The 72,089-nt window shown below is 42.3% G+C and overlaps 1 protein-coding gene across 1 annotated transcript; it reads right to left on the bottom strand.

The window, feature by feature from the left end:
- Positions 1-16,609: 16,609 nt before the first annotated feature.
- On the bottom strand, positions 16,610-19,827 carry LOC142134585 (kelch-like protein 26). The gene is made up of 2 exons (XM_075194551.1): positions 18,790-19,827; positions 16,610-16,894 (listed from the first exon to the last, which is right to left on the bottom strand). The coding sequence occupies exons 1-2, from the start codon at positions 19,825-19,827 to the stop codon at positions 16,610-16,612; spliced, it is 1,323 nt and encodes a 440-aa protein (XP_075050652.1).
- Between the last annotated feature and the right edge of the window lie 52,262 nt (positions 19,828-72,089).

Raw genomic sequence — 72,089 nt, 5'->3', positions numbered from 1 at the left:
ATTTGGTTTATTATTAGTCTATATATATATATATATATATATATATATATATATAGTGATTATATGTTCATTGTAGTGTTATTAAAGGTTTAGGTTATAGGAAAGGTGTCATGCCTGTTATCATATTGATCCCCTAATCATCAGCAGCTGTCCGGCGCAGTCGGCGGAGAGATCGCACATTGGATACTTTAGTTATTGATATTAGGGAATAATCCTTATGATAACAGGCATGACACCTTTCCTATAACCTAAACCTTTAATAACACTACATGACATGCAGAAGATATGTCTGTGTCTCGAAAAATTTAGGATCATTTTTGGGATTCTGCAACAGCATGTAGGAGAATGCAGCAGCTGCAAGAAGACTAAAATTTAAGTGGAATGTACTTTAGTCCAGCGAAGTAGTCACCTGTGAAGAGAGTGCAGACACGGTAAGCTTAAGTCAAGTGATTGTATTAATTATACCTTTTGAGAAGCAGCTATAGAAATTGAAGGATGAAATAAAACTAAGCAAATCTGCTAACTATTTTGTAATTGTAGATCTAGGACTTAAATCGCTTCACCAGGATCCAAGAGCTATCAACATCTTGTAATGACGTATCCTCCTTCAATTTCTCTGGCACCTGCTTCTCGGAAAAAAACTTAGCTTTCCCAAGACACCCAGTGGAGATGTAGATGAGTTAGCACAACATTTTGACATTTGCTCTGCTCTAAAAGAATTGCCCAAAAATCGAGACAGCTCTGCCATAAAATGAACTACAAATTCCATGAGGAAGGTCATTATTGGCAATTATATCAAAGTACACAGACTTGTGTGATGGTGAATTCCAGCGGGGATGAATTCATATTGTTTGAGGAAGATGTACACAATGATGAGGGTAAATATGATGACAGTGTAGATTGCAGGTGCTGAAATCTAGCTAAGAGAAGGGAGCTACCTGATGCTGGTATGCCTGCTAATATTTTAGGTACAATGGTATTGTGGAAATTTTATGTTTTTCTACAGTAAATTTTCAGCTTTTCGTAGAGAGGTGTTTTTTTTTCTTTAAAAAGATACAAGCTTTTTATTTACATTTTTGTTTCCCTGACTTAAAACCACTATGCATAAATGTTTGTGACCAACAGCACATCTGACTGGTGCTACATACTGTTAACTGCACCTCTCAGCATTGAACTTGATATATACAATAACATTGAATGGTATTGGGAAGCTATACTAATTAGACTGATTACAGTAGCAATGAATAGTACTTGAATGTTTTACTTATTAAACTGATTATATACTATCAATGATAATCTAATAGCTTTCCAAGCTGTATATAATATTTTGCTGTTGCATTGATTGACCTTATACACACACATTCTACAAACAGGTGATACATGACCTGTGAACAGGGCCGGTGCAAGGTTGCCCGGCACCCTAGGCAAAGCTTAAGCTTGCCGCCCCCCCCCCCCCCCCCCCCCCCTGCCCAATAAAAAAAAAATCTAACTTCCCAGCCACTAACACACTTAAAAATAATAACTCTTACCTCCTCTTGGCTGGCTAGGATGCAGTCCAGATGCCTGACGCAGCACTGATGTCTGATGCAGAATGCTGTCCAGGCTTCACTGCTGCCCAGGAGCAAACACAGGATATCTAGAGGGGAGGCTCCAGATGCTAGACTTCAGAACAAAACAAACGAAAGAAAAGAAAACATGACATCACTCACCTGTTACACACTGACATGTACCCCCGCAGCCCACCAACTTCTCTCACATGCCCATCTGCCCACTAGCTGTTCTCACATATGTCACCCCTTGCCCATCAGCTTGTGTCACATATGCTAGCCACATAACACCAGCTTTACTCACATGCCCCCCTGCCCACTACTTGGCTCTCCTCTGTTGCTGTCTATTAATGTATTCTGTAGATGATATATTAAATATACTAACACATGCAAATAAATAGAGAAAGGTAATCTAAATGACAGATAATCCAGACCGTTCTATTTTATTTGCATTTGTTAATGTATTCTGCAGATGTAAAATTAATTATACTAATAGAGGGCAACAAAGGAGAGCCAAATAGAGTGCAAATACTAAAACACATAAATGGTTCCTTAACTATCCTACAGTAGCCCCAGCAAGGTGAATTAAAGCTGTGCTTCATTATGCATAGCTGCATTTTGTCACTGCACTATTTTAGTACAAAGACACCATAGTCTCTATCTTAAGGACATTTCTAAGTGTAATCCCCCGTCTCCCTATTTTCTCCAGCCTCCTCCTCCCCCCCAATTTTCTGTAGCATCCATTCTCCCCCCCTTTCTGTAGCCTCCATTTCCCCCCCCCCTTTGTATAGCCTCCATTCTCGCCCCCTTTGTATAGCCTCCATTCTCTCTCCCCCTTTGTATAGCCTCCATTCTTCCCCCTTTGTATAGCCTCCATTCTTCCCCCTTTGTATAGCCTCCATTCTTCCCCCTTTGTATAGCCTCCATTCTCCCTCCTTACTGTAGCTTCCATTCCCCCCTCTTTCTGTAGCCTCCATTCTTCCCCTTTGTATAGCCTCCATTCTCCCCCCTTTGTATAGCCTCCATTCTCCCCCCTTTGTATAGCCTCCATTCTCCCCCCTTACTGTAGCTTCCATTCCCCCCTCTTTCTGTAGCCTCCATTCTCCCCCCTTTGTATAGCCTCCATTCTCCCCCCTTTGTATAGCCTCCATTCTCCCCCCTTTGTATAGCCTCCATTCTCCCCCCTTACTGTAGCTTCCATTCCCCCCTCTTTCTGTAGCCTCCATTCTCCCCCCTTTGTATAGCCTCCATTCTCCCCCCTTTGTATAGCCTCCATTCTCCCCCCTTTGTATAGCCTCCATTCTCCCCCCTTACTGTAGCTTCCATTCCCCCTCTTTCTGTAGCCTCCATTCTCCCCCCTTTGTATAGCCTCCATTCTCCCCCCTTTGTATAGCCTCCATTCTCCCCCCTTTGTATAGCCTCCATTCTCCCCCCTTACTGTAGCTTCCATTCCCCCCTCTTTCTGTAGCCTCCATTCTCCCCCCTTTGTATAGCCTCCATTCTCCCCCCTTTGTATAGCCTCCATTCTCCCCCCTTTGTATAGCCTCCATTCTCCCTCCTTACTGTAGCTTCCATTCCCCCCTCTTTCTGTAGCCTTCATTCTCCCCCCTTTGTATAGCCTCCATTCTCCCTCCTTACTGTAGCTTCCATTCCCCCCTCTTTCTGTAGCCTCCGCTCTCCCCCCTATGTATAGCATCCGTCCCCCGTCCCCTCCTGTTATCTGTAGCCTCCTCTTTCCTGTACTCACCTTAACTTCTTCATTTTCCTTCCTTTCTCTTCTTCCTCGCTTCTGTCTTCTTTCTCTGTCTCCTCTACACTGGCAGCGTCGTGCGTCGTGACGTCACGACGCTGCCAGGCGCCGGGTAAATTTTAAAATGCGGTGCTGCTACAGTGCAGCACCACATTATAGCGAGTGGGCGAGCGAGTGGGGCGGGCGGGCGAGCGAGCGGGGCGGGCGAGCGAGCGGGAGCATTTATTTATAAATTATTACTGGGTCCCCCGCTTCAGTGCCGCCCTCCAGAGCCCGGCGCCCTAGGCAACTGCCTAACGTTGCCTAATGGGAGCGCCGGGCCTGCTGTGAATGACAATTGATTTCATGCATCCTTCCAAAATCTGCCTGACTATTAATTAATGCTTACACTCTGATACAGACAATCAAACCTGTTACTAATATCAGGGGATTAGCTACATGTTTAATATTTATTATACACAAAATAGTAAATAACCCCCATTTGGAATGTCAGTTTAACCAACTATCTTCTCTGAGGAGATATAATATTAGAACTTACACACTGGTATAACCAGGTGATAGAGTTCATTAAGCTACAAATTAGTATATTATACCAAATATTGAACCCCGCTATATATATATATATATATATATATATATATATATATATATATATATTCAATAATTAAAATCAAATATAATTGATAGCGCATAAGCAGTTTTATATAGCAGTTTGACTATAGAAAATAAAACCATTAAGCTCCTGACTAACAGTTCTTGTGCTTCCAGAGGCAGTTTGGAACTTGGTAGTGTTGCAACCAAAGACAGATGATTTTTATGTGCTGCGCACTCAGTGATCCCTTTCCCATGAGCTTGTATTGCCTACCACTTTGTGGCTGAACTGTTGCGGCTCCTAAATATTTCAACTTCACAAGAACAGTACTTACAGTTGACTGAGGCTGCTCTAGCAGTGCCAAAATATTATGAGCTCACTTGTTGGAAAGGTGGCACCTGATGACAGTACCACATTTAAAGTCAATGAGCTCTTCAGTATGACCCTACTGCTAATGTTTGACTATGGAGATTGCATGACTATATGCTTGATTTTATAAACATGTTTGCAATGGGTATGGCTGAAATGGCTTAACATATTAATTCGAAGGGGTGTCCACATACTTTTGGCCATGTAGTGTATGTACAATGGTCGGGTACAACTGCAAAAAGAGATAGGTGATGGGAATGCAATATTCGCCGGCAGGATGAAAGCGATATTTCTACGTTGTTCTGTCAACTGCAGTACATAGATTACTTATTTTATTTTGGGTTGATAACTTCCCCAACACACTACCTTACTTGGGACAAATCTGATTAGATGAAAGAGTTAAAATGATTTTCACTCTATTGTGAATAGTTTGTATTTTGAAAAAGAGAAAATGTAAAATTAATATTTTTGCATTATTGCCAAAGCTTTGATCTCTTAATTGATGCCTTGAAGCTTTATTTTTATGGATTTAACCGGGCTGCAATCTTGAAACATAATTTTTCTATCTAACACCATTCCCTTGATCTGCACCGTCTGGCTGGAACATTTCCCTGGTATTTCCTCTTTTGATAGTAATTCAACTTCATCAGTCATAAAAATGTTCATATTATTTACTTCATGATAAAGGCACTCATACACACAGACATAGATAGGCAGATGCAAACCTTTATCCTATCCATTGTAGAAGTAGTACATGCACATTTATACATGATTAACAGTGTATCTTCTATGGTAGTAATAATAATAATATTAATAATAATTAGTAATACACATATAGGGCCTGATTCATATTTGAACGTAAGTGCATGCCATCTCTTGACCGAAATTTCTCTGCACATGCTCATGAAACTGACTTTATGCCAGTGGACACAATTGTGTCCAATTCATGTCCAAATACAAATTCCACTTCCCACCGCTTATGACATGAAGGGCGGAACAGGTGTAACCTCATGGCCATCTGTGCTCCTCCTGACCACCTATGGCACTCTTGAGTCCTGTATCACTATCTGTAAACAAACACTCACTGCTGTTCTGCTGTATGGGAACGGCCAAGTTGGATTACATCACATGATCCATTCTGACAAACTAGTCTATAGCAACTCCGGTCGCAGTCCCCGGACAGTGACATCACACACTGTCCAGCAGCCTGGAGAGGAAGAAGGGTGGAGTTCCAGCTCTGCACCAGCTGAGCTTACGTAAGTATGCTGACTGGGGGGGCTTATGATGTATGTGGGGGGACTTATGATGTGTCTGGGGGGGTTATGATATGTCTAGCGGGTTATATTGGTCTGGGGGGCTTATGATGTGTGGGTGAGGTTATAATATGTCTATGCCATAATAGAGTCACGAGCCATGGAGGTATCCGAGCCACCGCCGCGACCCGGCCAGCTGGGCAGCCGGGCATGTGCACAACATATTATAATCAATTATTTTCCTGCTGAGCTTCCTCTCTGTGACTGGCCCTTCCATGTATTTAAGGCAGGGAGTGCTTAGCCTCCATGCGGTTATAGCATCCACTGTCTGTGTGTTGTTGACCTGCTTTGTTTCCTGACATTCCTGATTGGTTCTCCATTGGGACCTTGCCTGAACTTTTGGACCTTGCCTGATTGCCTGTTGCCTTGACCATTTGCCTGGATATTGGATCTCGCTGCTCTGCATGTGACCTTGACCTTCTCCTAAATATTGGACCTGCTTGATTGCTGCCAGTTCAGACCTCTGGCCTGTATCCTGACTCTTCTTCTGGCTACGGACCCGCTACCCAGTCTGGCCTCGGCCTTCACCTCCAGTCTTCCAGTAACCCTATCCAGTGCCGGGGTTATCCTGATAAGCCTCTACTACCATAGAGAAGTCCTGGGGGGAACCGAGAACTGGTGAATGTATATAGTTCTATGGGAAAGGCAGCTGCTATAGGTGAAGATCTCTACTAGTCCGGTTCTAAAGTCTTATCAATAGCTGCGATCCTAACATTATAACCGGCCATAAAAACCTAGGAAGAATTGGCCTGATGGATGAGAATGGTACTAAGCCTACTCCAGCATAGGTGTTGGCTGGTCATATCCAGACTCTGTCCCAGATGGTACAGGGATTGTCACACCATTTATCTGTGCAAGAGGAAGTCTCCAGAACCTCACAGGCCACCGGGTCTGTGGCGGTTGAGCCCAAGCTAAATCTGCCGGATCGTTTCTCTGTGGATAGTCTTGTTCCGCAATTTCAAGGAGAGTTGCAAATTATATTTTCGCCTGCGGCCACGTTCCTCTGGCTCTGAGCAACAGAGACTGAGAATAGTAATTTCACTACTTGAAGGAGACCCTCAAACCTAGGCCTTTGTCTTGCCTTCTGATAATCCTACCTTACAGTCAGTGAATGCATTTTTTAATGCATTAGGTCTCTTGTATGTTGACCCGGACCATGTGGCCTCTGCTGATTCCCACTTGATCCTTGAAGCAAGGCCGGCGCTCCGCCAAAGAATACTGGTCCAACGACAACGAGTGGAATGACCCAGCATTATGCAGTCAGTTGTCAGTTCTGCCTAGGTTTGTCCGATCAAATTAAGGACTCCCTGGTTCAATATCCTTCACCCACTTCCCTGAAAGGACTTATTCAACTGGCTATCAAAATTGATAGACGTATCAAGGAGAGAAGAGCTGAGATAGAAGCCCCTTCATCCGATACACACCTTTTTTCTTACCTTCTCCTACAATGGAACCTACGGAGCCTATGCTGTTAGGGGCTTATCGTCTCTCTCCAGAGGAGAGAACAAGGAGATGTACCTTGGACCTTTGTTTATATTGTGGCAACAAAGGCCAACTTCTCCGCTTCTGTCTTAGCAAGTGAGGAAAAAGGCAGACCTAGAGGACGAGAAAGAGGTTTGTCTAGGTCTGCAGATCATATCTTCCAAAAATGCTCTTTTTGTTCCAGTGTCAATTTCCCTTGGTGCACACTCTTTCTCCATCTCTGCCTTCCTGGACAGTGGTGCCGCTGGGATCTTTTTGGACATCAAATTTGCAAGCTCTGTTGGAATTACTTCATGAAGATTGATCCAGTCATTACTGTATGCGGACTTGATGGTGGTCCATTACCTGGTGGCAAGACTTCCTCTCAAACGCCTCCTTTGCAACTCACTGTAGGGGCCCTGCATTCTCAATATTTTTCTTTATACCTAATAAAGTGTCCTTCTGTTCCTTTAATCCTGGGGCACCCCTAGCTCCAACTTCATAATCCAGTCATCAGTTAGAGCAAAGGAGAGATTGTTCAGTGGGCTTTTACTTGTTCATCATCCTGTTTGTCTCTGCCATTCGGCTGATACAACCCCTGCCTCATCATCGGTCCCATCCTGAAGTTATTCGCTATTCCAGGGATCTCAGTGCATCAGTTCTCTGCAGTTCACCACCTCTCAGTTGGTATCCTGTGTTACCTGTTCCACAATCAAGACCTGTGGTATTATTATTGCAAGAACCTAGTGCCTTATTATCGATCGGTCCCATCCTCAAGCTATTCACTTTCCAGGGATCTCAGTGCATCAGTTCTCTGCAGTTCACCACCTCTCAGTTTGTATTCTGTGCTACCTGCTCCACAATCAAGACCTGTGGTATTATTGCAAGAACCTCGTGCCTCATCATTTGTCCCATTCTCAAGCTATTCACTTTCCAGGGATTTCAGTGCTGTCACGTCCACTCTGGTCAGAGGAATGCCTGTATAGTCAGCTCAAATTGACAATACCTCCTAACAGGCGTGGAGTTCGCAGCTCCCAAACCGCAGGTCATGGTTCTCTTAGGAGGTGATGAGTGAGACTGTGATGAGAACCAAGACTATAACTATGGATATCATGAATAAGTAGGATCAGAATTGCTGAGACCCTAGGAGGTTGTTTCCATTAGGGACAGTGGAGTAAATACTCCACTGGGTGTAATAGTCTGTAGAGCCGGATGCTGGATACTCAAGAGGTAGGTAACGATGATCTGCAGAGCGATTAACACAAATATAGTGGAGTAGACACAGAGGCTGTGATGATCTGCGGACCAATATGCTGGAGACTCAGGAAACATGTAGCGATCAGGAGCCGGGGTACAGGACTTCTGAACAGGAGGAGAGACCTGAAGATCAGGCAACTTACACAGTTAAGAGGTGTGTTTAAATAGTGAACTCAGGAATCCGATTGACTGGAAAGAATGAATGGGGAGACATGCCCCTCAGTGCATGCACAGTTCAACTGACAAGATGGCGTTCGCCCTGGAGTAGTACAGCCGCTGGGAATAAGGCGAGTAACAGCGGAGAGCCCATCAATCAATGGGTTTGATGTGTGACAATTGCATCAGTTCTCTGCAGTTCACCACTTCTCATTTGGTATCCTGTCTTACCTGTTCCACAATCAAGACCTGCGGTATTGTTGCAGGAACCTCGTGCCTCATAATCAGTCCTGTTCTCAGCTATTCACATTCTAAAGACCTCAACGCTTTGGTTCACTGCCGTTCACCTAAACCTCTGCATTTATTTTCCAGCAGACCTGCTCCACTCCATGGCTCCATCTCCCCCTGCTCTAATCCTCCTTAAAGGACTGCAACCTGCAACCTTCAGCTAGAAAGCAGCTAAGTCCATATTATCTTGCAGGCATCCCTGGTGAATACCTCTCTATCATTATACTCCGCACCTCTCTGGGGGTAAGTCTATCTAGAGCGGGGCTTCGAGGTCTATTCTAAACTCGGGCTCCATGACACCTTGGACAAGCTGCCCAACGCTCAAATCATGGCTCTATTATTTGTCCGGCGTATCTTTCACCTCCATGATCTGCCTAAAAACATTGTCTCCGACAGTAACTCGCAATTTGTCACCCAGTTTTGGAGATCTTTCTGTATACTCCTTGGCATCAACATCAGCTTATCATCTGCATTCCATCCACAGTCTAATGGGCAGTCAACCAATCATTTGAACAATTCCTCCGATTTTACATCTCCAAGTTGTCACCATTCTTTTGTAATTATGGCTTCCATCCCAGGCTAACTCTCTATCCTCCATTTCTCCTTCTGGCCTTTCTGGTATACACCCTATGTCCTCTTGCCTAAGAACAATCTGGAAAAAGGTCCACTCCACTTTGCTACAGGTCACTTTTCATTAAAAAAAAAATTGCAGATCGCCATCACTGGATCTTTTCTCTCAAGGTAGGTGATAAAGTCTGGCTTTCCACCCGGAACATTAGGCTCAAACAACCCTGCAAAAAACTTGGAACTAGGTTCATTGGACCCTTTGCTATAGTCAAAAAAGGTTAATTCCATCTCCTTTAGGCTGAAACTTCCACCGTCATTGAAAATCCCGAATACGTTCCGTTATTCTCTCTAAACCCGTTGCCTCCTCTAGCAAGTTCAGGTTCCAGGAGTCATGAAAACCTCGGCCAGTCAACGTGCATGAATGTCACGAATATATTGTGGAGACAATCCTCAATTCTAAGAAAGTCCAGGGACAAACCCATTTCTTGGTACTCTGGAAATGCTATGGCACAGAAAAACGCTCTTGGGTTCCTCGAAGATGCTCACAAGCTGATAAACTCCTCAGAGAATTCTTTAAACAATTCCCTGGAAAACCTGGATGTTGGGGTTCATTGACCCCTCTTCAAGGGGAGGTGGGTATTGTCATAAGCCGTGGCGTTGTCTGAGCCGCCGCGACTCTCTCCTGTTCCCTGTCTGCGTACTGGCCGTCATCATCCCATGTCCGGCTCTTCTGTTCACCGCCGCGACACAGCCAGCTGGGCAGCCGGGCATGTGCGCAACATATTATAATCAATTATTTTCCTGTTGAGCTTCCCCTCTGTGACTGGCCCTTCCATGTATTTTAGGCAGGGTAGGCTTAGCCACCCTGAAGGTTATAGCGTCCACTGCCTGTGTGTTGCTGCCCTAACTGTTTCCTGACATTCCTGATTGATTCTCCTGAACTTTTGGACCATGCCTGATTGCCTATTGCCCTGCCCATTTGCCTGGATATTGGATCTCGCTTCTCTGCTTGTGATCTTGACCTTCACGTGAATATTTGACCTGCTTGATTGCTGCCAGCACCGACCTCTGACCTGTACCCTGACCCTTATTCTGGCTACAGACCCACTACCCAGGTCTGGCCTCCGCCTCCGCCTCCAGTTTTCCAGTTACCATATCCAGTGCTGCGGTTATCCTAATAAGCCTCTACTACCATAGAGATAACCAAAGTTCACTGATTCAGCAGTATAAGTCCAGTGGTACTGCTATTACAAAGTTCACTGATTCAGCAGTTTTATATCCAGTGGGAAAGGAAAGTTGGAAATTGAACCTGAAATGGGGAAAAATTCCTTCCTTACTCTAAAAATGTCAATCCGATAAATTCCATGATTCAATCACTTCCATAATGTTATCTATTAATTATAGCTACATATAATATTTTCCGGTAATTACAGCATCCAGTATATTTTTAAATTTCACAGCTTAACCACCTTGTTAGAAAACAACTACTTCCTATGCAGATGGTGACATTCGGGGAGGGCTGGAAAATATTAGCCAAGGGGGCAGGCCATGACTCAGCAGCCTATTTTGGAACATTTTAAAGGTAAAAAAGCAGGTGGCCCAGTGACACATCTATATGTCTGCCAAATTCTGTTGATAATTTCAGGCAACGATGGGGATTCTAGATGTTTCCAATTTGCTGCTATTGCGCATTTAGCTGCATTGAGTATATGGCCTATAAGCGCCATTGTATATTTGTTGACGTCCGGTATAGGCCTATGCAATAGTGAGTATGAGGGGCGGAGGGAGTTTTACTGAGGTGACTGTTAATTAAATTGTGAATTTTCCGCCAGAACTCCACAAGTCTCGGACAGGACCACCAGATGTGTTGGAATGAGCCTTCTTGCCCACATAGTCTCCAACATTGACTAGAGGAGTCAGGATATATGGCTTTCAAGCGGGTTGGGACTAAATACCATCTATGTAAGAGTTTATACGAGTTCTCTTTGGTACGGACTCAGATAGAGCTCTTGGCGACTCGTGACCTGATCTTAGACACCTTCACATTTCATGCATCGGCACCAGTGTTTAAAACACACATTTCAAAAAAGTTATTTTACGCAGGTACAGAGAAAAGGGCCTTATATTGATTAGGAAACATCCATGCTGGTTTTCTAGAATACAGGTGTGAGGTTTTAAGACACCACTTTATGCCATGAGTGTCATTTCTGTCCTGTAAAGTAATACATGCTTTCTACTTCACTGTTTGTCCAGCTGTCCAAGTCATTATTAAGGACGGCAAAGCTCACTTGGAGATTAATGGGCCTAAAGAAACAAGGCCTAGTATAATCTAAATTTATTAACTGGTATTTTACGGAGGTCGGGATTATATTTCACATAAAGATTTTAGGGAAATGTGATATTCACATTTAAGGACAAATACTTCTATACATATTAAATGTATTTCAAAACCTGCTGGCAAATTGATCACTCAGACATTTAAAACAACAACTACTATGGTGTTATGTTCTTAAAACAAATATGAACACAGTTTCCTAGTAGATCGGCGATGTGTTAAATCACAGTTAAAGCACAGGTGGAAGACAATCCCTATTTTTAAAAATTTAAACAAAACCATGAGTGGTTTTTTTTTTTGTTTTGTTTTTTTAAAGCAGTTTGTTTCTAATTAAGCACCAGAGTTTAATTTAAAAGTGGATAGTTTGTTATTGAGTAGCCCCACCCATCACATACACAATAAAAGAAAAATAAAGGCAACCAACTATTTCATATAATATGCTTACTAAATGGTGTAAACATCACCAATCTTACATACTATGAATATTCAGGACAGGGCCGTAACGAGGGCTGTGCGATAGGGGCGGCCGCCCAGAGCGCAATACTTAAGGGGGGCGCAGTTTATGAATATTTTAGGTTCGTTTGGTTAAAGTTGAGGGCTCGGGGGCTGGCATTTTTTGTTTTTTTACCCCGGGCGCTAAAATTTTAAGTTATGGCTCTGATTCAGGATACTACTTGGGCAGTTAATTCTGTCATGCATTCTTTCTTATTATATACAAACTCATGTCACAGATCCCAAACCCTACAACACCCTGCTGTACATGAGGTGGCATTTCTGCTTTCCCATAAGTGCAATATAAATGGACACAACACCCTTATTGGCAACATTGAGCAGCTCGGTGGCACACCGCTTTGGATTGCTGCCTTACAGCACTGGGGCCACGTGTACTATCTGTGTGGATTTTGTATGCTCTCTCCAGGTGCTCCGGTTATTTCCTACACTCAAACATACTGGTAGGTTACATGACTTCTGACAGAATTAACCTATATGTGTGTATGTTGTAGAGATTTTACACTGGAAGCTCCACTGGGACAGAGAATAATTTTTATTATCTGCAAACAAAAGTATTAGAAACTGGTGTCTTAGAAAAGGGAGGGTTGCTCCACATGGGACGTCTGGTTTTCAAGCTTTTATAACCCAACTGCTCTTAGAATGTACAACGCCATTGGGCATGGTCATAACAGATTGGTCTTGCAGTTTATTTTATTCACTTTCAAATCTCAACAGCTTATAGAGAAAAAAAAAATCATACTGAGAATTTGTATACAGTCTACAAAACAAGTTTGATGATGTTGTGGCGAGAGCAGGGTGACAGTCAGGTTTGTCAAATAAAGGTTGAGCCCACTTGCCCTCCTGTCCATTGGCCCAGTCAGACCTGGCCCCGATTTGTTGGCTCAGTGCAATCCACACCCTAAACAGGGTGCCCTGCTCAAACATCCACTAGGGTTGGCACTGTATGTCAAGTGCTTATTTGAATTCATGGCAGGGGTGGAGACTTGTTTTAGCTCTATATAAAGAGCATATGTTAAAGTATTCAGTACACACTATCTTGCACTTGGGAGATAGTTCTGAATAGGAGTGATGGCTTCTATTGGGCTGGACTGATCTTGCCAGAACCTGGGATCTCAGAAGTCTCCGTAAATTTGTCATTTTGTGCACCTTCCAAAAGCAGGAAGACATCAGACTGTCTCTGGCCTACCAGTAGATGAGGGAACAAATGGCTAAGCGGAAGATCAGTGCTCCAAGGAAAATGGTGCATATAGCCCATTTAAGTTACAGTTGTTAAGTAAGCTCTTTGTGCAGTGAACTTCCTGGCTTTTGTTATTTGTGTCATTTGTATCCTGTTTGTTTTAATACTTATATAAAAAATAATGTACAATTCTACTTTTTCCGATATCATAGAGGTACCATCAGCACAAAGATGCCTTAGGGCTGACCAGCTAGAGCTAAACATAAGTCTGGTATCTTCACAGTCGTGTTATGCCTTTTCTCATATTGCTATGGTGTAATAATACAAATCCTATGATCACGGGGTCATTAGGAGCTATATATTTTGAATAATACCTGACAGATTTGGGAGCCCAACTTCAGTAAAACACCCTTATGCAATGATGTATTTATAGTTTAAACTTATTCATGCCAAAAATGCCAAGAAATGATGCATGGTGCATTTATTTTTACATGTTTTCTTTTTCAAACAGTTGTATTTTTTTGTTTTTTAAAGGAAATACTATTTAAAATATTAAGAGCAGTAATTTTACTCCACGGGGAAAAAAAGTAGTACAACTACTATACTGGAGATTTTTGAATGTTAATATATTTACAGCTCACATCTATATCACAACATAAAAAAAGAGGAAAGCAAGCTTTTTATAGAAGTAAATAGAGGTTTTATTTGGTAATATTAGCAGAGTTAAAAAAGGAAGTAGGGACTTCACAATACAGAAATAGTCGCTTTTATTAAAAAAAAATCCCATAAAACACATTATCATTTGTAGGAAGTCAAAATTGCAATGTAGTTTGGTGGACAAAACATAAATCTGCACTTTTCCAAATGTAGCTATTTTCACAGCTACCTTTCAATGGCACTTCGGCTGAATCCATTCACTGCGAGGTCAATGGAGCAGAAATGTTTTTGAATCGTACCTCCATACGTATAAGGAATTGTTTACCTGACCAGGTGCCGTCCCATGTGAGCAGAGAATCGCCGCTGGAAGCTACTGAAACGTAAGTGTAGGCTATGTGTTTTTGTGTGTGTTTGTGTGTGTGCTCGCAGCGGTGGGGGCCTGTTGTCTCTGTGTGTGTGTGTGAGAGAGAGAGAGTGCAGCTGGGGGGGGGGCCTGTTGGCTGTGTGTGTGTGAGCAGCTGAGGGGGCTTGTTGGCTGTGTGTGTGTGGGCAGCTGAGGGGGCCTGTTGGCTGTGTGTGTGTGAGCAGCTGAGGGGGCTTGTTGGCTGTGTGTGTGTGAGCAGCTGAGGGGGCTTGTTGGCTGTGTGTGTGTGGGCAGCTGAGGGGGCCTGTTGGCTGTGTGTGCGTGGGCAGCTGAGGGGGCCTGTTGGCTGTGTGTGTGTGTGTGAGCAGCTGAGGGGGCTTGTTGGCTGTGTGTGTGTGTGAGCAGCTGAGGGGGCCTGTTGGCTGTGTGTGTGTGAGCAGCTGAGGGGGCCTGTTGGCTGTGTGTGTGTGAGCAGCTGAGGGGGCTTGTTGGCTGTGTGTGTGTGAGCAGCTGAGGGGGCCTGTTGGCTGTGTGTGTGTGTGTGTGAGCAACTGAGGGGGCCTGTTGGCTGTGTGTGTGTGATGGCAAAGGGGGCTTGTGGCAATGTAATGTGTGTGATGGCAAAGGGGGCTTGTGGCAATGTTGTGTGTTGGCAAAGGGGGCTTGTGGCAATGTAATGTGTGTGATGGCAAAGGGGGCTTGTGGCAATGTAATGTGTGTGATGGCAAAGGGGGCTTGTGGCAATGTAATATGGGTGTGAGGTAGGTATTTAATAGCGGGGTCTATTACTTTAAGATGGGATGGTTTGGGGCTATTAATTGAATGTGGGGCTGGCTGAGTTTGAGAAAGAGGGCTATTTATTAAATGTGAATATGAATTATTTAATGCAGGCATGGTTGTGATAAATGGCTCTATTTATTAAACGTAAATGCTATTAAATTTATTGCTGGGGCTGATTGGAGGGAGTGAAATAGGTTTATTTCTTAAATGTGAATACTAGTATTTTAATGTTGGGGCTAAAGGGAAGCCAATTTATTAAATGTGGGTGCTATTGATTTAACACTGGAGCTCATTGGAGTTTTCTAAATTTCATGTACTCATTTTTTTTTACCCAAATAGGGCTCCAGCATTCCAGGATCCAGACAAGCAGCAACTGATCAAGAGACACCAGCAGCCACAGGTGGGGAAAGCAACAAGTACAGGTAGGAGAGAGCAGGACAGTCTGCCAACTGTATTTTTCTATATTGGCAGTTCCTCTGCACCATGTTATTAATGAACACGAATATGTATATTGTGATGACATTCTCTGATACTGGGTTGCTACTGCTACATTTAGTTGCTCATTTTGTCCTACTTTCTATGTATTAATGTACCCATCACTTTTACACAGAGGAGGCAGCCGTTATGTGGGTGAACCAATAATCATATGTCCCAATTTCAGCGGGTCAGTCCTGTTTTAGAGCTCTGTCCCGTGAGAGGGAATGTTGGGGGAAGAGTGGTATGTAATGGGCAGTCTAGCACTTTACAGCCCTCTGGTGGCATAGTCAACTTTGTACTAATCCCGCCTACTTTTGTGTTTGTCCCGCCAGTTGATTTGGTCCCGCCCACATGAGGCCACTTCCAGATTTTTTCCCAGGGCCACTTTATCTTCCCAATCCGCCCCTGTTTGCATATAAGTTAAGTACTGACTGTTTTTTCATGTAGCACACACATATCAACTTTAAATTTCAGTGTACAAATAAGCTGTCAAGTATATGTGTGCTACATGAGAAAACGGTCAGTATTTAACTTATGTGCAAAACAGAATACTAATTTGCACCCCTTGCATTGTAACATGGTTTTGTCCAGGAGACTGAAATAAGAAGTTTCTTAAGTTAAGATCCTTAATGAATCAGGCCCTGGGTTCCTATGGGTGTCAATTTCATCAGGGGTCCGCATGGTGCTGAGGATGGGGTGAAGGGACCCTCTATGAATCATGTGTGGGTTGGGTGTGGTTTCTTATAATATATGACCATACTGAGCGAGGAAGAAGTGGGTAAGACTCTTCAGGATACGCAAGCATTAGGCATATTTGTACACAACCTAATAATGTGTCGAAAACACATTTTAATGCCTAGTTATGTTACGTACAAATAGGGTAGTGCAATGAGATACACAACAGATAAGAATGTGTTATTAATAAAAGCAAAAGTTGCAATTACCGTATATTAAGGAATAAATACAACACCTTCACTTTCGTATAGTCTGCACCCCTACGAGGTCCTCAAACCGGGACAGGTACGTTGCCATAGTTACCTGAAATGTACAGAATGCCTTTGTGGGTGGTGCCAGCGTGATCAGCCACCGGAATCGGGAAGGGGGCGGTGTACTCCCACTTGTTGTCCGCGGGCTCGTACTCTTCCACGCTCTGGGTGAGGTGACCCAATAGAGATCCTCCTCCCACGGCGACGATACGGTCACAGATAACCTCGGTGTGAAAACGCGTCCTTCTCTCCAGCATGCCGGCAGCTTGCAGCCAGGAACCGGTGCGCGGGTCAAACCGAAACACCTAGGAGGGATGACATGGCCGCTGGCAGTAAATCACGCTTTATGTAACCAGGGGAATCTTTCATATTGTTCAGCACAGGGCGAGACAAGAAACGAAGGAGCCAGTGAAGTATTACAGTGACGGGCAACCCGATACACTTCAGGGGCCACGTGGTGTGGCCAGCTACCCTTCAAAAGGGCCACACATCACCCTTAATCTCAGTACTAAGAGAAAACAATGCATTTAATGAAAGAAAGAGACACCTACCTGTAATAACACATCAGCAGGCATTTTACACCAGTCCTTTATTAAGTCCATGACTGATAGACCGGACAGTAAACCTGTTGCTCGTTCACCAGGCTGAGCAGCGGGATTAACCCGTGTATTGCCAGCATGAAACACAGAAAAATTGACTTTGTTACGCCTGCAGTAACCATTCTATGCCTGAAGATGGTGCTATAGGACAGTTTAAGTACTGGTGACAATTATGCGATTGCATTAAGTGGAAAAGGAGACTTTGAGGCGCCGTCACTAACCCAATTTAAAGTAGAATAGCCAAGGAACAGTATCTGGATTAATGAATATTGTTGTTAACTTTCCATGTTATACATATTTTAAAATTCACAATAAAATAATGTTGACATTTCAGTAATAAAAAAAAATAACATGTTAGATTCATAAATCCTCCATATAGAGCATGGTTCATTCTTTTGTTGTCATTAATTAATGCAGCCTACGTAGCTGCAATAGTAAATGAAGGGGGTAGATTTATCAAACCGTCTAAACAGGAAAAATGGAGGTGTTGCCCATAGCAACCAACAGATCCATGCAAACATTTTCTAGAATGTTGTAGATAAATGACAGCTAGAATCTTATTGGTTGCTATGGGCAACGCCTCCACTTTTTATTTTTTGACGGTTTGATAAATCTACTCCTAAGTGGAAAGTTCAGCAGAAGAACATTTTGTTTGGATGGGGGGAGGGTCATGTTCGAGGACCTGGTTAATATTTCACCATCCTAGGTTATGCTGGAATGTGTAGTTCCACAAAAGCCTTTGTGTCTATTATTGATCTAGTGTCACACGTTCATATGTCACTGTCATAACTACACAAAACACAAACATCCTGCGGTCTCAAATTACGGAATTCTTCACTTTTACTCTTCAACAATTAGCATTTCCATTATTCAGTATTATCTATAGAGTTGGATTGTTGTCTTTTACTAAACACGTTGCTACCGGTTTGAGGGGGGGGGGGATCTATATTTTTATTTATATTGTTAGAGTCTTAAGTCTTATTATTTTACCAATGCTGGGATAAAGATATTATAATATCACCCATCTCTCCAAGGAAACATTTACATGGCTCAGTATTCACCTCTTACTTTTAGACAATTTATCAGAGCTCATTGGTTGAAAGATTATTTTTAGATCAAAATAATTAATGCAGCCCAGGTCAATTCAGTTAAATAGTAAGTGAGGAATTCTAAACCGGGTAAATGTCTGGCACGTGGAAGTGCTGTATAGCATACTTGTCAACCTTTTAAAAGTGAGTTCCGGGAGGGGACGGGGCGCAGTCAATCGTGTCATTTTGGCCCCACCACAGCGACGAAAACGTCGTTTTGTCGCAGGGCCAAAATGACACGATTCATTGCGAATAGCATCATTTTGGCAAGTAACTTCCGGGATACTTGCCTGCTCTCCCGGGGAGTCCAGGAGACCTACTCGAATTTCGGGAGTCTCCCGGACATTCCGGGAGAGTTGGCAAGTATGTTGTAGAGTCATGACTGCAGGGGCGTAACTAGACATTTGTAGACCACATAAAAAAAGTTACATAAGGGCCCTCTATACCACGGTAATTACACCACTGCATGCCTGCCATAAACACATAAAATCAGTCTGGTTACGGCACAGTTACCTCATTTGACGGATGTTTGCCCGATGGGTCAAATCTAGTTTGCCCTCCAATGACAAAGAGGAAATCATTAATGACTGCCACGCAGTGATTGTAGACTGGCGAGCTCATCTCTCCAAGCTCAGACCATGAGCTTCCATCTTGGGTTTGAAACCAAATGCCGCTGCAGACTTGGTTATCAGTTGTCCTCCCGCCTAGAACCAGCAGCTTGTCCGAGCTCGACCGTATGGAGGCGCCCTCGCAGGGCATGGTGGGTTGAGCGTACAGCTGAGAGTGGTATTTCAAAGCATCTTGGAGATACCTGAAGCAACTGGAGTCCGTTTTCATGATCGGCGTCTCCTTTATGTATTTCTGAAGATCTTCTAGAGAAATAAGAGGAAAGCGAATTCTCTTGAGGACGTCTCCCGCTTCCTTCAGCCTTGAGCTGTCGTGTTGCAACCACCCCACCGCCAAATTGAACAGATCCAGTTCACTGCAACCCGGGACCTCCTCCCTCTCCAGTATTTCACAGAGCGTCCCTTTGTCTACTTTATTCAGATCTCCAAAGTGACCTGGGATGTCCTTGTAGTGGTGGCCCACATACCCACTGGCTTTCTGTTGTAGTTCTTCTAAGCCATGTTTCATGGCTATGTTCAAGATATCCAGACAGGTTTCGTGGTTCAAGCTACCTTCTAAAAACTGGAAGCACAGTTTCACTGCTTCCCGAACAAGGAGAACCTCTGCCGCCTTTAAGGTATCCTCAATATTGGCCAGGCACAAGGGAAGTTTGTTGGAGTAGATGAAATCTAGGACGTTCCTGAGTCCTTTAGAACGTACATTCTTCAATCTGATGGTGTCTCTAGCCTTGGAATTGGCAAACAGCAATTTACAGTAAGAGCTGGCGGATGCCAGAACTACCTTGTGCGCCGGAAAAAGGACCCCATCGGCTTCCAACGTAACATCACAGAGGTCCCTCTGGGAACGAAACTGCCCAATCCTCTCGAACAACTTCTCTGGAAAGTTGTCCGACATAAAGGTGCAGATATCCGAGCCGTTCTGCATGGTGGAAATAACACCTTAGTAAATGCCCGTAGAAGTTGTGTTACGTTGGCACCAGCAGGTGACCTTCCCACATTGCCGTCCACCGCTTGGATCACTCTGTCAGTCTTCTCAATGAAGCTGCCTGTCTCCAAACAACCTGCAGGTCCACCCCAACAAGAGACCAGGTTCTCTGCATTACAGAAATATTCTACTCTGTTTGGTTAGTGTTGCAAGTTACACAACAATCTCCCAATCTCTCCACTGCTTGGCATTATCCCTGTCCTTTACAACAGAAACACAAATGACCCTTAAGGCACCTTATTTAATGCCTGATTGGTTTAGCACAGATCATAGCAAGCCCAGGCTTGCACTGCTTAACAAAAGACTAAAAGGAATGTTTCAATACTACAAGCTAGGTGTAATAACCTGCTTTGCTTGTATGTGCAATATATCTAAGGAGGTATAGAGACAATGTACGACAACACAATCCTCGTTTTACTTGCTCGAGCTATCCTTTCGTGTGGGGTGTTTTTAAAGAAACTATAAAGGTCATGTACGAAGCTGCAACAATGTCAGTCTGCAGCTCAAACGCCGCTGTGATCACACGCGACTAGTTTCGTGCTACTGCCCCCATTTGCGCAGGACAGTAAAAAAAAAGCGCTAAGATGGCAATGTCAGTTAGGGTGAAAATAATTTGCATCTACGCGGGAGGATCCAGGGGCATTTATAGCATACTTGCCAACTTTTTCTTGTTGGCTTCAGGGAGATCCCGGGAAATTGGACGTACGGGCACGGGCTTGGCCCTGCCCCCTAAATTTGGGCAATTGCAGCAGGGGGCGGGGCTAAGATGACGCGATATTTGCGTCATTAAGACCCTGAAGTCATGTTGTCTTACCTGTCAGTCTTTTATTAAATCTTGGTCTCCATGAAAATGGCCACCTCCATAGGCATCAATACATGGACATAGGACACAATTTCTGAACTGTCATCATGCCACAGATGGCGAAGCCAACCACGTCTTGTACTGGCTCAGCATCAGGGAGAATGCCAGACTCTTCAGGGAGTGAGGGAGATCACCACTATTTCAGGGAGTCTCCCTGACATTCAGGGAGAGTTGGCAAGTATGATTTATAGGGGCACAAATACCATTGTAATAAAAACATTAAAATGCATACTTGCCGTGATGCCGGAGGGGAGGGGCCAAGGGGAGAACGCGGTGATGCGATTTGTGTAATTACGTCCCCACCCCTGCTGCGCCATCCCGCAATTCGCAGGGCAAAATTCAGCAGAAAACATGACAGACTTGTAATGTTGGTCAATAGGCGACAAAACTCCACCATCTAGTGACAGAACAGGCTGTGTGACTGCGCCATGCTGCCACTTTAATATCAAAAACAAAAATACTGTTGATGAGGAGGAATACGAGTGTTGGCTACGACTGTCCTAAAGACACACCAACGCCCGGTCTGCAGGTCTCATCACAACAGAATGGCCTTTAGCAAATATAAATGGATGTTGTATTGTTAATACAAGCACTGCAAGACACCAACTTTCTGCATTTTTCACACCGTACAGGGAATCAAACACAGGTTTTACTAATAGTATTTCCTATTTCCATATATAAACTGGCTATGACGTCACATGGGGCCTAATGTCTGAACAGCTATTGCATGTAAGTTGCTTGTTTAAAAAGAGCGCAGAACTTGTGCGCAGTTCAGACTGTATTCAAACCCAAGCGTATTTTATGATGCGTTTCGATTTGAATCTAGGTGGAAGCACTTTACGCCGACATAGTGCTTGTCGTACGTAGACACACAAACAGACTGCGGTATACACACGTGAGTATGTACAATAACAGTTCACATCAGAACACATAAAACTTTGATCATAAAATAATAGGTCTTACAGTATAATCATTTATATAAATATTGAACTTCAAATATAATATATTTTCCTTTTTTTTTTTTACGTAAAAATAAAGATGATTTCAATGTGTTTTAATAGTCTATCTTAGTTGTATACAGTTGTTCTGAGATATTTAGTGGCACATATATTGTGTAATTTGCAAATCAAAATCTATATTGTATCGGTCATCACTATCAGTCGGCATTTACACCTGCATTGTAGTGGGTGCAAAATATATGTATGAAAACAAACAAACTTACGGCAAACATTGGACTTGAATCGGCCACATCTTCAGTGGAACGCCCAGTGGCTAATTACAATTCCTGGGATGCAGCAACTGTAGGTAGGATTTGAAGCAATGACTTGTAGGTGGCAGTATTGTGGTATTTTCCCATTTGTGGAATGTGCCCCTTATATCTCTAACTGCCCCTTATATATCTAACCTCCTCTCCATTCACACTCCTGCCCGCTCCCTGCGCTCGGCCAATGATCGCCGCCTCTCCTCCACACTGATCACCTCTTCCCACTCTCGAATCCAAGACTTCTCCCGTGCTGCCCCCCTTCACTGGAACGACCTCCCTCGCTCCATCCGTCTCTCTCCCAATCTGTGCTCCTTCAAGCGGGCACTTAAAACTCACCTGTTCCTTAAGACCAACCATCCACTTAACCGCTCATCTCTTCGCTCATCCTCCCTTGACCCCTCTTCTCTCTCCCCTTTGATTCACTTGCTCCCTTTTGTGCCTGATTCTGTTTACCCTCCCTTAGGATGTAAGCTCGTATGAGCAGGGCCCTCTTCCCTCCTGTCTCCATACCTGTTCTTCTGCTCCGTCTCTACTGTATCTGCCTGCCTGGAGTTTCTGAAGTACTGGTACTGTGTGTTTATTGTTCTGTACTGTTCTACCCTGTATAGTCTACTGTTTGTACTATGTGCGGCGCTGCGGAAACCTTGTGGCGCCTTACAAATAAACGATAATAATAATAATGTGTCTTCTTTCATAGCTGAATTTACTATAGGTATAAATAAAATATTTTAAAATTCAGCTGCGTATATTTATAACAGTGGTGACACTGTGCTGTACTGCAGTGATAATAAGGGCTGTACTGACACTGCAGAGACACTGGGTGCTGTATGGTGACACTGTGCTGTACTGCAGTGATAATAAGGGCTGTACTGACACTGCAGACACTGGGTGCTGTATGGTGACACTGCTGTACTGCAGTGATAATAAGAGCTGTACTGACACTGCAGAGACACTGGGTGCTGTATGGTGACACTGTGCTGTACTGCAGTGATAATAAGGGCTGTACTGACACTGCAGACACTGGGTGCTGTATGGTGACACTGCTGTACTGCAGTGATAATAAAGGCTGTACTGACACTGCAGACACTGGGTGCTGTATGGTGACACTGTGCTGTACTGCAGTGATAATAAGAGCTGTACTGACACTGCAGAGACACTGGGTGCTGTATGGTGACACTGCTGTACTGCAGTGATAATAAGAGCTGTACTGACACTGCAGACACTGGGTGCTGTATGGTGACACTGTGCTGTACTGCAGTGATAATAAGAGCTGTACTGACACTGCAGACACTGGGTGCTGTATGGTGACACTGTGCTGTACTGCAGTGATAATAAGGGCTGTACTGACACTGCAGATATTGGGTGCTGTATGGTGACACTGTGCTGTACTGCAGTGATAATAAGGGCTGTGCAGACACTGGGTGCTGTATGGTGACACTGTGCTGTACTGCAGTGATAATAAGAGCTGTACTGACACTGCAGACACTGGGTGCTGTATGGTGACACTGTGCTGTACTGCAGTGATAATAAGGGCTGTGCAGACACTGGGTGCTGTATGGTGACACTGTGCTGTACTACAGTGATAATAAGAGCTGTACTGACACTGCAGACACTGGGTGCTGTATGGTGACACTGTGCTGTACTGCAGTGATAATAAGAGCTGTACTGACACTGCAGAGACACTGGGTGCTGTATGGTGACACTGTGCTGTACTGCAGTGATAATAAGAGCTGTACTGACACTGCAGACACTGGGTGCTGTATGGTGACACTGTGCTGTACTACAGTGATAATAAGAGCTGTACTGACACTGCAGACACTGGGTGCTGTATGGTGACACTGTGCTGTACTGCAGTGATAATAAGAGCTGTACTGACACTGCAGACACTGGGTGCTGTATGGTGACACTGTGCTGTACTGCAGTGATAATCAGGGCCGCCGAGAGGGGGGGGGAGCGGGTACTAATTACCCGGGCCCGGCATGTCAGGGGGCCCGGCCCGGGCCCTTGCGCTGCTGATTTTTTTAAATTTTTTAATTTTTTTTTTCAAAACGTTTTTTTTCCTTTCCTTTTTTTTTTTTTTTTTTTTTTTGGGCGGGGGGGGGGGGGGGGGGGGGGGGGGGGGGGGCTCGGTCGTTGGTGGGGGGAGCAGGCTAGTTTAAAAAAAAAAAAAAAACATACTCACCTGATCGCGGAGCCGGCATCCCTCCTCTCTGCTGCTCTGTGCTCTATTCAGACTGTCTGAATGCTGGGTGTGATGTCATCATGTCATGCCCAGCATTCAGTCAGTCTGGAGCAATGGAGCACAGAGCAGCAGAGAAGACCAAGAGAGGAGAAAAGGTAAGTGAAGGGAGGAAAACGAGGGGGGCACAGAGGGGTTAAAAAACGGGGGGGGGGGGGGCAGCATGACAGAGGGGTTAAAAAATGAGGGGGAGCACAAAGGGGTTAAAAAACGGGGGGGCAGCATGACAGAGGGGTTAAAAAATAAGGGGGGGCACAGAGGGGTTAAAAAACGGGGAAGCAGCATGTCAGAGGAGTTAAAAACGGGGAAGCAGCATGTCAGAGGGGTTAAAAAATTAGGGGGAGCACAGAGGGGTTAAAAAACGGGAAAGCAGCATGTCAAAGGGGTTAAAAACGGGGAAGCAGCATGTCAGAGGGGTTAAAAAATGAGGGGGAGCACAGAGGGGTTAAAAAATGGGAAAGCAGCATGTCAGAGGGGTTAAAAAATGAGTGGGGGCACAGAGGGGTTAAAAAATGGGAACGCAGCATGTCAGAGGGGTTAAAAATTGAGGGGGGAGCACAGAGGGGTTAAAAAACGGGAAAGCAGCATGTCAGAGGGGTTAAAAATTGAGGGGGGAGCACAGAGGGGTTAAAAAATGGGAAAGCAGCATGACAGAGGGGGTGAAAAAATGAGAGGGGCACAGATGGGTTAAAAAACGGGGCAGTATGGCACAGTGGGGTTAATAAACAGGGGTCAGCATGGCACAGTGGGGTTAAAAAATGGTGGGCAGCATGACACAGTGGGGTTACAAAGGGGGGGGGAGGCATGGCACAGTGGGATTGAAAAAGGGGGGGAGCAGCATAGTATAGTCTGATGAAGGGGAGCCAGATGAAGGGGGCAAAAACAGCATGGAGGGCACAGTGTGATCATAAGGCATGGCGATGATGAAGGGGCACATTATTGTAATATTGGAGCTGGAGGAAGGCCTAATTATTAATCGTGGGTGCTATTGATTTAACGCTGGGGCTGGCTGTAATTTTCTAAATGTAGCCATTTTTTTTTCAAAATAGGTCCTTCAACATTTCTGGATCCGGACAAGCCACAACTAAAGAAAGCAGCAGCCACAGGTGGAGAAAGTGAGAAGAACAGGTAGGAGAGAGCAGCACAGTGTGTGAAATGTTGTGATTCTAGTAGGGACAATACCAATTTTTGGTGAATGTTGTGTCCAATGTAAGGTGTAGGCCAAGACTGAACTGTTTGTGTACACACTGCATTGTTTGTATACTACCCTGTGGTGGTAGATGTCCTGAAAGTCAGGAGTGCTTAAACATATGTGACGCTCCGGCGAATTGAGAGCCTAGTGGTTTTTATGTTAGCCACGCCCCAATGGCACGTTTGCCACGCCCCCAAATGCATGACCGCACCTCCCAAAATTTTTGCACTGCCGTTTGGCTAGCCACGCCCCTGAATATATGACCATATAACTAATCTTTTTTGCGCCGCCGTAAGGCGGCGCAAAAAAATTTTGGGGCTTACTTCACTATGAGGGGGGCCCCATGAATTTGTTGTACCCGGGCCCTGAATTCTTCTTGGCAGCCCTGGTGATAATAAGAGCTGTACTGACACTGCAGACACTGGGTGCTGTATGGTGACACTGTCCTATACTGCAGTGATAATAAGAGCTGTACTAATACTGCAGAGACACTGGGTGCTGTATGGTGACACTGTGCTGTACTGCAGTGATAATAAGAGCTGTACTAACACTGCAGAAACACTCGGTGCTGTATGGTGACACTGTGCTGTACTGCAGTGATAATAAGAGCTGTACTGACACTGCAGAGACACTGGGTGCTGTATGGTGACACTGTGCTGTACTGCAGTGATAATAGGGGAATGTGCAGACACTGCAGAGACACTGGGTGCTGTGTGGTGACACTGTGCTGTACTGCAGTGATAATAAGGGCTGTACTGACACTGCAGACACTGGGTGCTGTATGGTGACACTGTGCTGTACTGCACTGATAATAAGAGCTGTACTGACACTGCAGACACTGGGTGCTGTATGGTGACACTGTACTGCAGTGATAATAAGAGCTGTACTGACACTGCAGAGACACTGGGTGCTGTATGGTGACACTGTACTGCAGTGATAATAAGAGCTGTACTGACACTGCAGAGACACTGTGCTGTATGGTCCACTGAAATTTCTCCAATTAAAATGGCAACCCAAATTTAAATATCTGGGAATTTGGATTACTAATACCGTTTCAGAATATGTACAACTGAATTTGCAACCTCAAGTCAAATATCTTAAATCAAAAATTCATGTTTGGAGGAAGTTCCCACTTTCTGTCTCTGGCAGGATAAATTTGACACATACATATACCGCCTTCCATCTTTTGTAGCAGTGATCAATATTTGGCTTCTCTGGTTGTGGGGGCTAAGGTTAAGCTTAGCTTGCTGTAAAGGTCTAGACCCTCTGGTGGCCTTGCGCATCCTAACCTGAAATTCTATTATACTGCCTCTCAGTTGGCCAATCTTAAAACATGGATCTCTGATCACGATTATCACAATCTGCTATGGGAATTAGTGCGCCAAATCAATGCTAGCCATATGCCTTTAGAGTCGTTCAGTGTCGGACTGGGACATGAAGGGCCCACCGGGGGAAATGCAGCGGTAGGGGCCCCCATTGAATTCATTTTAGATGCTTTGTATCACTAGGGACAGATACATATTAAATGCAAGGCTATACCCTCTGTGTCCATCTGCTCACATTTCCCTTTCACTCCCCCTCTGTGTGCTGTCCATTTTTTGTGGTTAGTGTTCTCTTCTCTCATAGTGTACACAGAAAAGAAATGCTATAGTACAGCACTAGAGATCAACCATTCATCATATGAAAACCACAATATAAGGGTATAGCCTAAAAATTAATATATCCATGAAGCACTATAGAAACCACAAATTTATTAGCATAAAAATATATGCACATTTAAAATATTACATAAAACTAATCACACTCCCTACACTCTAGACACTGGCAAATAAAAACAGGACTCTAAAAAATGATCTACCCACAAAATGTACAATCAATAATAATCCAATGCCACTACAAAGGACAAAAGCAAAACATTAATATTAAAGCATATAGCAGATGCAATCCTATAAGGAACTAACTGTCTCAATGTGTTTTATTCTGATTAAGATATGCTTCTATAGGGAATAGAGTCCCAAAATTGATTGAAAACAAATAAACATGAAACATGATATAAACAGTGAATTTGGTACTAGTTTATTAGGAATCCATTCATTGGTCAGCTGCAATAGGATCCTTTTATAGAGGCACTGAAGACGTATATTGCCATGAAGCCATTCTAATTTATCTCCCTCCCTCCGAGGTCACACAGTTGAGAGCTCTAGAGAAGTTGCACGATTTATTACACTTACTGATTACACGGACTCACACTGCAGTTAGGACGGCAACTTTATGACTACAGGACGCCTGCAACTACAACAGAAGGAGTAATCTGAGATCTGTGTCACTGTGCAGCATTTCTGTCTCGGGAGCAGGAAGTGTTCTCACGTGCTGGCTGTAGGAAGGGATTTATTAGTTTGACAGTCTCCGTTTCATATTTAGACTGACCACAACTCAGTAATTCCATACTTACCTACTTTCTTCAGCTCCCTTCCGGGAGCCAGCCAGTGGAGGGGGGCGTGAAGGGGCGGGGTGGCCGAAATCGCGTCATTTCGGCCCCGCCCCCTGTGACGTCATGACGCAAATTGCGTCATTTGACAGCGGGGGCGGGGCCAAACGCCGCGATTCACCGGGAATCGCGGCGTTTGGGATCTAATTCTGCCCACTTCACTAGGAAGTGGGGCACTTCCTAGTGAAGTGGGCAGAATTCGGGAGATTGCCACACTCGCCCGGGAGTCCGGGAGACTCTCACAAAATGCGGGAGTCTCCCGGACATTCCGGGAGAGTTGGCAAGTATGAGTAATTCTCTGCTCCGTCCCACCAACAAAGAGGACGGGGTTATCAGGCAACAGGGCCTCCCGGGGGATAGCCCGGCTCCCCGGCAGGCCAGTCCGACACTGGAGTCGTTACTGTCTGGGCGGCTTGGCTCTCGGCCTTCCCTACTTCTGATACAAGCAAATAAGATTTGGACAATTAGTAATAAAGTGGTGGGATATACTGACACTGACCCTTGCACACCTATTTGGGGAACAAAGACGTTAAAAGGAATTAGACACAGTGGAAGGGTCCAGACGCTGGTCTGAATATGGTGTAAAGGTTCTTGGCCAATTATATGACACGGCTATTCTCAAATCCTTTGTTCAGTTGTCTAGGGAATTCTCCATACCCAGAACAATATTCTTCTCTTATCTTCAATTGTGGCATGCTATAATACAATTTAAGGGGAAACTACCAGCAATTGTTATAGCCCCACTGAGAAAGCAACTACAGGCCCTTGGCCACAAGGGTTTGATTTCATATATGTACTCACATTTCTTATATGAATCAACAATATGTGATTTGGATGATCTGAGATATCTGTGGTAACTAGATATAGGTCCTCTAACTAATAAGGATTGGAGAACTGTCCTGAATAGCTCTAGTGTTAACACAGCGCCTTAAAAGTTACAACAAGAACAAGATTTTATTTTACATAGGGCTTACCTGACCCCTATTAGATTCACAGGGTCACTCATTGTATTAAAACAACTGGAATTGGGGTTCCTCTTCGGTCACCAGCCACTTGTTTATTTGGGCTGCGTCCAAAGGGTAAGGTCAACAAGCCGACACAACTCTACATTTATCAATTGTTTATGATGACGAACGCCAACATAGCTGGCTGGCTCCAGCAAGCCCCACAATAAAAAACTGGAAAGCATTGGTCAACACGGGTTGGGTACGGTTTGTTGGTGTTGAAAAAACCCACATGAAGAAGTCCTACAAGTAAAATCCGATTTTAGTGTAAAACCGATGTCAAAAGAAACACAATTACCTTTTACCGACGGTAGAGATCTCCGATTAGATCACGATCCTGACAAGAAGTTATTGCGATTGGACAAGTCTTCCTCCCTGCAGCTTTATGTCATCACAATGTCTGTTAACAGAAATTTAAAGTGGCAATGTGGGGCCCCCTAAGGTTAAGTGTTTAAACACTTAATAGAAATTTAAAGCGGCAATGTCGGGTTAAGTGTTTAAACACTGAACCTTAGGGGTCCCCACATCGCCGCTTTAAATTTCTGTTAACAGACGTCGCTATGACATAAAGCTGCAGGGCCGAAGACTTGTCCAATCACAATAACTTCTTGTCAGCATCGTGATCCAATCGGAGATCTCTACAGTCAGCTAAAAGGTAATAGTGCTTCTTTTGACATCGGTTTTACACTAAAATCGGATTTTACTTGTAGGGCTTCTTTATGTCGGTTTGGTGGTAATCGCATCGGGTCAACACTACTATTGGGCATGAGAGGTTTGTGTATACCAGCAGACAGGCTCTTAAGAAATTTGAGGCTATATGGTTTGATGGCTTGGTGGCTCGAATACTTAAGTCTGCGGATACCCCCTCCCCCCAGGGTCATATGTCAAATTTTAACCCTCACCCTGTAACATGCATACATTGTCTAGGTGCACCACTGTGGCCAATGGGTAAACTATGCAGGCCCTATTTGTGTATTTTAATGGATAGCTACGCGTGGACATATTTGGCTCTAGCTCCTTAACATGGTTAGCACATATGATGTATTTACATGGATGACTCTCCTGACAGCTATTATTGCGATTGTTTTTTTTTTTCTTGAATTTAAAACTAAAGGCTTACTCTTCTCATACACCTGGATCTCTCTGCTACATTTGACACTGTTGACCACTCTGTCCTCATACAAACACTACAATCCCTAGGTCTTCAAGATACTGTCCTAACCTGGTTCTCATCCTACCTATCTAAATTGTTCTTTAAGTTTTAATTTCTCTGGATCCACCTCTGCTCTGCTTCCTTTATCAGTTGGAGTACCACAAGGCTCAGTCCTAGGTCCACTGCTATTCTCACCACTTCTTGGAAAACTAATTTTAGATTTCATTATCCTTTCTATGCGGATGATAAACAATTATATCACTAACTGTGATGTCTTGTGTTACTGACTGTTTTTATGCCATTTCTTCTTGGATATCTTCTCACCAACTCAAATTCAATCTTTCAAACACAAGATGAATAATATTCCCACCCATCAACAGAAGCTTCCTGCCTGACATGTCTATTTCTGTTGACAACATGACCATAAATCCCACCCCACTCGCTGTCTAGGTGTGATTCTTGACTCGCAACTACCCTTCGTTCCCCACATTGACTATCTAAATCATGTTAAATACATCTAAAAACATTTCCAGAATACGTACATATCTCACACAAGACACTGCAAAAACTTTAATTAATGAACTCATCTCCTGTATCCTAATTTCCTCCTCATTGGTCTTCCCAAAATCAGACTCTTAACCCTACAATCTATTTTGAATGCAGCGGCTGCACATCCTAACAAAAATTGCTGTGTAAAACTGGGAGTTCTGATTATATAAGTTAACTACATTATTTAACTCTTTTCAGTCATCACCAGGCTCCTTCGAAGGCAACTGAAAACGCTTACTTCTGGGTGTTGTGTATAGCTGCTGCAGCACATCTTTTCCGGTGCTCAAATGTAGCCCTTACAAGGACTCTTACACATCACTATGTGGTAGTGATGAAACACCTAGTTGGAAAATAAGATTGCACACACCTTTACATAGGGCTCTGCTGCACATTTTTTAGTATTTTTTACAGACAGTCCGGCAACGGATAATCAGAAGGAAAGCCCCCTGCTCCAATCTAGTCTATGTTCATTATTATGTATCAGTGCTTTAATGAGGCATTTAAAAGCCAATGTTTAATTCCTACTGATACATTACCCTAAGAAGACATGTATAATGCATTCACAGAGAATCTAGTAGTTAATGACCTGAACTATACTTTTGAGAGGTATAAATTATTAAGTCAGTACAGTTTTCAACAAAGGTATTTGTGACTGGATCACTATTAAATAACTTTGGGTGAAAAATGTATTTAAAGCGAATAGCGCAGGGCACTTATTTATGTAATTACATTTCCACTTATTCTTGTTTAGTGTAAGATAGGAAGTCGTTATCTCTGAGACCAGGAAAGAAATTTGTCTCTGTTTAACCCTGCTATAGGAAATGCCTATTTATGATGCATATAACTGATACAATAGGCCTTTGTGGATGGAGGTCTTGTGTGTATTGGGATGTATTTAGTATGGAAGTGTCTTTGTTTAGGATTTGTAAGGTTGCTTGTGGAAACCTCCAATTAGGCATATGTGCAAGGAAGTCTGATAGCAGAAAGTGCTAACGAAGTTTTGTGATGAAGTGTCATGCCTGCTCTGGCCAAAGACCTCATCAGGGGGTCGTTACTGTGTGGCCTTTGCCAGAGTGAATTTCCTAGATAAGTGTAAATTTTGTTAGCCTTGAAATGTATGTAAATTCATGTTTGTGTCAATAGAGAATATCCTCTTTCTAAAAATAGACTATTTCTGAACTGTATAAAAGAGGAGCTCTGTGAGCATGTTAGTGTTCTTCTGAATTGTCATTTGATCTGATCATACTGGGACCTTCCACCAGTGTGTGTGAGCAATAAACATCTTGCTTTAAAGACCTGCTTGGAATTATCTTCAATATTGCGGTTTTCCTGTGATCTACAGATTAGACCCTAAAATCTAATCCGTTCTCCGGCTGTCTCTGCGGTTTGGACCCAAGCTTTTCCAGTGCCAACGCTCTGCGCTACCCAGCAGCCCTGCCCTAGTGTGATAGGCCAGGGGGGATCCATTCACAGCAACCCGGATCCATAGTAAGAGGTCCAGAGTTACCAGCCTAGGTACCCCAGCAAGGAGACACGCTAGCAGCGTAAGTGATCCAGAAGAAACCCGGTACTGGATGCCGGTAAGGAGTCCGGTGGTGGCAGCTTGTGTAAGCCCCTCCTACTGCCGTAAGAGGGCGCTTTTTGGATAACGAAAGGGAACGGTGGCAAAGTAAGCCCAGCCGGTTCCCAGCAACAACAGACAGGGTGGCATAGGCGGTCCATCCTGTCACAGTATTTAATACCTAATTCTCTTCAGCCACACACTTACTCCCTGTGCTTCTATAAACATACAGAAAAGCAACCTTCCTCCTGCCTTTAGAAGTTCCTAACGAACTGACTTGCTGCAAAGTGCTGTCACCAACTCCTAATAAACAGCTTTCCACATGGCTGCCCCCACAGTATCATCATCATCATCATTTTATTTATATAGCGCCACTAATTCTGCAGCGCTGTACAGAGAGCTCACTCACATCAGTCCCTGCCCAATTGGAGCTCACAGTCTAAATTCCCTAATATCGATACACACACTCACACACAGACAGACAGACAGAGAGAGAGAGGGAGACAGACAGTGAGGGAGAGACTAGGGTCAATTTTGATAGCAGCCAATTAACCTACCAGTATGTTTTTGGAGTGTGGGGGGAAAGCGGAACACCTGGAGGAAACCCACGCAAACACAGGGAGAACATACAAACTCCACACAGATAAGACCATGTTCGGAAATCGAACTCATGACCCCAGTGCTGTGAGGCAGAAGTGCCAACCACTAGGCCAATGCCATTGGTTCCTCAGCAACGGATAGGCTGGATTCTCTTAGACATGAATTCAACTCCCTAAAACTAGGTAGTGTGTAGTTAACAGGTTCACTAAATACAAATCCAGAGGCAACCGGTTCATCAGCCTTAAAATCAAAATACAAGACGTTCTAAACAGCTATCATTATTTTCTGCATAAATGATTCATAGAAATAACATGCCATAACAGATATCTACAAGACAGACCTAAGAGAGGTAGAATTAGCTGCCAACATTATAAAAAATAAATGAAATATAAAAAAAAAAAAGGAAAAACAAATAATAATAATAATAATAATAAAACAAATGGGGCAAGAATTTTACTTTTGAGATGTATCATATGAGGTTAATGCAACCTCGGGTGTGTATCCTGCAGAGTTCAATATAAAGATACACATCTTCAACAAGCAGCTGCTTCTCAATTTAATTTGCACATTCCGTTCATGCTCCACTGGTGTATTAAATGCTGCAGCACTCTGTAGGAGTTTATCTGTGATAAACCTAACAGCTGGCTGCATCCTTCATACTGACCTTCTTCAAATGGTTTTGTACATGTCATGCCCATACTACAAATTTAATGACGCTGTTTTGCAACACGAGAGTGTGGCTTTCTTTTTTCTTTTTTTTTTCCTTTTGTGTTCCGACTGCCTTAGAGAAAACTGCAGATCGAGACTTTCTAAAATGAGGCAAGGGAACGTCTTCCAGTTCCAGTGCAGATGCGCTTTCAGCTGTTCCTTACACAGCTTTGCTCGTTTGTTTTGGTGGCACATGGTCCAAAATCTTGTAATTAAGACAAATTGGGTAATCAGAGAAGTATAATCCTCCCTTTTACTTTCTCATCTATTTCACTTACAGATATGATGACAGATGTTGAATTAGACAGTGAGCGGGGAGCAGGATCCATAGCACAGTCTATATAACATGTAGGAATTAAAAAGACCTGATTTTTAAAAGTGAACTCAACATAAACCATTAGGTTTGTAAATGTTAATGCTGCATTGTTTAAAAGTAAAGTGACATGGAGAATGTCCTGTCTCACAGCTTGTAGTCAGCGACTAAGTTTCTGCTGGGATTGTTGAAAAGCAAATTAAGATAAGGCAGAAATGATCCCCTATAGGCTTGCAGTAGCATCATTGGTCAGGCCTCTGTGTGTGAACCAAATGGTTTTTAAAAAAACATGTGTGCGTGTTACCTATAAGGCTGCAAGCTAATAAAGACCTCTTGTCGTTCCCTACAGAATAATGCAGCAGAAATTTGAAATGGCAGATAGGAGCATGAACCATTATTTTCAAGTATTCAATTTGCTCTATAATTCGTTTGCTTTGCTAGATATTGTAGAGATTTCCGCTTTTGGCAGAGGGTAGATGTTTAAACACATCTTACCATAGACTACTGCATCAAAGGGTGTAAACCCCACCGTTTCCTGATATACCCCCAGTAGTCACTTGTACTAGCACTAGCGGGCTCTGCTGGAAAGTCAAAGAAGAGGAGGCTGTAATTAGAACAGTTAAGCTCATAGCACATTGGTCAACTCTACTTCTTGTCACTCAGGTCAGTTTCCAATTCTGCGATAGATGGAGGTGGCCATATTAGACGTAGCCCAGCTTTTCAGCCCTTCAGGCTAAATGGCCAGTGACTTCTGGTATGAATCAGCCTGGTTAGTGCTGGCGAGGATGACCGGTGTCATCTTCCAACCGCAATTACCAACATGTCCGGCAACAATCCAATCAATTTTGGTTGGATTATTATCAAGCATTATCATCATCATCACCATTTATTTATATAGCGCCACTAATTCCGCAGCGCTGTACAGAGAACTCACTCACATCAGTCCCTGCCCCACTGGAGCTTACAGTCTAAATTCTCTAACATACACACACAGACAGACAGAGAGAGACTAGGGTCAATTTGATAGCAGCCAATTAACCTACCAGTATGTTTTTGGAGTGTGGGAGAAACCGGAGCACCCGGAGGAAACCCACGCAAACACGGGGAGAACATACAAACTCCTCACAGATAAGGCCATGGTCGAGAATTGAACTCATGACCCCAGTGCTGTGAGGCAGAAGTGCTAAACACTTAGCCAATGTGCTGCCCAGTTTCGGGCCGCACACAATGTAATATTGGGCCAATTGCCTGTATGGTCAGAATAAGTTTCTTTCATAGTGATCTCAGAAGCTCCCTAGCACAACTAGGGGTTGGAAGGGCTATATCAGAAAACTGCCACAGGTCTAGCCTGGACTAAGGAGGCAGTAGGCTGCATAACACACACACACACAAACACACCAAAAGGCGAGAATCCCACTGAAGTCCAGTAGCTAGAATAGCTCTCCAGAAGAGATGGATTTTAAAGGTCTGGTAAAACACAACATTTAAATTTTTTAAATAGGAAACCATGAAGGTAAAAAAAAAAAACACCCCATAAACATCATGACATATTTTGGACAATCTCCTAATGGGATTTGACATAGATGAAAAAGCTGAGGATGCAATCATTTGAGCAGATTAGTCATCACTGGTCCTGCTCTTGTGTATAAATCCACCAATTCACACAGTAGACTTCTACACCGCAAGTCTGCAAATCTGTCAGTCACTATCTGTCAGTTACAGAGCCACCTACCTAACTTACCAACCTGCTGCAGAGAAATGCAAGAGATATTCAGCTCTAATACACAGCATTTGCTACTCGCTCTTTAATTTGTACTATTATAGTACTAAATCCATGACTACCAAACCTTTACGCGTAATTTCCAAATTCAGCATTTCATCCATTTCTGACCAATACAGACAGCAATGTTTAATTGTTCCCTATGGTCAATAAACATTGTTTCATTACACTACAGCTCATTGTACTACATAGCAAGCATACCCAGAGCCAACAACTGTTGAAAGAGGTTGATTTAAGTTGGTGGTCTCATTGTAGCCAATTAACCACAATTTATAGTCCAAGGTCTTGAAGTTATCCTATTATTATTTTAGCAAAGTTTTTTTTAACTTCACAGCAAAAAAAAATAAAAAAAAATATGTGCAGATATTTGGTAAAAAATACAGATAAGATATTGGAATATTTAGAAATAACACACAAGAGACAAGTGGTTAATGAGTGTCTTACCTTCCAGCATCGGTCTCTTTAAATATCCCGTCTTGGTTTGGACACAGCTCACAGCTAGGGGATACGCCACACTTACAGGCATCGCAAAACCAGGGCTCGGTGGAATTTTCAGAAGCTGAACTCATGATGGAATCACTTTCCCCATCTACACCATAGCAGCCTAAAACCAGAAAAAGCAATTGAGTAAGATGGAAACACACTATTGCATTTTACTTGAGATGCAATTTCTGTAACGATTTTACAAACGACAAAGTCCCGATGAGCATGCCGACCCATGAACACAGAGAACTACACAATATACCTTCAGATCTGTGATTTTAATCTATCATAACCAAATGTTGAAAAGATCAAGACTGCACACTCTACAGATATCTGCTTACACTACTTGTTGCGTGTGTGTACACACTTCCACATTTGCCTGACAACGTTCAATCGTCGATAGCGATTTTTAGGAAGTGTATAAAACCAAATCAACAGATGCGATGTGTTTGGTATGATTAAACATGATCGTGGGAGCGTACACACTCTTGCAATATCTGACCAAACTGTTGTTTATCGTATATGAATCAAATTACCGGGTAGACCGCGTTCATACTGAACACAGGGTCTCCATGGAAACATCACAAGAGGAGCTCTGATTGGCTCCTCTTGTGATGTTTTTGTTTTGTTTTGTTTTATTTACTTTAACATTGTGTCTGGTGAGACCCGGGTCTCACCATTCATAGCGCAGGCTTCCCGGGGAAGACCCGGGAATTACTCAACCAAAAGACCCGGGTCTAATGACCCCGGAATTAGACCTGGGACCATTCATACTGCACCTCGGCGCTGGTCGTCTGGGCTTGCCCCGGCAAAAATCTGCTGCAGTATGAATGGGGTATTACTGAATAGGCGATGTCAGGCCTTACGTATGGTAGATTACAGAAAGGAGAAACAAGTTGACAGCAGAATTCTTTTGTGTTTTCCTCAAACTTCTCACTCAGGTTATTTGGGTAACCCCTGGGTCATTTCTGTTGTATATATATAGACATGGTGTGAAATGATATATGTTTCTGTATTTTAGCGCAGTGTTATTTTGTAGTAGAGAGCTGTTTTATAACTGTTTTGCGCTCTGATCAAATGACTGCAGTGAATGGATCCTCAGCAACCCCATGATCAAATCATTTCGGGAGGGTTTTGCGCCTCTTCCACTTGGATGCACAAACAGACGTGTTTCAGACTTATTAGAGAACTGTTTTCCTGTCCAATATATTTGTGATATATGTTTTGTAAATACTGTTTTATATGATTCTATTTAATGTAGTCAGTTAAAATAAAGCTGACTGTTGTCAGAATTCTATTCATAGTCACAAAGAACATAGAGGATTGTTTGCTAGCTCATTAAAATAACAAATGTTCACATATTGTCAGCGTTCTCTGTCATTTTTAAGCGTTACATTTGTGGGCTGAAAAGCTAAAACTAATTCCACCTGCAGTAACAAGGGGCCTGATTCATTAAGGATCTTAACTTAAGAAACTTCTTATTTCAGTCTCCTGGACAAAACCATGTTACAATGCAAGGGGTGCAAATTAGTATTCTGTTTTGCACATCAGTTAAATACTGACTGTTTTTTCATGTAGCACACAAATACCAACTTTAAATTTCAGTGTACAAATAAGCTATCAAGTATTTGTGTGTTACATGACAAAACAGTCAGTGTTTAACTTATGTTGAAAACAGAATACTAATTTGCACCCCTTGCATTGTGACATGGTTTTGTCCAGGAGACTAAAATAAGAAGTTTCTTAAGTTAAGATCCTTAATGAATCAGGTCCAAGATTCTGCCGCTCTGAATGTCATCTCTGTGTTCAATAATCACAATACAATTAGTAACAGATTAGATACACTAAGGGGTCAATTTATGACCAAGTGATCGTGATCTCTTTACTTACAGGTTCTTATGGCCTGGCTGAATAACTATGGGGAGGAGTACGAAGCCTGCAGGGAAGAGATCTGATCGCACCAGATATTTCCGATATCTGCTGCCGTCCTCTAATAATAAATAACCTTGAAACTTGAAAATGTGTCAATACCCCAAAGAATGCAGTTTTGGGGGCATTTAATCCTCATAAATAGGCCCCTAAATCTAAATGATGAAGCTGCATAAACTGCTGTCCAGCGCAGAGCAAGACTTGTGGAAGAAGAGTTTTGACAGCTTTAAAAAAGGAATAATTAACTTTGAAACCATTAAGGACACCACAAACATTGCGCTGTTACTCTGCAACAGTGGGCGTCTGATGAGGATATGTGCACAAGCCCACTGCGGCGGTGCAAGCGACACGAGCAGAGGGGAGTTCTCTCCCGAGGAAGCCCTCTACTACAATAAGGTGGGAATGTTGTTGTCATGGCAACCAATCTAAGGGGGTTTCCACGGTTTATTTAAATTTTATAGTAAACACCCACTCATCCCTGTAAGAGGACTTTTATTTATAGCGTCGGATCTCTCCGGCTTCAGAGACACTCAAACAGCGCCAAAGGGAGATCCAGCCTCCTTAGGAAACGAAATAGTGGGGGGACCGGGACGGTGTTGGGACCCTCACTAAAATACTCTTAAAGGGAGTGGATTACAAATTAAAATTCCAGCTAATTAAGGGAGACTTGTATTACTTGTGTACTCAAAGCCACACTGATATATTTATATTATGCATAATTTTATTTTTACATGTGTTCTTTCTAACAATATCTGTGTGTATACATAGATAGATTCGGAGAACAAACTTACTAAAGCATACGAGTATATGGTGAGAAAGTTTGTTTTGTTTTTTTTTTTGTTTTTTTTTTTGAATATACACATTTATCGGAATATTTGTGTATTTATGTTTTGAGTAATCTATACGTTTATTATCACGGCGGCTAGATCCAAGCTGTACTTTATATATAGTTTTATACTGTATCACTACTAAATAATTGTTGGCAGAGTATTGAACATGTCCTGTTATATAGGGCACGGTGTAGTATAATATTACATAACTTAGTAGTAATTGTACACATAATTAAATCTATGTTAATAGTATAATAATAATGTATAATGGGCACTCCTCGTACATCCGATCATTTTATTTGAGAAGCAGAATGATGGAGCGACAGTCGTCTACACACAATGACATTTTGGCAGTTGAATGATAATTCATTGGACCTGGCGACATCAGGGAGACCAGCGGAGGCCACATTGTTATAGTTTGTACCAATGTTCCCCGCTATGCAGCTTATCGGTTGGATCGGGAGTTGGAGACGTTGCTGTTGCGCCAGCAGATACGAATCCATGTTACATGGCTGTGTTTTATAGCGGATAGGAAGTCTGTCATGCTTTATACATGTGTTATAAGGGCCACTAAACCTAAAATGCAATTTGCTTAATATTTAAAGAATAACTCCACCAAAACTAAAACACAAATCATTTTGGACGGAAGTATTTGAGGATTTTTTTTTGTTGTAAAGATATGTCCTCCTTCCGTGCTCCGTTCCACCGTGTTCCATACAAAAATGGAACATAAATTAGATAATATTACAAAGGGCAGTTACGGGGAAGACCAGGGTAGCTGAAGGTGACCAGGGAGGGTAGGAAACAAAATGGGTACTTGTTCTGATACATTGTTGCATACAATATTCTTTAACATTATTCTTTAATTCTTTAAAGCCTACCAGCCTTCCACCTAACCCTCTCTCCATGCTCGCTCCCATCCCCTTGCTCCTCCTCTGTTGGGGTGCACGCTTGCTCCCCTCCTCTGACTCCCTTTGTGCCGGCCGTCTGTTTCCCCTCCCTTTAGGATGTAAGCTCTTATGAGCAGGGCCCTTTTCCCTCCTGTCTCCCTACCTTCTCTTCTGCTCCTACTCCATTACATCTGCTTTGCCTGGAGCCTCTGAAGTTTTGGTACTAGTTGTTTTTTGTTCTGTACTGTTATTCCCTGTACTGTCCATTGTTTGTACTGTGTTCGGCGCTACGGAAACCTTGTGGCGCCTTATAAATAAATAAATAATAATAATAACATCCTAGTAATAGGGAGTTAATGAAGCCTAATCTGTTACTCCCTTTACAGGCCGTTGATTACTATCACAAGGCATTGAAGTCTGTAGATAACAGAGAGACTCATCAAGCTGTTTGGGATTCCGTTTACTGGGAGTTGTCCACAACATACTTTACAATGGCCACTCTGCTGCAGGACTATGCCCCGACCTCCAGGAAAGCGCAGGAGCAGGTAATTACACCATTTACATGTGTTCTGGTGTGAGATGGACAACCTGCGGCTCTCCAGCTTTTGTAGGACTACAAAGCCCAGCATGCACTCGCTGGATCCCCTGGCTGTCAACATGTCTGTACATATCTGCTTGCCAGAATGAGCGTGTTTTATATACGAGGGGTCCACGTATTTAGACCGCACTTACCTCACCCGGCGGAAATGGAGCAGTCACTTTGTTTTAAATGCTTCAGTGGCAGCTAGGGTAAAGCATTCACAATCTATCATGTGTATAGCTCATTCATTAAAGATTCTGTTTTATGCTGCACTGTTTGAATGGTCAGTTGCTGACTCAGCCTTACCTTCCGAAACCCCGTCTTTCTGTGAAGATCAACCCCAGACAGGATAATTATATTGCTGTATGTGCTACTTATATGCGTTACTGTTTTCTGTAGAGTGCATCCCCGGCTCAACAAAATGCTGTTTTGTGCTCCAATCTGGAGAGAGGAAGGACAGGTGGAAGTCTTTGGGAATTCCTGGGATATTGCATCTCCGCTGAGTTTTCAGAATTGTCTAGGACATAATACAACTGTACAGAGGTCCCACAGATGAGATCCATGGTCTTCCTGCGGCAGTTATAATATTTGCCCTGTGATACCACTTATTACCAGTAGGGGATGGCTATTACTAGTTGCAGTATCATCATCATCATCATCACCATTTATTTATATAGCCTTTACTCTACATTGACAAGCTGTATACGCCCCCCCCCACCCTCTGTCTGCCCCCCAGCATCATAGTGTGTTGAAATAGTCCTTTGTGTTTGAAGCATATGCAAAGCAATTTTGCGCAAAATATGGTACATATCAGCATTCCTTAATGAATCAAACACAAAAATTCTACTGCCAACCTGAGCTATATAATGCAAATAAAGAGTTTCATAGTCTTCCTTATGAGTAATCAGTTGTTTGAATTTGTCCCTGCTGCTTCCAGCTATTTGATTGGTGCATTTTTTTCTTTTTGCTTGTTTTTATTTTTATTATACTTATCTACAATAGATTAAGTACAAATCTTTAAGGGGCTGATTAATTTCTAAGCGACGTGCTATAGAGTGCCTCTGTAATGGTCACGGCAATGGAAAATTGCAGATTTTTTGTACCACTTCATACTGTTGCGCAGGAAAATCCTAGATGTTAAGGCTGGCCTGGATTATAGTGGATTGTTCCCATAACTGGTGTGCCTTGTGGGAGTTGGTCGCTTTCCTAGAACCAGCCACCTTATTGTCTGTGCCATACAACCCTATATGTCCTATCAGACTGACCATTTCATTTTGTTCCTTTCTATGTATTTTCTGTTTGTTCCTATCCCACATATATTTCTTGATTGACCAGGAACATGAGTAGCCATGCACGCAGTGGATCAGGTTGTGGGGAGTACACAACAGGGGCATGAGAACTTATGGGCACCAGCATGGAGGGGACCAGGGCTTGCAGAGAGGACACAGCAGGGGCAGGATAATTTATGGGCTGCATTATGGAATGGACCAGTGGTTGAAGGGATGTGAAGGGGGACAGAGGTGATGTGTAGGGTCACAGAGTTGATGTGAAGGGGCACAGAGGTAATGTGAAGGGGGACAGAGGTGATGTGAAGGGGCACAGAGGTGATGTGAAGGGGCACAGAGGTGATGTGAAGGGGGACAGAGTTGATGTGATCTCTTGAGAGTTAAATACGCATGTCTCCGTGTTCCCATCATAACTCATAACAACGCACATACATTTAAGAAAAACAAAAAAAACATTTAAAAAAAAACAAAAAACAATATTAACCTCTGCAAGTTTACATGTGAAGGAATATTAAACGGAAAAAATAATAATAAAAAAAATAGAAAACAGGTTGGCATTGAAGCAGAGCTGAATGCAGCCAGACAGAACACATAATTTGAAAACACTGAGAAATGTAAATGAAATTTATAGACCAGATAAGACCTTCATAAACTGTAGACATGGGAATCAGACAGAGACTATTGTGCTCAAACAACATTTTATTGGCGATGGCATATACAGAATCGGAATAAACTAAATAAATAATTTAGCCAAGCCACTTTCATTTCAACTGCATTTTCTGTTTATTTATCAAGCACAGACTGCTGTAGCAGAACATTAAAGTGAAAAGACCTTTCTGCCAGTGCACTCAAGAGAATGGGCACAGAACTAATGGGAAACTAAAACTTTGCAATAGTAATTGTGTTAGGAAATCACAGAAAGTCTATGTCTATGACTTTTGCAACAAAGACAATGTAGCAGCCACAGCTAAATAGAATAAGAATATCATGAGCCTGTTATGTAATTCTACCACAGTTTATTTGGCATTAGCCATTTCAACTTAGACCCAGGCCATATTTGCAGTTAATTTATCCCTTGATGGCCACCAACTTAAACAACTGTGAATCATAAGTTAGATCTTAGGGGGAGATTCAATTGGCGGTGACATAGCACGCAGACATTGCGCACGTGCCAGCCATTACGGTTGGAAGCTCCGCTCATTTTGCTGCTCAACTCTATGGCTGTAAAACCTCGGACACGAGGCGTTTTCTGCAGACGCTCCGGAGACACCTCGCGCCAAATAAAAACTTCCCCTTAGATTCTCAAATTATGGTACATGCCAGGAGTACCTCCATCAATATAAAGGTAACTTCAGTGCTAAATTAACTACATGCTACAAATTTACTCACATGTACAAGCAAAACAGGGTACTTTGTTAATAGTTTATAGATAATCATATTACTGTAAGTCTGTCATAAACATTTACAGGCACAAGAGTTATAGGTATCATAATTAGAGATGGTCACTGACCCCCGTGTTTTGGTTTTGGATTCGGTTTTGGATCTGGATTACCGTCGTGTTTTGGTTTTGGTTTTGGTTTTGCAAAACCGCCATTGCGTGTTTTGGTTTTGGTTTTGGTTTTGTTTGGTTTTGTTTTGCTATTTTGTTGGAAAATACATGTTTTTGTGCCTAAAATAACCCAATTTAGTGCTCCAACTGTTTTAGAGATAAGTAATCTAATTGTTGAGGTAATAAATCATCCAAAAAAACTGTTTAATTCATCGTTGGTAGGCCTTCATTTATTCTACACACAAAACAGATTGTCTTCCTCTCCATCTATGCATATTGGCAATGCAGCCATCGTCTTTGAATCTATATTACACCCTACACTTATAGTTAAATATGTAAAGAAATGGAAAAAGACAGTTTGCTTTCTGTCTCTCTAGGCCCCCCTCCACTTTTTTAAAAAAACAAAAAATTCAGCCATTATAGACTGTACAATATTAATTGACATGGAGAAAGCCAGTTTGGTTTCTGTCTCTCTAGGCCCCCTCCACTTGTATAAAATACTAATAAATTCAGCCGTTATATACTGTACAATATAAATTGAAATGGACAAAAGCAGTTTGGTATCTGTCTGCATCAGATCCTCTCTCCACTAGGAGTAAAATAGAAAACTATTCAGCCGTTATATAATCCCCCTTCATCACACTGAGCTCCCTTATCACACTGTTCACCTTTATCACACTGTTCCCCCTTGGTGCCCCTTATCACAGTTTCCCATTATCACAGCACTGCCCCTTATCACACTGCTCCCCCTTCATCACACTGTGCCCCTTCATCACACTGTGCCCCTTCATCACACTACTGCCCCTTATCACACTGTGCCCCTTCATCACACTGTGCCCCCCCCCCCCGGTCCAAGAGGGGGGGGAAGCTGTTAATAGAGCTGGAGGATCCCAGAGGATTGCGATGTATGCACTCACAAAACTGTAAGTCAGGTCTCCCTTTTTTACTTGTACTATGGTAGTTACCTTGTTTTTGGAACTTTATACTATTGACTCTATCTCTGGACTGCTGCCAATTTTAATTTCAGGATTGCTGACTGCATTAATTCACCAACCCACTTTGGATATGGTTTAGGCTATATATGGATAAGTCCTTAGCCTGCTGAAAATCCACTATATCAGGTCCTACATTACTAAATGCAGATACCTCTGGACTAACTTTGTTTAGCCTGTTTCTTTTTTGTCCCTGTGACCTGATTGTGCTTATTGTGTATCTGTGTATTCCACGGTCTCTGTTCAGACCTCCATTTACCGGTCCGGACCGTTTTATTTAGTATTTGGTTAAAATAAATCTGCATTTTATTTTCACTTGCATATACCTTGCCGCCTGCTTTCTGTCTATGCAGGCATACATACATATTTTCACAAACTCTTGATTTCATCTTATTTGCGCCGGGGATAACCTTACATTCTGTCTTCTCCGACAAATACAAAAGTGGAAGCTGCTCAAATCAATTTATAGGCCATAACAGGTGCTTGAAAGGGTGGGGTTATCCTGCAAGGAACATACACACAACATTTTTTTCCCCCAGCACACTGCTATAGCCAGCAACAGATCTTCCATTTCTACTGTAGATAAAAATGCAAAAGTCTTTGTTGCACACATTTGCAAATGTATGTTTAAGCCATCCGCCACGCCAAGGCGCTTTTGCTAATAGGATGGTCCTACTCTAAACAATGAGAGTCCCATATATTTGGGCCATACATATGTGTTTTTAAATTGAGAGCCAACTTACCAAAGAGGTACCCCAGAAGCCTCCAAACAGCAATTCAGTGCCAGTACCTCCTCTCAGCTACTGACACCAACATGCCTCTCAGACAAATACAAAAGTGGAAGCTGCTCAAATCAATTTATAGGCCATAACAGGTGCTTGAAAGGGTGGGGTGGGCAGATCTGTTGCTGGCTATAGCAGTGTGCTGGGGGAAAAAAAAAAAAAATATTCTGTCTTCTCCGTCAGGGAGGAAGGTGCGGGACAGTGCGTCCCATTGCACTGGAGATGGCAGTGTGCTGGGGGGGGGGCAATCGCCTCAATCGTCCCCTTCCCCCCCAAATCTGCCCCTATTCTAATGTGCAGTGGTGTTTCCAGAACGTAAAATAGGCATGTGGTACACATCCAGTGCACTTTGTAAATGAGATCCAGTGTCATTAAATAGATTTAAAGACAAGAAGTCTGGTATGCTTAACAAAAAATATATATTATATATAAAAATATATATTTATTGCACCAACATACATCTCCTCACTTGTCTCAAAATATCTCCCAACTCGACAACTCCGTTCTGCACAAGATCTGCGTCTCTCTTTCACTCTCATCACATCCTCCCATTCCCGGTTACAGGACTTTTTTCAGGCTGCACCCACTTTGTGGAATTCCCTCCCTCACACAGTAAGACTCTCCTCTAGTCTTCAAACCTTCAAACGTTCTCTGAAAACCCTGGGTAGACGGCCATATGCCTGGTTCCAGCTTCAATGGTTGGGCCAATACCAGCGGCGTGCCAGGTTTCAGCAATTGGAGGGTGATTAATGCCAAGGGGCTGGTCTCAAGAGGACGTTGTTGCGATGCCTACATGTTAGTAGGCAGAACATGCCCCATATTTCCAGATGGAACTGGAAAAGGTGATATATTTTATTAGCCTTGCACGCCGCTTGTCTGCCAAGCTTGGAAGTGTTTAATAAAGCTGTGACCGAAATAATTTTGCCAAATACTTGTCTCAGAGTCTTTCTTTATTAGCTCACTGCGTGGGACGCCGGTTAGTCGACCTATATCCCTTAAACAAGACAACAATACTCTGACCAACATTGCTGTGTGACTGATCACACAGCTCACTAAATACTTTGTAACCTTTGCATTCTAGCTGGTCCAGTGTGCAATATGATGTGCACTCCCATTGTCCTATAGATTGTAAGCTTGTGAGCAGGGTTCTCTTACCTCTCTGTATGTATGTATTACCCAGTATTGTTTTATTAATGTTTGTTCCCAATTGTAAAGTGCTACGGAATTTGCTGGCGCTATATAAATAAATGTTGATGATGATGATGATTTCCCCATGATCACCAATTTTTCTCAGGTTTTGTTCAGGTCTGATCACCTACTGAAACAATTACATATATCTTTAGGAATGTTACTAGCAGTTTATTATTGCACAAGATAACCTGATTGTTAAGCTTCCTTGTCCTTAAATACAATGGCTAGTATTTAATCACACAGATGAGTTAAGCTGGGTACTTCCAATAACTAATGCTGTTGTCAAACGAGAAAGCAGAAATGATCCAGATTATCTAAAGTCTATGATTTTACAGTTAAAGTTTGAGGAACACATGGCAACTCATTGTATCCAGGATGCTCAAAAAGAAGAGATCAACTGTCTGTATGTCATGGAACGTTAATGTGTGGGTCCAGAGTAGTAGTCCACCAAGATTCGTACAAGAATATTGGAAAAATTGCATGAAGGCCATCTCGGCACAGTGAAAATGAAAGCCTTAGCTAGAAGTTATGTATGGAGGCCTGGAATCAATAGTGAAATTGAATTGACCTAGCAGGTCCATTAATTCATAAACATGTTTATTATTGCGGTGGATGTACAGTCCACAAGATGAAGTTTAGGTCATCTGAGAAAACAATAGCTGTTTTGAGAACTATATTCTCTACAAATGGGTTACCAGAACAAATATATAATAATAATGAATGTCAGTTTGTTTACCATATCACCCAGCCGCAAATGGATTTGGAAAAAGATTTGCTCAAACATTCAAGAAAGCTATCAAGGCGTTGGACCACAAGCAAATTTATCTACAACACAAAACCTGCAATTTCTTACTTGTTTATCCTAATGCTGAACACCCAACTACAAGGCAAACTCTAACCCTAAACCTAACCCTTAGATTAGATTATAAAGGTGGCGGGTCCTGGCATTGCCCCCTTAAAACCGGCAATCTGACTGTCGCCATTTTAAGTAGAGATGGGCGGGTCCGGTTCTCCGAGAACCGAACCCACCCGAACTTTGGGTATCCGAGTACCGAGCTGAGCAGCTCGGTACTCTCCCGCCCATTCCGAATCCAAATCGAGGCCGAACGTCATTGTGACGTCGTCGGATCTCGGGACTCGGTTCTCGCGATACTTCAACTTTATAAATACACGCCTCCACAGCAATCCATCGCCATTTGACAGAGGGAGAGAGCAGGGTGTAGTCATAGGCTAATTAGAGCAGGGACAGAGAATACAATATTGTTCTTGCAATTGCTCTAACCAAAATCGCTAGTGCAGAGAGGAGGATAGAGGTTTATTATTTTTTCTTCATATTTGGCACTCCCCAGCGCTTTTGGGGTGTCCCCCATAATTGTGCATTAATATTTCTGGCTGTCAAAAGTCATATCTGTCAGCAGTATCTACTAAATAATTTGTAGCACACCTCAGTGCTTTTGGGGTGTCCTCCCTAATTGTGCATTAATATTTCTGGCTGTCAAAAGTCATATCTGTCAGCAGTATCTACTAAATAATTTGTAGCACACCTCAGTGCTTTTGGGGTGTCCTCCCTAATTGTGCATTAATATTTCTGGCTGTCAAAAGTCATATCTGTCAGCAGTATCTACTAAATAATTTTTAGCACTCCTCAGTGTTTTTGGGGTGTCCTCCCTAATTGTGCATTAATATTTCTGGCTGTCAAAAGTCATATCTGTCAGCAGTATCTACTAAATAATTTTTAGCACTCCTCAGTGTTTTTGGGGTGTCCTCCCTAATTGTGCATTAATATTTCTGGCTGTCAAAAGTCATATCTGTCAGCAGTATCTACTAAATAATTTTTAGCACTCCTCAGTGTTTTTGGGGTGTCCTCCCTAATTGTGCATTAATATTTCTGGCTGTCAAAAGTCATATCTGTCAGCAGTATCTACTAAATAATTTTTAGCACTCCTCAGTGTTTTTGGGGTGTCCTCCCTAATTGTGCATTAATATTTCTGGCTGTCAAAAGTCATATCTGTCAGCAGTATCTACTAAATAATTTTTAGCACTCCTCAGTGTTTTTGGGGTGTCCTCCCTAATTGTGCATTAATATTTCTGGCTGTCAAAAGTCATATCTGTCAGCAGTATCTACTAAATAATTTTTAGCACTCCTCAGTGTTTTTGGGGTGTCCTCCCTAATTGTGCATTAATATTTCTGGCTGTCAAAAGTCATATCTGTCAGCAGTATCTACTAAATAATTTTTAGCACTCCTCAGTGTTTTTGGGGTGTCCTCCCTAATTGTGCATTAATATTTCTGGCTGTCAAAAGTCATATCTGTCAGCAGTATCTACTAAATAATTTTTAGCACTCCTCAGTGTTTTTGGGGTGTCCTCCCTAATTGTGCATTAATATTTCTGGCTGTCAAAAGTCATATCTGTCAGCAGTATCTACTAAATAATTTTTAGCACTCCTCAGTGTTTTTGGGGTGTCCTCCCTAATTGTGCATTAATATTTCTGGCTGTCAAAAGTCATATCTGTCAGCAGTATCTACTAAATAATTTTTAGCACTCCTCAGTGTTTTTGGGGTGTCCTCCCTAATTGTGCATTAATATTTCTGGCTGTCAAAAGTCATAACTGTCCGCAGAATCTACTAAATAATTTTTAGCACTCCCCAGTGGTTTGCGCTCAGAATGGATTCAAAGCAGTCCACATATGATCTAAATGAGCAACCAGGTTCTGTCACCAGTCCTGATGTTAGTGTTCCCAGTACGTCATCTGGCCAAGGCGATGTCAAACAACAGAGTGTTTTCAAATTAGTGCAAAAAACAAAAACCCAAAAAAAATTTACTGTATTGAAGCGAAAAAGAAGTGTAACTGAGCAAAAGTTAAGTGACGATAAAAAAAAAATTGCAAGCATGCCATTCTACACACGCAGTGGCAAAGAGAGAATGAGGCCTTCACCTTTGGCTATTAGTGGCAGATCCCAAAAAGTTACCCAGCCTACAATTGGTGCACAACTACTGTTACGCGTCAAAGCTGAGCTGCAAGATAACAGTGAGGCATTACAGGAGAATATTTGCTCTGATTCACAAATGACAACAATCCCTGTGGAGAGTCCATCCAACAGTGGGATGTCTAATCGTGAGCATTCTGCTGATGTGTGCCTTAATAGCCCGAGTGTAGCCGGTGATACCCAAATTGAGGATGCCACTTTGGAATTAGAAGAGGATGAGGGGGAGATTTGTGTAGGCGACGAGGGCGCTAATGAGGATGTTGATGAGGATGAGGTTGTTTGTGTAAGTCCTGCACCAGTGGCAGCAGTTCTGGCACGTGACAAGAAAAAGGCCATTGTCATGCCTGGGCATAAAACAAAAAAATCCACTTCTTATGTGTGGAATTATTTCTACCCAAATCCAGACAACAATTGTATAGCCATTTGTAGTGTATGTGAAGCCACAGTCAGTCGAGGGAGGGACCTTAACCATCTTGGAACCTCGTCTATGTTACGCCATTTAACGAGAGTTCATGGCAAAGTGTTGGGAAAAGCTGAAAGTTCTTCCCAAAAGAATACAAGCACTCCCTCATCAGCTAAGACCCTCCGCTCACCGACATACTGACGGCTACAAAATACACCCACCACACCATCCTCATCAATATCCTCAGTAGCGCTCGGAGTTAGCCCGGCATCCCACTTAAGGCTGGATGACTCCGGCACTATTATTGATTCCTCTGAAGAAAGCGTTAGTCCTGCTGCTGCTGTTGCTGCTGCTGGGGGTGAATCGTCATCCCAGAGGCAGGTGAATAAAATGAGCAGTCCTACATTTCAGCAATTAACTGTGAAACAATCATTTGCGAGGGGAAGCAAATATGACAGCAGTCACCCAGTCGCCAAGCGAATCACAGACGCCATGGCTGCAATGTTAGTGTTAGATCTGCGTCCAATCTCCACAATAAACGCAGCTGGTTTTTCACAGTTAATTGAGGTTTTGTGTCCGCGTTACAGAATTCCATCGCGACACCATTTCTCCCGTAAAGCTATTCCACAACTATACCAAAAAGTGTGTAAAAATGTAGAGATTGCGCTGAAAAATGCCATTCTGCCCACTGTTCACTTAACCACAGATATGTGGACAAGTGGAAGTGGCCAAACCAAAGACTATATGACTGTGACAGCCCACTGGGTTGGTCATTCACCTTCACCAGCAGGAACAGCAGCAGCATGTACACCACTACGTAACATTTGTCACAGGCAGGCCACTCTTTGTATCACCGGCTTCACTAACAGGCATACGGCTGACAATTTGTTACGCAAACTGAGAGATGTGATTGATGCATGGCTTATACCACTCGGACTCTCCCCAGGGTATGTTATTTCAGATAACGCCAACAATATAGTGCGAGCATTACAGCTGGGTGATTTCCAACATATTCCCTGTTTTGCTCACACCATCAACTTGGTGGTGCAGAGCTTCCTACGAAATAACCGTGAGGTGCAGGAGATGCTTTCGGTGGCCCGTAAAATTTCAGGCCATTTCAGGCATTCAGCCACAGCATGTAGGAGATTACAGCAGCTCCAAGAGCAGTTTAACTTGCCCTGCCACCAACTTAAGAAAGAGGTGGTAACTCGGTGGAATTCCACCCTGTACATGCTTCAGAGGATGGAGGAACAGCGCAAAGCCATCCAAGCATATTGCACAAGTCATGACATTGGGAAAGGAGGGGGGATGTATTTCACTCTTGCACAGTGGGGAATCCTTTCAGTGCTGTGCAAGGTGCTGAAACCATTTGAAGTTGTGACATGTGAGGTCAGTGCAGACTCTGCTAGTTTGAGCCAAGTCATTCCTTTAATTAGACTATTGGAAAAGCAGCTTGAGAAAATGAAGGAGGAGCTGAAAGCAAGCAATTCAGCAAAGTATGTTGGCCTTGTCGATCAAGTACTTAATTCGCTTCACAATGATCCTCGAGTTATTAAGATCTTGAACTCGGATCAGTACGTTTTGGCCACTGTGCTTGATCCAAGGTTTAAAACCTACATTGAGTCTTTACTTGTAAATGAGCGAGATGTGAACTTTTGCAAGGAGCTATTGCTCAGCAAGTTGGCCGCTGAACTGGGCCTCGGCTTGACGACGTGTCCTCCTTCACTTTCTCAAGCTGTTGCTCGTAAAAAATTAAATTTCCAAAAAAGAAGCAGGGAAGACACAGGGGGCAGACCAGAACAATTTAACATCTGGGCTGGTTTGAAGGATTTTTCAAAAAAATGTGTCACTTTGCCCATAACTCCATCCAATATGAGTATAAACATGCAAAGGATGGTGGAGGATTACTTTCAAGAGGTAGTTGATATGGAAATGTCAGACAGTCCCTTTCCTTACTGGGAAGAAAAGCAGGCCATTTGGAAACCCATGTACAAACTTGCTTTGCAATACCTAAGCTGCCCACCCTCCAGTGTGTACTCTGAACGAGTGTTCAGCACAGCAGGGAACTTAGTCAGTGATCGCCGTAGAAGGTTACTTCCCAAAAATGTGGAGAAAATGATGTTTATAAAAATGAACTACATCTTCCACGAGGAAGGCCTTCACCATCCAAGACATCCAAGCACTGACTGTTCTCTAATGGCGGATTCAAGCGGCGATGAATTGATAGTCTGTGATGATGACGTACACACTGATGAGGGTGAGGATGAAGCTGAAGATGATGACGATAACATCTTTTTAAAACTTTCTATGTAAGTGTAGGGAGCAATCTACCCCCAAAGAGGAAAGAAACTTGTGGCATTTCCATATCACATACCATCTTGAAAGGCTGCTGTTAGGGCAATTTATCCTTAAGGGTAGGGTGTCATAGACAGAGTGACCCTAAACTGGCTTTGTCCATTTTTCATAATATTGTACAGTCTATAATGGCTGAATTTTTGGGTATTTTATACAAGTGGAGGGGGGCCTAGAGAGACAGAAACCAAACTGGCTTTTTCCATGTCAATTAATATTGTACAGTCTATAATGGCTGAATTTTTTGGTATTTTATACAAGTGGAGGGGGGCCTAGAGAGACAGAGTGACCCCAAACTGTCTTTCTCCATGTCAATTAATATTGTACAGTCTATAATGGCTGAATTTTTTAGTATTTTATACAAGTGGAGGGGGGCCTAGAGAGACAGAAACCAAACTGGCTTTCTCCATGTCAATTAATATTGTACAGTCTATAATGGCTGAATTTTTTGGTATTTTATACAAGTGGAGGGGGGCCTAGAGAGACAGAGTGACCCCAAACTGTCTTTCTCCATGTCAATTAATATTGTACAGTCTATAATGGCTGAATTTTTTAGTATTTTATACAAGTGGAGGGGTGCCTTGAGAGACAGAAACCAAACTGGCTTTTTCCATTTCTTTACATATTTAACTATAAGTGTAGGGTGTAATATACATTCAAAGACGATGGCTGCATTGCCAATATGCATAGATGGAGAGGAAGACAATTTGTTTTGTGTGTAGAATAGGCCTACCAACGAAGAATTAAACTGTTTTTTTGGATGATTTATTACCTCAACAATTAGATTACTTGTCTCTAAAACAGTTGGAGCACTAAATTGGGTTAATTTAGGCCCAAAAACATGGATTTTCCCAAAAAATAGCAAAACAAAACCAAACAAAACCAAAACCAAAACCAAAACACGCAATGGCGGTTTTGCAAAACCAAAACCAAAACCAAAACACGACGGTAATCCAGATCCAAAACCGAATCCAAAACCAAAACACGGGGGTCAGTGACCATCTCTAATTTTAAGTGACGTCAATCCCCACTGCCGGCATTTTCTGTAGTCGAAACTTATATGAGGCATGTCGTAAATGGTCTCTGTGCTTTATGATAAGTCTGTATTTCTTTCATGTCGGGCTTATAGTAATCGTAACACACAATTCTTCAAACAGCAACAACAGCACTAGTCAACCTGGGCTTGTTTCAACTAAAATATAGGGATAACAAGCATGGTGGCCCCCCTGCTAAATAGTAACCAGCACTACATGCCCTTTTAAGCCCTAGCAGCAATTTCCACAAACTGGAGCTGCTTATAGCTGCCTGTTGCCACAGTGGAAGTTGCAAATAATCCATAGTTTTAATAGAAAAATATAAAACAGCACAGAAAGTGTTAAAATAAAACACCATTATCCCTCTATTCAACTCAAAATCTTCTTTCCTGAAGTAGTCCAATAGGATTCTTCATCCATAACATAGTCCAATTGGATTAAAATAAAAGTCCTATGAAACAAATGCAGCTGCTCCTGATAGAGCTCTGTCGCTAAATGACATTCCAAAAAGAAAAAAAGATTTTCTTGTGGAGGCACAATAAAGGCCCACACTATTTATTCATTAAGTCTGTTGAAAAAGCACTAGTCAAAGCGTGTGTTGGGAAGAGAGCTCAGGCGCCTAGTTAGTGGCGTGGTGCATCCGTGAGCACTGCAAGTTGAGGCTAAACACTCCCTCCTCATGTGATAATACACAAATTAGTATGGACATAGTGTACGTGACTGCAATCAAGATGCAACATTATAGCACAAAGTACTTTCAGTCCAAAAAATCTCTCCTATGAGTCACAGCACGTTACTGCAGTATGATGGGAAATAGAACAGGGGTTACTAATTTAAATATTTCAAACACAAGAGCTAGCAGATAATAGCTTATATGAGCTGCAGACTGGAGCTGGTACTATATGAAGTCAGTTGCATTTGCACTGTGGGCCTAAATCATTAACAAACACAAAAGTAATGTAATGTGCGGGTTTTTTTTAAACACGTAGATTAATTGTGCGCAAATATGCAATGTCACCATTCACGCTCCTTAATGAATCAGGCCCTGTATGTACATTAACACTGTTAGTTTCTCTCATTATAACAGTGGAGTCAATATGATGAGATTCCTGAGTGTTTAGATCTCATAAGGGGTCCATCTACATTGGGAATGTAACTTTGTTGGCAGTGGAATAGCAAATACAGAATTCTCTGTATATCCCTCATATAAATACATACTGCAAACTAACATAAGGATATACCCAGATTAAAATCAGTGTGATACAAGATGTGAATAGTATGACAGTAATGTCTCACTGCTGATGAGATTGGAAATATATAGGCAGGGGTTGGGCTGGGGGCAGTGGGGACATCTGCCCACTGGGTCTGTACCTATTTTAGGCTGAGTCATTAGACCACCTGCATTTTTTTCCTAATAGGCTCCTGAGTCGAGTCTTGCTCCCCAGGCTAAAATTTGCCAGCCCTCCCCTGTACATACGGAACTGAATTTTTTGAATAGTATTTACCATGATCAGGTGAAATGTTTCCAAGTTGCAATATTGTAGCAGAAAGCATTTTCACTTTTAAAAAAATTCTTGAGAGCTACAGTATGGGTAAGGAAGTCATTGTTAGTGCTAAAGTATGAAGGACGGGAAACAGTCTCTCCTATGTTAAAAATATCTGATGTGTATAATCAGAATAATCATAAAAAATGGAGGGGGGTAACTTATTAATTAGCCCAAATATGGGCAGCTAAAAAGCCTACATTGTAACTATGCAATTAGAAGGTTGTGTATAGAATATTATGAAAAGGTATAAAAAGATATTCAATCTAATATACATAACCATTTTGGAATAACAATTTTAATGAAATGTAATTAAAACTTAATGAACAAATAAAATGGACCCTTAGACCCTTCAACTCTACATCTCTTCTCCTGACCTTCCCCACCCCTCCTCCCTCGTGTTTCCGACTGCCTTTCTGCCATCTCCACCGGGGTGTCTTCACATTTTCTCAAAACCAACATTGCTAAAACTGAACTCATTGTTTTCCCTCCTTCTAAATCTATACCCCACAATGATCTATCCATCACCGTTAATAAAACCACCATCTCTGCTGTTCCCCAACTCCGCTGCCAGGGTGTCACCCTAGACTCCTCCCTCTCTTTTTTCCCCCTATATTCAATGTTTTACACAATCCCGTCGCTTCCAACTACGGAATATTGCCGGCATCTGGCCCTTCCTCTCTCAGGATGCCGCCAAAACTATTATCCATTCACTCATCATTTCCCGTCTTGATAATTGTAACCTTCTCCTCACCAGCCTCTCCCTCTCCCATCTTTCCCCCTTCGCTCTATTCTTAATGCGGCTGCGCAACTTATCTTTCTTGCATGCCTCTCTGCCTTGCCTTACACTGGCTCCGTTTCCCCTACAGAATCCTCTTTAAACTCCTCACTGTCATCTGCAAGTGTTACGAATCTGGTTTGATACAGGCCTGATTAGCCAGAGCAGGTCTGTACACGACCTGGTGCCGAGTCTTAACTAGGTTTCAGAATAAGGAGGCAAGACACGGATGTTGCAGTGCAGAGATGGAGAATCCGGCAAGGTTAAGCACACAGGAGGGTAGGTAATTAGCTACGGCGGAGCAGAGCCATGACTGTAGTAGAGGCAATGATACAATGAAGGTGTCAATTAGTCGCGGCACAGCGTGGCAAGGTGATCAACACAATAGCAGTCTTGTTCACAGCACAATTGATATCAGCTACAATAACCACAGCAAAGATGATAATAGTCAGTGCTCTCTGCACCACAGAGAAGGTAGCAAAACCAATGTCCAGGATACCACAGGGTTCAGTAATTAGTAGATGACACTACATAGAGATGCAAGGCAAAGTCTATACACTGCAGAGTCCAGGAATTAGCAGTGTAAGCAAACCAGCCTGTTTGGTATGACAAAGGTTTTATACAGCAGGGTTCAACGTAATGAGAGTTTGTGTATCACAGTAGAGGCACACTTGAGAGTAAACAGAGTCTTGTAATATGCACATGAAGATACTTGCAGCAAGGAAGTCCCAGGAGAAGTGCTCCAGCACTCGGTTAAAGAAATGGAATTCTTTCACAAGGAAGACACAGGGACAGGATACACAAGGGTCCATGGAGTCAGGGTAGCAACAAGTTGCACTGACAGTGAGTAGGTTTAAGTGCAGAGTTTAAATAGAGCAGGTTTGAATGATCCGCCCTGAGGGCGAGTCCTGTGATCCACAGGAGAACAGAGTAGACAGGGAAAGTAGCAAACCTGGTCAGGATTGTTACAACAAGGCCCTCTCCCACTCCACTGCTCCTTATATCTCTAACCTCCTCTCCATCCACACTTCCGCTTGTTCTTTGTGTACGGCCACTGACTGTCGCCTTTCCTCTGCACTGATCACCTCATCCCACACCAGAATTCAAGACTTCTCCCGTTCTGCCCCTCTCCACTGGAACGACCTCCCTCCATCCATCTGTCCCCTAACATTCAAATGGGCTCTCAAAACCCATTTGTTACTCAAGGCCTACCAGCCATCCACCTAACCTTCTCCTTCCTTGTTCTCCTCACCTCCCACTTCTCTGTCTCCTTTTGCTCTTGATCCCCTCTACTGACTCCCCTCAAGGAAATATGTTCCTTTTTTTGCCTTGCTCCTATCTCTAAATGAAGCTCTGTGTGTGTGTAACTTAATCTTAGAACTACTCACCTGATTAACTAAACTTTGCAATAATAACATAACACATGAATTCCAGAGTTAGACATTTATTAGCAAGGAGTAAATCTAATCTCCCATGTATTTTTTTTAATGCCTATTGACACGGCTGCTGTTTCCTTCTAACATTACTTTCTGATCATGGTAATTTACCAACATGCTCTAAATAACATAAATAGCAGCGGAACAGCAGTAAGATTGGTTCTGGGTACCAAACATGTAATACAGCAAATGCACATTTTTTTCTAATGTGTTCATTTGTTTTATTTAGACTTGTTTAATTCCTTATTTTTGAACATGATCAGTTTTCAGGACAACTTATATTTACAAAGGTTTTAATTAAAAGCTATCTTAGTACATACCTTGTTATTTCATTTTTGCAAACTTCAATACAATACGGATGTTTATACAGAAGGATCAACAAGTTGACATCATTCACAACAAAGCAACACTGAAGACATTAGCTTTAATAGGGAATATTTACAAACATTGGAATAGGCAAAAGGAATTTACAATAGGTTCAATATATGTTTCCAACCAGCGAATACAGAACTGGTATATATTTCATATCCTGTTGGCTCTGTTATTAAATGGAGTAGTGCTTCTCTGTTGTGTCTACTGGTTTCCATGTAATGGAGGTATGACTAGCAGTGTCAGCTGCAGCTTTATGTTCTAGTCTTCACCGAATGATTGGTGCAGATCGGTCATCAGTTACAGTAGGACGAAGCTTAACAGTTGCAAATGGGTTTGTTCCCCTGGAAAAATGTGAAAATGGCAAGTAAGTTAGTGATAAGACATAGGGAGTCATCTTCATCTAAAACACATAATACCATCACCTTTAGCCCCCTAGCAACCAGATGTATTTTTTACCTTCATGACCAAATTAATTTTCATGTATTTGAGATGTGTCAGGTACACATAGAATAGCCTTTTGTTACGCTTTACTCAAGCAAATTTTAACCTGATATTTTGTGTGCACTACACATTAGAAATGTATAACACTCAACTTTTAACACCGTATTTAGAAACCACAATCTCCCCTACCCCGCACCTCTGCAGCATCACACAGCCCAGGGTATTGGCAGGACTTGGAGACGAACCATGGAGCACCAGGAAAATGGCTGCATAGAGCAGCCCCTGTTAGTAACATTTAATGACTAAGAGGTAATGCAACTTTATAACCATCCTATATGTGAGGATTACTGGGGTAAAGACTTTCCAGGGCCCATCAAAATGCTGAATACAGCTAAAAGGCAACCTATGGAGGCATTATTAATATCCAGTGATCGCTTTTACTGGACTGTTATCCTTAATTAATGAGCCTTTACAGTATAAATGGTGCTTGCTTTGCAGCATAATACTATTTGAATAACTTTTTGTAGTAAGGGTCTAACCCATACTTGCCAACTCTCCCTGAATGTCAGGGAGACTCCCTGAAATAGGAGTGATCTCCCTCACTCCTTGAAGAGTCTGGTATTCTACCTGATGCTGAGCCAGTACAAGACGTGGTTGGCTTCGCCATTTGTGGCATGATGACACTGTTCAGAAATTGTGTCCTATGTCCATGTATTGATGCCTATGGAGGTGGCCATTTTCATGGAGACCAAGATTTAAGACTGACAGGTAAGACAACATGACTTCAGTAATGGAGACAGAAATGTAAAAGACACTTCAGTCTCTAGAGATTCATTAGCTGCATTTCTTTAACGCATAGTTGCCTACTCTCCCGGAATGTCCGCGAGACTCCCGCATTTCTGGGAGACCTCCCAGTCTCTCGGGAGAACAGGGCAACTTCCAGGTTCTTGTCCCCGGAATAGATAAGTGGCAGGAGGCGTGGCTTAATGATGCGAATATCACGCCATCTTAGCCCTGCCCCCTGCTGTAATTGGCCAAAATTGTGACAATCATTTAGGGGGGGCGGGACCAAAATGATGTGATTCATCAAGCCCCGCCCCCGCACGCCCACCTCCCCCGGGATCTCCCTGAAGCCAATGAGGAAAAGTTGGCAGGTATGGTCTAACCTAGTGGTAGTCAAGTAGTGGAGTTTGCCACTTGAAATCTAACTGCTGTGAAGCCAAGATCTAGATCATTTCTTGTCTAATACACCAATGTCAGAGATTCCATGTTCAGAAGCTATAGCTGGGTAATGCCAGAAATAAGAACTGAGGGCTGTATCTAAGCTCAAGGGATAATAAAAGCTAAGGCTGTATTGGACTGTATTGGTACTCTGGGGGTAAATTTGTTTGGACTGTGGAATGACGCCCATATGAGTCATGGGGAGGGGTTACGGAGTTCATATCAGGAATGGACGGAGAAGGATCAAGTCCCTTATGCAGCTGGACGTTGCCCACCCTCCCTCCCTGTGGAACAGCTTGGATGGTCATTTGCAGTATGATCCAGTACCGGTACAGTTTGGTGGTGGTGGTTATCTTGGAGAAGCAGTGGCCGGAAATCGCAGTACAGTCGACGGCCAGTGGTAAGGTCACATGATGGTATCGGGCACGCTTAACCCACCTGTTTTCAAATGGAATAGGCTATTATTCTCGGTCCAAGTACTTCCCGACCGGGTTGACTTGTGGTTGCTTCCGTTAGCCTAGAAAGGAGGAGGGTTCTGTAGTGCCCGGGGCGGTAGCCCCGTTGAGGTAGATATGTGAACCTTGGGGTGTGTGGTTGTCCCCCATTTGCGGATGTCCCATGGAACGGCTGGGACATCCTAGTTTCCTGGCGGATGTCGACTCGGACTGCTCTCTTTCTCCACCACCATACCTTACAATAAATTCCCTTTACTTTCGCCACATTTAAGTTGTCTGTGTTTTATTTATGGTTATAGTTAAACGGTAAGAGTATAAGGTAAGGAAAGGTTATCAGCCATTAAGCATTTTATCACTCTATTATTTTTCCTAGTTAATGTTTATGGATTATGCTTATATTCATGAATAGAATTAGGGTAGAAACTTTTCATGGAAATGCACAGAAGATATGTACACCGCAACACATGAATTTATATGTAAATAAATGGTGATGATGATGATTCTGTTTCAAAGTCACAAATCACTGAAGTATGCAAATTAGAAATCGCTTTGTACATCATCATCATCATCACCATTTATTTACATAGCGCCACTAATTCCGCAGCGCTGTACAGAGAACTCGCTCACATCAGTCCCTCCCCCATTGGGGCTTACAGTCTATATTCCCTAACACACACACAGACACACACACATACACACACAGTGGCCACACACATATGTGAGATTCTGGCACTTATTCCTGCCTGCAACTGGAGATGTGTGGAGAGGAGAGAAGATATGTTCTAATGCTGGGTGAATAAAGTAAATGAAACCCGCACATACACTTGCTTGGAGGTGTATCTTTTGCACATGCCATAAGGTGCAAATACTCTTTTTGTAAGAGTAATTTACACCCACATTGCAGCCAACTATGCATCAGTATATAGAGTAAGTTAAGTTGCACTGTGCAATTCTTTATGCATACAGAATCAATCGTAAGGGATTCTACACACCAGCGTTGAAAAATAAAATATAAATAATTGTTGCCTACTTCCAAGACTTCCAAGTTATTTGGACTTTCCAAAGAGCACTGATCGGCCTGCCACGTGGGTGGGAATGGGTCAGTATAGTGCAAATCTCATCATCATACACCTTGGGGTAAATGTATCATACCCCGGTTTTGTCAATTCCCGCGAGTTCGGCATCTTTGCAGCTTAAATTTAAAGCGGCGCTGCCTTGTAAAGGGAAGTTTCCCTTTACATGATACATTTACTCCCTTGTGTGCGTGTGTGTGTGTCTCTCTCTTTTTCTGTGTGTATGTGTGTGGGAGACATGGGAGAGGTGGGGGATAAGATTTAACATTTCTCTGTATTTTGCAAAATATTGTTAAAATTACGGCTAAAATTTAATTCCCTAAAGTTTCAGGGGCCAGGTGGTCCCCATCCATTCAGTTACATACCGCCACTTCTAAATATCCACTTCAACCACTGCATCCAAGAGCATTAAAAGGAGTAAGAGGTGCCTGTGGCATCATTAAACAAATTTTTTAACCAATTGCTGCTGATAGGTATAATTCCAGGTGATTGAAGAATGGCAAATATAGTCCCACTACATAAAAATAAAAGGCAGTAAGTACGAAAGTCATAATTATAGGCCCGCGAGTCTCACATCAATAGTACTGAATTGAATGCAATCACATTTTTATAATAATTGTTAACTATTCAGAATCAAATATCTTACAAGATCCGAGACAGCATGGAGATTATGTTGATATATGTAAATATAAATATACTGTATAATAAATGAATGCAATAATTAATTCAGAAACTTAAAATCCTTGGATTTAACTGAAAGATAATTTAATGGATAATGTTTTTGCTGAAGAACACAGTAGATACCGGTGTAAGCTCAGATAAGGGTCTTGGAAATAAAGCAACATTCTTGGGTCTCATTTGGAGTAATGTATTCAATAGTAACTAGAGAATCCCAGCGGTAAATGCCTTAAATTAAACTTAAATGTAATGACTAAATTACTTTGTTAACAGAATTAAATAACTTTTTACACTCTACATTACATGTAGAAATTTTAACAACGGAGTATAATGAATAAATAACTATATTAACAATCACTATATTAAAGGAGCCAAAGAATTTCTTTATACACTACAATATATGTATAACGTCTTCCATCATACATTGCCGGGCATGATTCCCACAAGACGAGCTGATATATGTAGCTGCAATTAACTATCACAGCTTCCAGACCACCCAACAGGTCCCATGTTCCAGGTCACCCAGCAGGGCTGCAAACCACTGTCCCAGTTTCCAGACTACCCAGTAGGTCACAAGTTCCCGGTCACCCAGCAGATGCACAGGGAGAGTTTACTAACTGTCACAGTTTCCAGAACAGCCAGCAGATGCACAGGTGTATTGCCAACTGTCACATTTTCCAGAGGGTAATGGTAATGCATTGTTGTAAATGGCGGGTGGATGTTTTGCAAAATAACTTCGAAAAGATGTAAGCAGTGGAATAATAAGTAAAACCTTAAACTTAATACCGCTAAATGCAAAATAATGCATGTGAGGCACAAAATTCAGAAAGCAGAATAAGGAATAAATGGTGATATAATCTCCAGAACAGAGGTCAGGGACTTTGGAGCTATAGTTTCAGATGATGAAGGTCAGCGAGCAGTGTAGTAACATCTTGGGAGATGCCAGTTGAATACTTGGCTGTATAGGCAGAGATATTGGGCCTGAGTCATTAAGGAGAACAAAGCATAAAAAAGGAGTAACTTTGCACCTGGGCAAAACCATGTTGCATTGGAAGGGGAGGTAAATTTAAAGTGTAGGGACAGATTTATAGTGAGGGTGGGACATGACCTAGATCAACTTTAAATTTCATTGTAAATATAAAACTATGAAGTATTTGTGTGCTTCATGAAACAACAGCCAGTAGTTAACTTATGTGCATAATAATAAACTAATTTGCACCCCTTGCATTGTAACATGGTTCTTCCCGGAGAACATTTACTCCTTTATATTGCCTTACTTTCCTTAATAACTCAGGCATATTAGTAGCAGGACAATGGAGGATATATTACTTTATAGGTCACTAGTAGGACCTCACCTTGAATACTGTGTAAAGTTCTGGATGTTTTGTCTTCAAAAATACTTTCATACAATAGAAAAAATCAAAGTAGATCTACTAATATTTTGCACGGGCTGCATTACAAAGTTTATCAGCAAAGACTTCTAAAGCTGCACAACAGGGAAGGGATAGAGGTGACAGGAAAGAAACATTCAAATATATTAATAGAGTTCGGGATGGCAGTTTTAAAGATAAGAGGATTTCTAGAACAAGGGGGCACACTTTGAATTTGAAAGGAGTAAAACTTAATCTATGTCACCTCTATAATTGTGTCTTTTGAGATGGGGTTCAGGGGCAAACACAGGATTTATAGAGGGGTGTTTCCACACCACGCCGCCAGTGGGCGTGACCAGCATGCATGGGGGTGTGGCTATAATTTTAGACAGTGCTTGGCTGCTCTCCAACTCTTTCTATCCCCATAATATACATGGGCAATGCTGTTAGGTGCACGCAGCTCTCCCTTTTCAAGCAGATCTGTGTGAAGCGGGAGAGCAATATTGTGATTTTTGCACACAATGGTCGAAAGTCTTCCCAAATGGACGATTATCGCCTCATTTGGTTGGTCGTACCGTTTAATATTTTCGGTCCAATCTCGTTTCCGCTGTGTAGTGTGTATAAACTTCCGACCGATCCACAACAGTGGGTACAAAATTACAGTCATTGCTCACGACAACATGGCTGTAAAAAGTCGCTAAAGGCATCCTCTTATGCTAGCTTAAATTCCCACAGTGGTGTGGCTTGAAGCGGGTAGAGTGTTTGATAACCCCCTAAACCCCAGGGGGTTTAGGTCCCAGACAGACCTTACTTTGGTGTATGTTGGGCAGAAGTTTGACCTAGGGGGCCTTCCTTTAGATGTATTTGGTTTATTTGTCTGTCCAGTTTTGCATTCGCACAGCCCTGCACTGATTGGGATGAAAATAATGAGAGGTGGTCCATTTGAATCCTGGCAAGGTTTTTTGGGGGTTAGGGTCCCAATCGGACCTCCCATTATTGTACGCTGGCCAGAACTTTTCCACAGGGAGCCTGTTCTGGGCCTTCCACTGGATGGATTTGGTTTGTTTGTCTGTCCAGTTATGCATTCAGACACCGCTTACCTGATTGGGGGGAATCCAATGAAATGTGGTCTAGTTTAATCCTGGCTAGAATTTTGGGGGGTTAGGGTCCCATTCAGACTTCCCGTTGGTGTACGGTGAGCAGAACTTTGACCTGGGTAGCCTGTTCTGAGCCTATAATAATATGCATGTCATGTAATTCAAGTAAGAGTAAAGTTATAGATAGTGATAGTAGTGACAATTTGTATATATCCAGAGTGTTTCAAGTAAGAATAAAGTCAATTAAGGATAAAACTTAAAAACGTGACAATATCATGGTAAATAAACTATTTTTATTGGTGTTTTCTTTTCTGACAAATATGAGTTCTTCACAATGAGACTGCTTAAACAATCATAATGCATTCTGCTACATATGTGATAAAAACTCTCTTCAAAAACCAAGATAAAACAGCAGACTTTGTTAAGCAAGCTTATCTTATGTATTTTGGCGTGGCGATTGGAGACCAAGACAAGTCTTGGGCTCCTCAAAAGATTTGGCAGACCTGTGCAGAATGCTTACGACAGTGGAAACATCGAGAAAGGAAAAGTTAAAACTTCAGTGTGCCCATGGATTGGTGAGAGCTGATAAACGGAAAAGTACCACCATGTTTTTGTGTGGTTAATGCGAAATTCGCCCAAGAAGAATTCAATGATCTGATACAGGACCTCAATCTGTCTAAGCATGATCTAATATGAGGATTTAGTAACTCTCTCGATAGCCACTTACAAAGATGTCTGTATAATCAAGTGATTTTAGTGAGGAACAAGGGGGAGAGGTTTCATCAAGGCATATGGCACAGTCAGAGAAACAATGGCAGACTATTGATGGAGCCTCCAATGCAATTGTCCTGGTGATAACCCATATCAAAAAATCAGATCAACAGCATTTTACTATGTATTAATTGTAATTTTCCAAATCAGTTTACTATGTTTATCTATCACAGTATACCGAATAAAATGCCATTATGTGTTTCATGTGAATACTTTTGTATGATTTGAGACAAATGTGATTTGTAAGTTGGGTCTGCCTGACCATTAAGATGTTGGCATTTTTTTAATGTTTTTCAATGGAATACCAATTATCTCAAAAATTATAGCCAATCTAGCCAAACCAATGTCATATTCGGAATCAGCACCACAAAGTTACCCCAAAATCATTCTATTATGATTGGCAATCACGGGTAACACATACCTATAGTTAAGGGGCCCCTTCAGAAGAATAGCTTCAACAAAAACATAATTGGCCCTCTAACAATACTGCTCAGTTAAAAGGTCCATTTGATTTAAGAACTATAACTTAAAGATGTTCACTGTTTTTTGGTTTTGGTTTTGGTTTTAGGAAAACAGCCCTCATGTGTTTTGGTTTTGGTTTTGGATCTGTATTTTTTAGAAAGATAGCTAAAATAGGCTAAAATCACATAAGTTTGCTCTCCCTCCCCCCCCTACATTATAATTAACCTCCGTAACACTATTTTCCAAAAAAATTTCAGTCAATTTTGACCACCTCACAAAATTAATTTCATACACTTCGGACAAAGACTGCAGCGAGCTGGCTTGATGCTAAGCGACAGAGCAACGACACAAACACATGGCAGTTCATAGCAACTCTAGGAAACAATGCCACACAGCAGTGGTCAAAAAAAAAGGAAAAGTGGGGCAAGATGGAATTGTCCCTGGGCCCTCCCACCGACCCTTATGTAAGATATTGTAAAGGACATGTACAGTTTAACAATGCAAGCACTCCAGCGACAAGGAGTGTCACTTTTGTGGCCGAAGTGCTTGATTTGTTTTGGACCCCACATAACAAACTACCAATAGTTGAGCTGTCTTAAGCCCAACACTGCTGACAATGAACTCTACATTATTAAACCATGTCTGCTCGTGCTGCATCTTTAATCTCCTTCTACTCTCTGGATACCTCCCTCTCATCCCTGAAGAACTGCCAAACTTATGCAGAAACAGGAATGGATATTACAACTAGAGTGGCATTACATCTGCTTCAGACAGACTGTGACATGGAACATGTGGGCAGCATGGAATCCGTCATATTAGAATACGCTGCATTGAACAGAGATTTAAACTAATATATAGATGCTGTTGAGGAGACCATACTTAAGTTAAAACGTGACCCACAGGATGAGATCCCGGATTTAGGAGAGCTTGTACACGAAAGATACATTTGCGCTTAAGAAGATTAATACAGAGGAGGCCCTGAGGCAAGATGATAAATAGGTTCAGTTTAAAGAACAGCTGAGAAAACAAATGGGTGTGTCACCGGTTCCTGCAGACGAAGATTTTGAAGATGAAGACGAGGAGATTGCCGTCACCCAGACCATTCCTTTAACACAGTTAGAGATGGTGAACCCAGTGAAAAACAAAGTATGTGGCTGTGATCACTCTGACATGAGTATATCGGATCTTGTTCCAGACAATGCACTAGAAAGAGCCATTGACATTCACAGCAAAAAGCAAGGTCATCACTGAGCTTCGATCAGCCCCAATGCTCAAAAAAAATATATCGCTGGATACCTTTGATGTAAGGTGCAGATTACAAACACTTTGTGCTTGGGCCACCCTCCCTTATGTAAGATATTGAGAAGGACATGTACAGTTTAACAAAGCAAGCACTTCAGCGACATGGAGTGCCACTTTTGTGGCTAAAGTGCTTGGATTGTTTGGGCCCCCACAAAACAAGCTGATAATGGGCTTAAGGCACCTAAGCTAACAGTGCTGTCAATGCACTCTACTGAGACAAGATGTTGCTGTCATCATCCTCAGCCTCATCCTCACCCTCATCAGTGTGTACATCATCCTCACACAATATTAATTCTTTATCGCTGGAATCCACCATTACAGAAGTCTCTGTACTTTGATGTAATTGGCGGGGAAGGCCTTCCTCATGGAAATTGCAGTTAACTTTTCCACATTTTGAGGAAGTAGCCTCCTATGCTAAACGCTGACAAGGTTCCTGGCTGTGCTGAAAACTTAGGTAGTGCAAAGCAAGTTGGTACATGGGTCTCCAAATTCCCTTATTTTCTCCCAGTACATAGCAGGTACTTTCTCCTTCTCAACATTGTCATTTGTGTCATTTGTGGTGAAATGAGGTATTAATATCACCCTAATCAGTCTGTCCCTTGTTTTTCACAAAATATAGATTATGGACTTTTTATATCCCTTGCTTTTGTTCCCCAGTCCAAAAGAATACCACTGCAGTGTCTAATTACATGCAAATAAGGGAACATTGTAGCTCATTGTAAATATGTATATTGTTTATTGCATATTGTTTATGTGGCAGTGAGGTTGTTTTTCATTGTCTTTAAAGTGAAGCCGGTGGGTTATGGGTAAAAATCAGGTGGTGTCCAGGATACAGGTGAGGGGGCTGGAGCTGCATTCATTCTCCCCCCTCCTTCCTTTACAGGAAGCATGGAACAGCTGGGGACCCTGTGACGTCACAAAGTAGTATAAGGGGTTCATTTTAGGAGGGACTGACTGCTAACTTACCTTTGGCTGTGGGGGAAGTCAATTAGTATCAAATGTTCTCCATAGGACTAGTCCAGATGTTTTTTGTCTGCGTACCAGCAGGGGGCTTCTGTGGAAGTACAGTTCATCTCCCCTCTCCAACCCCCGTAGTCCATAATCATCCTGTAATTGGAGGTCTTATGTTTTACATCTTTCTTCTTACATGTTTTCCTTCCTAAATCAAAGTGCACCACGTGTGAGACCCTTTACAGTTCGAGACACCGTATGCTATCTAATACAGTGGTTTGACATATGTGCAGCTTCATATTAAGAGGGGGAAATCTGCAAAGGTAAACACACATCCCTTACCTAAGAGCTACAAGGAACGATTAATTAAAAATACCAAGCTCTAAAAATGTTTGCCTAATTTTTAATAGTAATAGATTGTGTGTATTTGTTGCATTTAATTCTAGACACTTTATATTGGCGGAATATATGAATTTATGTTCTGTCACATTAACAGATTTTTTTTTTACTAAACTGAAATATGTTATTTCTTAGTGACCAATGTGCAGCACATTTACTAAGAGTTAGGGGTCAGGGCCAAAACGTAGGTGGTAACAAGCCCCAAGAAAAAAAAATACCCACCTGTGCTGCCTATGAATTGTTTCCCAGTGCCAGCCCGATAGCAGCAATAAGCCTGTACTAAGCTTACTCTACCTAGATAAGACTTTGATCAGGTCTCTCGGCAAGACTAAGAGCTCTGTAGTATTATATGTGAGCAGGGCTGGATTAAAGGAATGGAGGCTCCTGGGCTAATGGGGCCCCCGTGAGCCCCCCCTGCCCCCGTGAGCTGCACCCTCCCGTGAGCCGCCAGCCGCACCCCACCCCAAGGGCTTACCTATTTCTGTTGTCCTTACTGAGGAGATTTCGTGGGAGTGAAATTCACATAATCTCCTCAGTAAGCAGATTACTGAGCGCCGCGGAAAGATTACCGTGACAGTGCTCAGCGGCATTGATCGTTCAGGGGCGCCCCCGCACCGATCATTAATGGCGCTGAGCACTGTCAAGGGCCCCTGGATGTCCGAGGCCCCTGGGCTGTAGCCCAGTTAGACCTTGGGTTAATCCGGCCCTGTATGTGAGCGACAGTCTGGCATCGAATTAGAGTGCAGCAGATTCATTCACTGTGTCTCCCCAGTGACTCAACTGTGCAGTGAGAGACCCACCTTTGACAGACAACGCATGCGGCCAGGGCAGTAGAAGGGAGAGCAGGGACGGCTGGGCATCCCCTGAAGACTGGGCGTCAGGGTGTGTTTTCCAGTCGTCATAGCGATTCTACAATGTAGAAGCCTTTGTAAACTACATTGTACATCGCTGCATACTTACATTACCCCCTTAACAGCAGCGATAACACCGTCACGTTTCTCAGTGACGTCATTTAGAGGTACCGGCTTCTTCCTACATCGCGATTGGTTGAAGTCGCACTTGACAACCTTCGGCATTGATAGTGCGTCGGGAAGGAGACGTTAGTCATGAAGATGTTGGGGTAAGTGTTGTCGGGGTAGTCAGCATCGATATGTTGACTACCACTGGCCATAGCGACCTTGCGCCCAGATTTTGTCAAGCTTTTGTTTAAGATTAAATCATAAGAATTGATACAATGTTTTGTGGATTTGTACAGGTAGCTTATTTTCTTCATTCCTATAAGTAGGACTGGAGAAGACCAATTACTGCAAAACGCAATTACCAATGATATGGAGAAAGTCTGCTCAAAATATAACAGCAGAACATACAGTAATATACAAAAACTCTTTATTTCTGCTAATTGAAACTGGTATTATCAATCAACTGCTACCAATTTGTAAATGTTTTCTTAGATTTTGCTGTACCATCTAGACCAGGCTTGGCTAACCTGTGACACTCCAGGTGTTGTGAAACTACAAGTCCCAGCATACCCTTCCAGCAATAAGCTGCTATATATTGACAAAGCATGCTGGGGCTTGTAGTTTCACAACACCTGGAGTGCCACAGGTTAGCCAAGCCTGACTGTACCCTCACTCAGGCAGTAAGGATACTTTTTTTATTGCTGGTGATAGCAGATTTATCACTGATGGTAATCCTTTTATGTACTGGGCGAAATGAAAAATCAATTACTATTACTGGCGAAAACACCCCCTTCAATCAGCTTATACATTTGGTAAATAACCGTCACTATAAAAAGCATTGTAGCATTGTCCCTACTGCAAAAGAGTAGCCGAAGAGGGCTAAGGATATGTGAAAAACAATATGATACTCACCCTGGGTTACAATTTAAAAACAAATATGGTAGAAAGCATGAAACGATTTACAATGATATATAGGGTCTGATTGACAGATCTGCTGGCGATGTATATGGAGACATAGAGAGAGAAGGAGAGCAACAAAATATAAAAGAGAGGAAAAAAAGAGGAAAAAAATAAGGACAAATAAACAAAAAAGAAAAAAAAAAAAAGAGAAAAGGAAATTGCTACACATAGATAATAATCTATAATATGGACAAATTTGTCACTATGCCGCAATATGCCAAACAACAACAAGCACGCAATGAGCGTGATCGTAAAAAAAGTGACTTCTCCGAAGCACAACAGGCAAGAGCACAATCACAGCCAATGTTAGAGAGCACACTTAATGCACGATCACTTGAGGATATATCTGGAACCATGGATAATGTACCAGAGGCCTCCTCGCACCCAGTTTCATATTCTGATGTAGTACGAGCAATTAAGGAAACCATGGAGCCCTTGATGCAGGCTCAGGCATCCAGACTTACAACAGCAATTCAGGCGCTGAAAGAACAGATGTCACATATCACTCAGCAAGTTAAAGCCAATGAACAACGAATTGGAGAAAATTTCCGTGAGACTGTCGCTTTAAAAACAAAAGTGGCGAATTTAGAAAAATCTCAGAAACAGATGAGCAACAAAATAGATGATTTAGAGAACAGATCTCGCCGAAACAATTTGTGCTTAGTTGGATTGCCATAGTCGGTAAGAGGCTCATCTCTAGATCTCTTCTTGACAGTGACATTCCCCGCAATCTTGCAAATTCCAGAAGATCAAAGAGGAATTACAATCGAACGTGCACATCGCCTTGGACCACCAAGGGATACTGGATCTCAGAGGCCTAAGACAGTGATATTCAAATGTCTTAACTTCACACAGAAGCTTCTGTTGTGGTCAGCAGCGAAGTGGTTGGGACATATCTCATGGGAAAATAACAAGCTCCTACTGTTTCAAGACTATTCACAGAGGTCACAAGGGCTCGGAAGGAGTTCGCGCCAGCCTGTTCAAGGATGATCACTGCGAACCGCAAATTTGTGTTACTATATCCAGCTCGCTTGCACATCTTTGATGGAAATGAATACAAAGATTTCATGACAGTCGATGATGCTAACTCCTTTTTGGATAAGGAATTAAATGTAGCGCAAATAATGGAAACCTCCTCAAGCTTAGCAAACGATCCTTGAGAAAGATCTCATCTGAAGGTTGTTGTCGGTATTGACTTATCAGTATAGAGTTAAACATAAAGTTCTAAGTTTACATTTATCCTCCTTTGAGACCTACAAAGTTAAGGCCTGTATTTTGTCACCTTTTTTGAATGATATATGCCTTTGTTTCCTTCAAATGTTGAAAGTAATAGAACCATGGTCAGAGGCTTTTGAGAAATCCAGTTTAGTTAATGAGTCTGACACATTTAAAGCAACTAATACTGGAATATAGTACCAGATTTAGTATAGATGACGAGGTAATCTAATGTTTAGTGAATGATCCTTGAGAGGTATTTAACTTGGAAGCTGTAGTCAATGCTGGCTTAATAACATAGTGTTAATTATAAACATTTGAGTTTATACTTACCCTCTTTTAAGACTTACAGGGGCATATTCAATTAGCTTTTCAGTTCGCGGTAACGCGCGTTACCACGAAACATGCGCAGTATTGCCGGTAATACGGTACTGCAATAACGCAAATTTTCGTACGCAACCCTATGGGGTGTGAACGAAAATCCACGTTATTGCGGTACCGTGGTTTGACTTTGCGGGCCGTTCAGGCGCGATCCCGCGAACCGGAAAGCTAATTGAATATGCCCCACAGAGTTGAGACCTATACCCTGTTACATTTTTTTGAATAATATATACCTTTGTTAGATATCATCTCCTCCAAATGTGGAAAGTTATAAAACCAGGGTCAGATGCCCTAGAGCTGTTCGGTTTAATTATCTAGTTATCTAGTTAATTACATGAGAAACCACTAACATTCTGATATAGAAACAGACTCAGTATGGATGACAATGCAGCCTATTGTTATTTCTCTCCTTGATGTTATTTAACCTAAGTTGGCCAGTCTTTGTTATTGGCATCTCCTATCTGTCTTCTCTTCTCCTTCTCCTCAATTTCCATTGTGGGTATAATACCACATAAATCGGTTAATGTAGTATGTTATATCTGGTAACAAATCTATATGTTTACTACCTCGCTCTCGGTTCTTACCTGAGAGAAAGTTACATTGTACAGGATTTGAGTTCAGGTACCTATTCTATTTTAAACTACCATAACATTTTGAAGATGTCTAAAGTGACCTAGGTTGATCGCTTAATCTTGCATTACAATGTTTTCTGACACCTCACCAAATACCCCCCCCCCATGTGTACCCCCATTAACCGATCATACAGGTATCTTAGATACCTTCCCCTTTGTCCTTTCACTACAAGCTCAGATACTGGAGTTTTCAGAGAAATTATTAGGGATAAAAACGCTAATAGGCATCCTTGAGAGATATAAAGAAACACTTAGGAGTATTTCACTAAATCATTATGTTGAACATGGCTGCCCTTAAGATTTGCTCTTGGAATGTAGGAGGGATTAACTCTCCTATAAAGCGTAAGAAAATACTTACATATATCAATAAAATAGGAGTGGACGTCTCATTTTTACAAGAGACGCACCTGACAAGTACAGAACACGCAAAATTTAACATGCTTCGACAGATAGTACTTGTGTCAGCATCTTATAATTCGAAAGCAAGAGGAGTGGCTATATTGATACGAAAGGGTTTAAATTACGAAATCCATCATGCATTTGCAGATGTAAATGGACGTATAGCGCTATTAGATATCCCAATAGAAGGAATACGATATAATCTATGTAATATTTATGCCCCAAACACATATGACAAAACATTTTTCCAGAAGGTTCTAAATATGCTATACACTTACATAGATACTCCATTGATTTTGGGAGGG

This window comes from Mixophyes fleayi, unplaced genomic scaffold, assembly GCF_038048845.1.
Source record: "Mixophyes fleayi isolate aMixFle1 unplaced genomic scaffold, aMixFle1.hap1 Scaffold_53, whole genome shotgun sequence".
Classification (NCBI taxonomy): Eukaryota; Metazoa; Chordata; class Amphibia; order Anura; family Limnodynastidae; genus Mixophyes; species Mixophyes fleayi.
This window is presented reverse-complemented; position numbering and strand designations above follow the sequence as displayed.

Bases quoted from the DNA above. Each gene is read 5' to 3' on its own strand.
- LOC142134585 (XM_075194551.1), bottom strand. From the start codon at position 19,827: ATGCAGAACGGCTCGGATATCTGCACCTTTATGTCGGACAACTTTCCA. The intron at 16,895-18,789 runs GTAACTGTGCCG...CATCCCTCCTAG, and splicing joins GCAAACATCCGTCAAATGAG to GTGTTTCGGTTTGACCCGCG.